At 36.2% G+C, this 72,089-nt stretch overlaps 3 protein-coding genes across 3 annotated transcripts in view; all 3 read right to left on the minus strand.

Moving 5' to 3' along the window:
• The window catches only part of LOC143554565 (receptor-like protein 6), a 6,358-nt gene extending 6,143 nt beyond the window's left edge, over positions 1–215 (minus strand). The window contains exons 1-2 of the mRNA XM_077044287.1: positions 62–215; positions 1–15 (exon numbers count right to left, since the gene is read on the minus strand). The exon at positions 1–15 is cut by the window's left edge and continues 126 nt beyond it. Coding sequence (XP_076900402.1) covers positions 1–15; positions 62–215 — 169 coding nt within the window. The remainder of the gene's footprint in view (positions 16–61) is intronic.
• A 27,782-nt stretch (positions 216–27,997) lies between these two features.
• Positions 27,998–30,601, minus strand: LOC143554574 (chaperone protein dnaJ 10-like). Its single transcript, XM_077044294.1, has 8 exons — positions 30,321–30,601; positions 30,170–30,229; positions 30,020–30,102; positions 29,754–29,919; positions 29,438–29,567; positions 29,206–29,364; positions 28,927–29,099; positions 27,998–28,236 (listed from the first exon to the last, which is right to left on the minus strand). The coding sequence occupies exons 1-8, from the start codon at positions 30,405–30,407 to the stop codon at positions 28,117–28,119; spliced, it is 978 nt and encodes a 325-aa protein (XP_076900409.1). The 5' UTR covers positions 30,408–30,601; the 3' UTR covers positions 27,998–28,116.
• Positions 30,602–32,097: 1,496 nt separating this feature from the next.
• On the minus strand, positions 32,098–35,074 carry LOC143554575 (TATA-box-binding protein 2-like). The gene is made up of 9 exons (XM_077044295.1): positions 34,945–35,074; positions 33,622–33,709; positions 33,450–33,521; positions 33,235–33,285; positions 33,114–33,158; positions 32,927–33,019; positions 32,568–32,669; positions 32,405–32,478; positions 32,098–32,312 (listed from the first exon to the last, which is right to left on the minus strand). Coding segments are annotated over exons 1-9 (606 nt in total). The 5' UTR covers positions 35,025–35,074; the 3' UTR covers positions 32,098–32,311.
• Positions 35,075–72,089: the final 37,015 nt, after the last annotated feature.

Here is a 72,089-nt window from a genome sequence, read left to right on the forward strand (position 1 = left end):
TAGAACCATGCAAAGCTCTACAATGATCATCTATAGAATATGATTTATAGTAAGTAAGAACCATGTGATCGAGTCATGGAGGAAATATTTTGTTTAAATACAAGTAAGGCGTCTCTCTGTTCATCCGAACATTTATGAATGAGACTGAAAGATGATTTAGAATAACTGATGAAGAAAAGGAAGGAAAAGGAGAGAACCAATTTTGAACTACCCATTCTCTCTTACTACTTGCTAGCTGGCTGCAATAAAGACTCACATTTCATATATAGACAAAGAATCACAGTAATATTTTTTTTTTCCCATTGCCAATATAAACATAGATATTACATCAATATAGCAGGTAGTCGGGCAACAAGCTGCGCCGCCACCCCTTTCTGAATTGCAAACCCTAACCTGCTAAAGACATACCCCTGCCCCTTTGGAGTCGACACATTGCTATGCACAACCTGTTGGACCTGGTTAAAATTTAAAATTAGAATTTGGTTGAACTTTCTTCCCAATACTATTGACATGTTGGGCCTCCTCATCACATAATGTACTTGATCAACATCAATTAATCGGTTGTGGTCCAATTCCAGTTTTGACTTTTGAACGTATAAATTGGGTTGTGCAAGTGTTTTGAATTGTTGACGCTGAGTGTGTTGTCTGTTTATGTAAAATTTCCAAATTATACTCCGTAATTGACAACTCAATAAACAAGAATATTATGATGGAAACTTTCTTAACTAACCCAATAAATATTTAAACTGTTAAATGTTTGGTCTTCTATAATACGTTACTTTCTTTCTCACTCTGGTAAATTGTAAAACTGCGTATGATTCTATAAGTATATTCAAAAATATTTAAATATTTTGTTTTCACTTTTAACGTTTACTTGTGCCTTTGATTTGTCGTTGGTTGAATTTAGCAGCTCGGCTGAATGGTCATTTTTACCCTTTATATTTACTTTTTTTTTTTTTAATTTCTAATTGTTTATATGTTTATTTACTTTTGTAATGGAAACTTGAAAAAATTAGATAACTTCATAATACATAATTATATATACCCAAACCGAACAAAAACCCGTCAATTCTTACTTGCTTGATCATCATTCTCACTAAACCCATCATCGAACTCTCATAAAATCATATCCGATTCAATTAGGGTTTCAGCAAAGACCTTAATTATATAAGTGATAAAAGAGCCACTCTGCTGTATGGAACAGTCTTGATAGACTTTGTTGTCATATATAGAAGTGATTATAGATTATAGTTTTAATTTCGGAAAATGTACTTATTCTGGTTCAACTGTTATACAGTGTAACAGTTTTTTCCAAAGATTTTTGGTTTAAATTCTGTTATATTTACTTTTTACTGTACAAGTACAAATGCATAAAAAAAAATAATAACTGTACATTACTTACTTTTAAAAGTACTTAAATAACATAACAAATTAACAACACTACACAAATGAGTAAAAAATGCATATATGGTACATCCTATCCAATACTTGTTCTTATATGAAGTTCTTCCAGTTATGTGGACCTGAAAATTCCCCACAACTCACTCATTTTCTTCCTGTTATTCATACAAGTCGCTCAAGTTTCTTCATTCCTATCGCGCGTAGCTTTACCTCCTCTTTTGAAACACTAGGATCTTTGAGCACCTGAAAAATAATCAGGTTTGTAATGGGTCAACACATATTGGGTCAGGCTGGAAACGGGTCAAAGCAGGTTGGACACTTGGGTCGGATTGGGTTGAACCGTAACACTTTTTAGGGTGAGTAGGAATCCGATTAACCGACCCAAAACCAAATTAACCAATATAACCCAACCCAAATGACTAAAACATACAAAAAACCGAATTTTAATTTGCGTTCAGATTATGTTTTGTATTTTTTGGAAACCGAACCTAATAACCATAAAAAAAACACTTATTTTTAATGTTTGGTATTAAATATATGGATTATAATTTTTATATTGACTTTTAAGCAATTTATAAGAAATTAACAAATTGTGTAGCTTATAAAATTTAGGCCAAAATATATAATAATCAATTAATCAATCAATCAATCATACCTAATGAAGTTTCACCAACAACCAATTAATCACTAACTAGCAAAAAGAATTCATGCTCAAAAATCATTATTTTGGGCCATTTTTTCGGCCCGAATGACAAAACCTAAACCGTATCAAACCCATCATGAAAACCGAAACCAAACGGTTTACAAAAACCTAAAAAACAACCCATACACAACCCGGCCTACACCTTTTATCTTTCTTGGTGAATAATTAATAGGGTAAAATGTGAACACAAATTATTCTGTTTAATAATAGAATTGTTAACATTAAACATCTTTGATGGAACTTTTAGTTAAATTTGTGCTTGCATCCATATTTATATGATTTTGTAAATATTTGTGTGTGTATATATATAAATTTTCTAATAATATATTTTTGCAAAAACAATACGACTGCATTGCGACAAAAAACAGTTGCAAAAAAGATCAGTTGCAAATCTGTATCAAGCCAACAATTGCAAAGACAATAACATAGTATAGTTGGTCGCAAAATTTGCTACTGCAGCAATGGTCGCAAGATTTTAGGTTGCGAAAATTGCCTCAACATGAAATTACGATCTTTAGCGAGCAAAAAGACTGCCGCAATGCCTATTTTTCTTGGTAGTGACTGTGACATATCTTGAAACCATTTGGATGCATTTTATTAGTTAAGTCTGAATGTACAAAAAAGAAATACTATCATATCATGTTTATACAAGTTCCTGGCGGTTTACATCTCTAATTTTAGAAGGGTATTTGAAGAGGTAGGTCCCAGCAGAGGTGGTTAGGACCCGCAAGACTTCCTTAAAAGGAGACGTCTGCGCAGTTGAACACGCAAGACTCCTTAAACGGACGTCTGCGCAGTTGAACCCGCAGACTTCACCATAGGGACGTCTGCGCCGCGACCTACCAAACCCGCAGGACCCACCACGCTCAGAGTTGTGACGACCTCACATGCGGTACGCAAGCTGGTCCCGCAGGAAATGCCTCCCTATGGTTTCCAAGTATCCGCCTGTTCCCGCAGGTGTGGATACCCGCCATTAGGGACTGGCCACCCGCGCAGCATGGCTACACGCATAAGGCTCAGACTCGTAATAATTCAGTAGTCACCTGAAGAAGGAATGAGCAAAGCCGGGAACATTCCCGCATAAAGGCGGGAGGGGGAAAACTCCCGCCTAAATGAGCCAGTCCGTATAATAATGGAGGATCTTTTGTGTGATACCTGACGAGGTATGGACAAAAGATCTGACCAACGATACGACAGCTCACTGACAGCAGCATGGCAGACAACACGCCACAGCACTGTGACCAATAGCCGCCGCCTGCTCACCAACTCCTGCCATATCACGTGCCTAGCCTGTAGTTGGTGGAAAAGGAAAAGTGAACAGCACGCCTGGTCACTGTCAGCCGCTGCCTATCCACCAATTACCAGCAGAGCACGTGCGTAGGCCACAGTTGGCAGAGTAGTAGGCCGGCTAAACCTCCTTGGAAACCCACCTTCGGCTATAAAAGACATCAAATGGTAATATCATTTCATCATCTAATATCTTGTATAATTTACCTGATAACTGCTCTAGTATTAATAATATACTTTTATATTCAAAGAGTAATATAGACTGATTCTCACGCCGGAGGGTGGTCACAAGGAGGAACCCCCCCCCTTTCTTAGTGACGAGCTCACGGTGTCTGTTTTGCAGGTTATCGGAAGAACCATCTTGCCGGAATTAACCCCTCGTGGGAAACGTCTATCTAACCCTCAGGTTACTCGTAATCTGTCGGGGTTCGACTGGTGTTTCTTCAGTATTCATATATGTAAATAGCCTAAACCAACTAAATAAATTAAGGTGGTGGATCATGGACGGGAACATGGAAGCTGGTACCGATCGGTATGAGTGGGAACACCACTCCATGGTGGTCAGTACCGAACAAAAACATACTGCCGGGAAGGAATTGTGGCTTTAATGCCCCGCCATGTTGGAAGAATCAAGAAGAAAAGGATGCCGGGCGAGGTGAACACCATCCCGGCATGTTTGCTACCGAAAATGAAGTTCGGCATGTCTGGGATGACTTCACCCAATTAAAATTAAACAAGACAATACACGGACTTAATCATGATTTAATCATATATGGCCATACGATATTCACAACATTGTTTTCAAAAACAAAAAGGGAAACAAAATTGTAACAAGTACCATTCAAAAACAAAAACTACTTTTGCCTCCTGATGTGTACATGTTTTCTCTTCTTTCGTCTTGTATGCCCTCCCGCATTAGCAACTGCATTCAACCATTTCGGTCTTCCGATTGACAACATGCGATATCCCCACACTATTCCAAGTAGACTTCCACATCCCAATCCCAACATCACCACTTCCATGCAAATCCAGTGCTCTCCTCCACCCGCTTCAGCTTCTGTGGAACTTAAATCTTCACAATCGGGTAGCGGATCCCCACAGAGTCCTGGATTCCCTAAAAACGAGTCTTCTGCAAACGTCCGTATTTGAGGTCCTACTGGAATACGCCCCATGAGATGGTTTTGTGAGAGATTTAGGTACGGTAGAGCGGCCAATTTTTCAATGCTTTGTGGGATTTCTCCTACGAGTTGGTTCCTAGATAGGTCTAGCGATTCCATACGGAGAAAATTTCCTAGATCATGTGGGATTTGACCAGTGAGATTGTTATTGGATAAATTGAGAAACCTCAAGGATTTAAGGTTGACAATGACGTTGGGAATCTCCCCTTCAAATTTGTTACTCGATAGATCAATGGCTGTCTTCGTAACGAAAATCCACGTAGATAATTAGAAATGTGGACCTTTCAAAGAAAGAATAGAGTAACAACTCCAGGGACTGGCCTTCACAAATTCTATATCCGAGTCCCTCTCCACGTCCTTGATGGCATTGAAACTTTCAAAATATTTTCTAGGAAGAGTGCCTACAAAGTCATTATTGGCTATGTCGAAAATACGCAAACTAGGAAATAGAAATGTTGTTGCAGCAGGGGCTTCGATGCTGCCATGCAAATTGTTTGATGTGAGGTTAAGAACCTGCAACTTTGGAAGATCGCCTAACCAATGCGGGAATGCGCCATTTAATTGATTGTTTCCCAGTTCAAGTATTTTCAAGGATCGACACTTGGGAAGGAAGCTTGGAACCTCGATCTCCTTGTAAAGTATTTCCGTTTAAGGTAAGTGCTTCTAAAAATTCACACGACCCATTAACTTTTGGAGTGGTGCCATTGAATTTGTTTTCCCCCAAATTTATTATTGCAAGTGAGGATAGCATATATCCAAAGCACTGCGGAATCTCTCCATGAAAGCTATTATTCGACATATCCAAATACAACAAACGGCCCAAGTCGCAAATCCATGAAGGAAATGGTCCTTGAATCATGTTGGAGTTGACACTCAGAGACACTAGAGTGGAGCTGCTATTTTGTAAGCATTGTGAAACCATTCCACTAATGTTATTATTTGACATATCCAAAAACTCAAGGTGGTTCTTGTGGCAAATCCATGAAGGAAATGGTCCTTGAATTAGGTTGGACTCCACATTAAAAAATTGTAATCCATCTGACCCGAATTTTGGCAAGCCTGTTATGGAGTTATCTAAAAGGTTCACGTAAGTCAAATTATTTCCTCCAATCTCCCCTACCCAAGCAGGAATTTGACCCGATAAATAGTTGCTAGCTAGATCTAAAATCTGAAGACGTTTCATGGTGCGTAGGAAATCTGGAAACGCGGTTAGATTGCAATAAGCCAAGCGTAACTCACTAAAACCAGGGTTGACATACTCAACATTATTTTTTGTCACAATAGATAAGCCGCTATAAGAGAGATCAATGCTTCAAGCTTTGGAAGGCTAGATAACAATATATCCAATTCCGACACACCTATCATATTGTTAAATTAAATGTCAATAAATGGTTATTCCTGATGGCAAACTTATAAAATAGTGAAAACTCTTGGAAATAATGGACCGGTTCAAGTAAGTTAACGTGACCGGCCAAGCTATTACCCCCAAAAATTGCACATTGGGTAACGAGCATAAAATCCATTTAAATTAGTTAACTGGTATTGACGAATAATATCTTATTTTTTTCATTCATTAGATATATAAAGCGGGCTTTAAACTAGAGTTGGACTGAGTTAGACTTTTTGGCTCGGTTATAATTTATTATTAATAAATTATTTAAAAAAACATGATGATATGCATGATCTTGTTTTATTAATAATACCATCTTATTATTATTATTACTTGGATAGCAATCCAAGTTTATAATATAACTAGTTTCTATCCCCCGTGTTACGGGGTTGTTTTACATTATTCGTTTATAATATTTATATACTTTTTAGGATTTTAATTTTATTTATTGTAAAGAAGTTAATAATATAGTTAGGATTTGATGATGAAAGGATTGCACAAAAAAATGAGATGTTATAACCTGATTTAAAAGTTATCTGGGGTTAGTGAGACACGTGACCACTTTTTTTCACTATAGAATTGTTTATTAATTATAAATATATTTTTTTAAATCATATATTAATTTTAGTATATCCCTATTTTATAAGATTTTCATATCAAATATTTGGTGTATTAGTTTTTAATATAATGAGATACCATAACCCGTTTAAAAGCTATTTGGGTTTTGTACGACTCATACCCGTAATTTCGGGTCAAATGCATGAGAAACCTCCATTTACAAATAAAACAATCTTGTAGCAAAGGAAGGTTTCGTTTATATATAGTTGATAAGGTGAAGATACGGTAACTTAATTCAAATTTGGAGATAGCCCCGCCAGAAAAAAAAACTTGGATATACATCCAAGACTAGTGGCCATGTTTTAGAGTATCTCATGCAATCGCAGCTACCACGATTTAAAGCAGCCGTTCACCCCCCCACCCCCTTCAAGTCACCGGCCACCATTGCACGACGCCGCTGTAACCCGCGCTGTCCTTCGCTCCTGCCGTTGCCGCTTACGCGCCACCATCACTTGTTTCGTCACCTAGCGTCACTCGTTAACTCTCGGTATCTCGGCCAATTATTCTCTAACCGAAATATATATTTATCTCATCGGTAGTTGTTAATAAATTGTTTATTGTATTAATATATTAATACTGTGCTCGTATAGTTTTGTAACATGATCCTGTCAGATTCATTAAAGTGTTGATCACTCGTTTATATTTCGTTGCGCATATATTAATTACTTGGAATAATTTTTATTTGACATATATCACATATGTTGAACCGGGTTTAAATAAATAATTTTTGACTAATCATCATTAGAACTCAACAAAAACCCCATAAAATATATTGTGTATTATTGATTAACTATATATGGGGATATTTAGATTTCTCATCTTTTTTGCCGTATGGTATTCACAATTTAGGGAGAATATATATATAACAGAAACTTTATATGAAAAGGTAGAATTAGGAAGGATGGTTCTGTTGGGTTTCAACGGTGGTTCGGAACGAAAACGGTCAAGTATTTTTTAACCCGTTTTATATAAGTGATTCGTTTCATATATATTTAATCAATATTAACATATATTCACATAAACGAACTAGAAACGCAGCGGACGATAAAACGAACCAAAACCGAAACCCAAGACCCGGATCCGATTACAACTTTATACGAGTACGAATAAACAAATGAAACAACCATAGTTAAGTTTGTCGATATACCTCGGTTATCGAAACCGGGAAGACACACCGAAGGCTTAACGAATTGAGCTAGAGAAAACGACACAATCGAGACCCCAACTGAACTCCAGCGATGGCAGCACCTATGGACGGCGGCAGCACGGCTGCAATAGGCGACGGCCCGACGTCAGACAGATGGCAGCGGCGGAGGACAGACGGACAAAGGCAGAGAGTTGCAATAGCACCCAACTGTAGCAACGAGTCACCGGAATCTGGATTGCCGGAAAAACGAACTCGCCGGAATCACCGATGGTCACCGGAAAAACGATTGGTGAAGCTTTGACAGCGTCGGAGGCTAGTATAGGGCGGCGGAGGAAGTTCCGGTGACCAATGGACAGTGGGTGGTGGCTAGTGGCTGGGGTCGGTTTAGATGGAGGCAAGGGTTTGCTTGTTGTAAGGGTTATCTCTTTAATAATAACATGTTATAGTATATATAGTATTATTATTAGGGTTTAATCAAATTAAACCAATTGGGCTTGAGCCCAATAAACCAAACAAAGCCTTTAACCATTATCCAGTCCATCTAATTGATTGTGTATGGCCCAATTAACATTTAAGTGGGTTTATATTTCGTCACCCTCGGTGTAACCCATACCGGGTCACATTCGGTCGGTCCGCGTTGACTTGACCCGAACTGACCATTAAATCCAACAGTCTCCCACTTGGACGGATTTGGGTCAAGTATCACAACGCTAACAGCTAGAGGCGTTCTAGCTACACATAGCTGTCCCCAACCGAATATGACATTTTAAATCCATAACCAAAGTATCTAGGAATACCTTATTGCAAGATAATTAATTTATAGTAATTGTTGTCATCTATCCTTTCTGTATAAGACATTAATTGAACAATGAGACATTGATCAAATCAATCTCATAAAGCGTTCAATTATTGTAGTTCTCGATATAGAGTCAAAGTGGTCCATTCAAACACACAGTAAGTCTGGGTGAGGCCTCACACTTTACCAGTTTGAATCAACGAGGGCGCCAATATGTCTAACTGTTACATTTTAATGTAAGAGTACAGAATCCCATCTTGACTACATACAACTCCCACTGAACTCCATAACATTCCCAATCAATGCCTTTATGGCTGACAATTACGCGACAGCGGTTGACATGATCAAAGAATATTCCTCGGTAAACGAGAGTTCTAATATGTATCTCAGGTCTTAGTGTCACACCCCCGTCTAGGGCCTAGGAGCGTGACCCAATAGTTGGTATCGTAATTGTAAATAAAACAGAGTTGCATTTAGTTGCTGAAGACTTATAAAACTTTAAGGATCGAAAGTGTAACTTTATATATATAATCAAAAGACGGGATTATAAAATATCCGTTTAAGTTATTACAAAATATTTATGTGTTTATGATTACAAACCACCATATTAAGTTATTACAAAATAATCCGAGCCATCGGATATTAATAGCACTTCGACACTCCAAGTGCTAAACTTGTTCACCTGCAAAATGTAAGAAAATACGTCAGCAACGAATGCTGGTGAGTTTTAGTCCCTAGACTTTGGAAAGTTGATACTTTGAACTCGAAATTTTCACGGTGTTACATCCTCCCCACCTTGAAACAAATCTCGTCCTCGAGATTGCTTTACTCAAACAAGTGTGGGTATTTGTTTTTCATTTCCGATTTGAGTTCCAAGTATATTCGGGCCCTCTACGCGAGTCCCATTTAACTTTCACAATTTTCAAAGTTCTTCTTTTCAATTTCTTTGTTTTCGAATTTTCAATTTTAATTTGACGTTCTACGAATTTTAAATTTTCGTTTATTTCTACATCTTTCAATGGCATAGCTAAAGATTCATCGGTCAAACATTTACGCAGATTCGAAACATGGAACACATCATGTATTCCTTGCATTTCCTCGGGCAGTCGCAACCGGTATGCAACAGTGCCGATTCGTTCGAGTACTTCAAAATGTCCAAAGAATCGAGGACTTAACTTTACTTTCTTACCGAAGCGAACTATGCCTTTCCAAGGCGAGACTTTCAATAACACTTTGTCACCGACATTGAATTTTAATGGCTTACGACGAACATTGGCCTAGCTCTTTTGACGATCACGTGTCGTCTTAAGTTGTTCTCGAATTTGAATAACCTTGTCGGTGGTTTCTTGGACTATTTCAGGTCCAGATAGTTGGTTGTCTCCGGTTTCAGACCAACACACGGGCATTCTACACTTTCGACCATATAACGCCTCGAATGGTGCGGCTTAAATACTCGTGTGATAGCTATTGGTATACGAAAATTCCATTAGGGGTAAGTGGTCATCCCAACTTCCACCTAAGTCGATCACACAAGCGCGAAGCATATCTTCCAACGTTTGAATAGTCCTTTCGCTTTGCCCATCAGTTTGCGGATGATAGGCAGTGCTAAGGTTCAACTTCGTACCAAGAGCTTGTTGGAAGCTTTTCCAGAAATGAGATGTAAAACGAATGTCTCGATTAGATATTATAGACAGCGGTACTCCATGCAAAGCAACAATGTTGTTTACATATATACGCGCTAATCTATCCATAGAGTATGACTCATTGATGGGTATGAAATGTGCGGACTTTGTTAAACGATCCACAATTACCCAAATAACATTATGTTGTCTAGTCGTCTTCGGGAATTTGGTAATGAAATCCATAGTGATTAACTCCCACTTCCAAACGGGAAGTTCGGGTTGCTGAAGCAATCCCGAAGGCTTTTGGTGTTCAGCCTTGACTTTCAGACACGTCAAACATTTCGCAACATGCGAAGCGATATCCCTTTTCATCCCGTTCCACCAATAATTCTCATTGAGATTATGGTACATTTTATCATTTCCAGGATGCATCATGTATTTCGACATATGAGCTTCGCTCAAGATTTTCTCACGTAAACCTCCAACGATTGGTACCCAAATCCTATTACCGAGTCTAAAGATATTATCGTCACCTTTGACTAATGAGTCAATGGTGCCATTGCGTTTTTCATCGGCGATTTGGTTTTCATTGATCGCTTGAGTTTGCGCGGATTTGATTTGTTCAATGAGATCAATTTGAAGTTCTAAACGCAACGCTCGGACTCTTTTGGGTTTCTCATGTTCCTTGCGACTTAAGGCATCAGCCACAAAGTTGGCCTTACCTTCATGATAAACAATCTCTCAATCATAGTCGTTGAGCGTTTCCATCCATCATCATTGGCGCATGTTGAGCTATTTTTGATCAAAGATATGTTTCAAGCTCTTATGATCAGTGTACACGGTGAATCTTACTCCATAGAGATAGTGCCTCCACATCTTAAGTGCAAGATTATGGCGCCTAACTCTAGATCGTGAGTAGTGTAGTTCTTCTCGTGTACTTTGAGTTGACGAGAGGCGTAGGCGATTATTTTCTTGCGTTGCATTAGTACACATCCCAAACCCGAGTGAGATGCGTCACTAAAGACTAAAAAATCCTCAGTACCTTTGGGCAAAGCCAAGATAGGTGCTTGAGTGAGTTTTTGTTTGAGTATATCGAACGCCTCATGTTGCTTCGTTCCCCATTCATACTTGATATTCTTACGAGTTAATGAGGTTAAAGGAACGGCGATTCGAGAAAAGTTCTCGATGAACCTTAGTAATAACCGGCCAAACCTAAGAAACTTCGGATTTCGGTTGGCCATTTCGGGACCTCCCACTTAGAGATAGCTTCAATGTTAGCGGGGTCTACTTGAATACCATTAACGTTGATGATGTGATCAAGAAATTGTACCTCGTGCAACCAGAACTCGCATTTTGAGAACTTAGCGTACAACTTCTCGGTCCTAAGGATCTCAAGCAAAGTTCAAAGATGATTTTCATGATCAGCCCCGGACTTAAAATAAATAAGTATATCGTCGATGAATACGATAACAAATTTATCCAAATATGGCTTGCAAATACGATTCATCATGTCCATGAATGCGGCTGGGGCATTAGTAAGTCCAAACGGCATAACCGTAAACTCATAATGTCCATACCTTGTTCGAAAAGCAGTCTTTGGAATATCTTTGGATTGAACTTTGAGTTGGTGATAGCCGGAACGAAGATCGATTTTAGAAAAGAAGCTAGCACCTTGAAGTTGGTCAAAAAGATCATCAATTCGAGGGAGTGGATATCGGTTTTTTATTGTAACTTTTTTCAACGCACGATAATCGATACACATTCGCATAGAACCATCCTTCTTTTTGACGAATAGAATTGGCGCTCCCCAAGGCGACGAACTCGGTCGAATAAAACCTTTCTCCAAAAGCTCATCGAGTTGTTTCTTCAACTCCTTCATTTCAGTCGGCGCTAATCGATATGGAGCTTTGGCGATCGGAGCAGTACCAGGAATAAGATCAATCCTAAACTCTACTTCACGATTGGGAGGGATTCCGGGAAGTTTATCAGGAAAGACGTCAGAAAAGTCAGAAACGATAGGAACGTCTTTGATTTCTTTTGCCTTTGATTCTTTGGGGACGTAGGCCATGAATGCGAAACATCCTTGATTCAAACATTTGTTAGCCTTAATCATAGAAATTATGCTAACTTGGCCAGCGTCTTTGTCACCCTTCAATTCGAATCGTTCGTTTATCGGGGGCTTGAAGTTCAATAGTTTTGCTATTGCAAATAATATGGGCTTGGTTATCGGATAACCAATCCATACCAAGTACAATATCAAAACCAGCCAAACTCATAGGCAACAAGCAAATAGGTAAGATATAACCAGCTAGATGGATTTTTCCGTTTTCAAGGGCTTCGGAGATCTTAACGATTTCGCCACTAGCAGTCTCGACGCTTAGAGTTTTATCTAATTTTGTTAATGGTTCGTTTAATAGACTACAGAAACTATAATATATAAAACTTAAATTCACACCTGAATCAAATAAAACTCTAGCACAGGTGTTGTTGACTAGAAACGTACCGACTACGGTTTCCGGCACATCAGCGGCCCTTTTTGTGTCGAGTACAAAGACTTGAGCGTTTCCCATTTTGTTCTGGCCACTTCCACCCGCACCACCAGCAGCAGGCTTGTTCTTTGGGCACTCAAAACTCAGATGGCCAATCTCCTTGCAATTAAAGCAAGTCATCTTCTTCTTCCAACAATTAGCAGCATCATGTCCCGTACGATTATAGGACTCACAGACTTTAGGAGACGGGGCGAAATTGCATCGACCCTTGTGATATCTCCTACAAGTCTTGCATGGCGTAGAGTTGTTTCGGTTTACGCCCTTGCTTCTAAAGTTGGAATTTCCACCAGTCTTTCCTTGAGCAGCTGTTGGTGTCACCTTCTTGTCCTCTTCTTTGTTGCGGACCATGCCGCCCATTAAGTAACCAGCTAACTCAATTGCGGAGTCGGCGGTTTGAGGTAGGTGAGACCTAACCATGTCGCGAATTTCCCGCGGCAGTACCTAAATATATCGTGTTACTTTGTTGGACTCAGGGTTAACCAGCTGGGGAACAAGGCGACGATAATCAAGAAACTTCGTGTTGTACTCTCGAAGATCTGTCCCCACGACCTTATGATTAAGAAACTTTGTTTGAACTTGGTTGGTTTCATGCATGGGACAAAACTTCGCCATAACCATGGCTTTAAACTCATCCCACGTCAAAGAATACATCTTATCTCTTCCCTTGCTCATCAACAGAGCATTCCACCATTCGTGCGCTTCACCTTTAAACATGAGAGCGGAGTATTGAATTTTCTCCTCCTCGGAACACTTGCTTGTGATCACAAGAGTCTCCATATCCTCGAGCCATCTCACGGTTGTGATAGCTCCCTTATCACCATGGAACTCTTTCGGTCCATAGTATTTAAAATCTTTGAACGTACATCCACTAACTTTCAACTTCTTAAACTTTCGTCTAATGCCACCATCGGCATTTGACTCATGAACACTCTCTTCAACACGTGAAGGATTTGGATGAGATTTTTCAGATTTTCGAGAGGGATGAGCAGATGGATTAACAGTTCGGGAATGCCTAGATTGTCTAGATTGAGATCTAAACGCTGATTCTTCCCTAACAGCATCTTTAATCATCTTTTGGATTTTGTTCATATATTTTTCGGGAATTTCCTCATCCCTTTCATTCATATTCTCGGGACCTTTCCCCTTATCTCTCATTTCTTTCTCTCTCTCTTTACGAGCATTTTCATTCTCGTTATTGTTACTTTGTTCAGACAGTTTCTTTCTTTTCAATTCAAGTCTGAAATTTGTACAATATTTCTTTTATTAAACAAACGTTTATTTATTACACATATATATATATATATATATCCAAAGATATATATATTTCATATTACACATTTATATATATCGTTCCAACGATATATATAATTTGTCCTATCATTACATTAGAATGTTTCAAACGTTCTTTATTTATACACATAGCATACAGAACACTATTTTACACATAGTCTTCACATGGCCACCATCCTTAGTTCTTTAAGAACTTCTTCACAACCTTCGATATCTTGTTGCATTTTTGAAGGATTGTTTCTCCAACTTTCTTCTTTTTCTTTTCTTTTTCATCTACCTTCTTCCTCCAGTCATCGGTCTCATGTAATGCACGATCCAGGTGTTCTTCGTATGACTGTGGGTATCCATACTGCGGAGGTGGGTCACGGTAACCCAGCATCACCATTTCGTAATGGTTCCTTGGCTCTGGATACGGAACATAATCCATGGTGGATGAAAGGTAGAGATAGGTCTTGGCAGCTTGGTTCTGTTCTCGGATCTCGTCGGCTTGCTCTTGAATTGAGAGAATTTCTCCCTGAAATGGTGGAAAGCTTGAAGAAGTCCCAATTCTAAGCTTCTCAAGGTGCTGGACATAGGGATCAACAGAACCATAGCTTGGTTGATGGGAAGTGAGTGATCCATCTATTGGGCTTGTTATCTCATTAGAATTCTCTGGATGCTCTTCTTCCGTTTCTTCCTCCATTTCTTCCTCAGGGTCCTCTTCCTCAGGATCCTCCTCTTCAGATTCCTCTTCTTCCTCTGGTTCCTCTTCTTCTGGTTCATCTTCCTCCATGGGTTGTGTGGTTTCATTGGTTACTGGGATCATCTGGAAAGTTTCAGTGGGCATCATTACTCTCATCTTGGGTCTACGGGACGGCCCTTCATAATCAGTTGGTTGGGAATTGACTCCATTGAAAGTGGAGCTTCCAGCATGCCACTCTTGTTGTTCGGAGAGATACTTCATCCATTCAGATGATGGTTGAGAATTTGGTAGGTATCCGGCTGGATAGCATTGTGGTGTCTCCGAGGGTTTATAGGTGAAAATCTCTGTTGGATGTGGATTTGGTGGTACATAATCAGTTGGGAAATATTGTGGTACTTCCGTGGGTTGATAATTAGGGATCTCCGATGGGTGATACGTCGGTATTTCTGACGGTTGATACATTGGCATAGTCGGTGGATGATAGCTTGAGTGCCTTGGTGCCTCAACACTTGGCTTCGATGGACTATCGGGGACGTCGATCGGATAGCGCCTACTTCCGGGATAGTACAAGGGTTTGGACAAGTCTCGTTCCACATTTTGATCAAAGAATGCTTCGTAGTATCCATCGCTCATGTTATCTTCGGGATAGGGTTCGGCAATTCCGGCCTCTTACGCCTTGCGCATATAGTTTTTAATGTGAGCTTTAAATGACATCTACATTTTATGGGTGGTTTAGAGTGTGGAGTGGGAAAGAAAGGTTACCGGCCTACCTTATCCCTAAAACACATAAACAATTACTTCCTAAATTTGGGATCGAAGCTTGGGTATTGTTTTACGATACCCAATTCGCTAAGATCGATGGCTCTGATACCAACCTGTCACACCCCCGTCTAGGGCCTAGGAGCGTGACCCAATAGTTGGTATCGTAATTGTAAATAAATCAAAGTTGTATTTAGTTGCGGAAGACTTATAAAAATTTAAGGATCGAAAGTGTAACTTTATATATATAATCAAAAGACGGGATTATAAAATATTCGTTTAAGTTATTATAAAATATTTATGTGTTTATGATTACAAACCACCATATTAAGTTATTACAAAATAATCCGAGCCATCGGATATTAGTAGCACTTCGACACTCCAAATGCTAAACTTGTTCACCTGCAAAATGTAAGAAAATATATCAGCAACGAATGCTGGTGAACACGCTGACGCAAAAATAACTCTTTTACTTTATTACCCCTCGAGACTACGCCTGTCTCGGCCCAACGTGGCTTAGGAATAACAAAGTCAAATAACACATTATAAACTAGAGCCTCTACACTAGGTCACCTCACAAACACCGCAACGTTCGACTACATTAATTACCCGTAAATATACACATACGGTCGTACTCCTTGCAAGAGAGCGTCCTATGACCAAGGGTGGTACGATCATGTCCATACATCGCATAGTACCACCTATGTAAGAATCCTGACATATGTATACCACAGCCTGAGGGCTAGGTTTATACCCATAGTTATAACGGTTTTAGGAACACATAGTTCCTTGTAAACAATTTCATATAACAAGTTGACTCATTTGAAAACAAGTTTAAAAGTTTGGGGGCGTATTCACCTTATCTCTTTAGGATCGGCTTCACTCACCGTCCAAGGGTCTTTCCCTTTCTTTATCTCGAACCTATAGTTACGAGTATAAATATTTGTTAGTCGGATACACGATCCGGCTTAAGACCTTTAGTCTTATATCTCAATCCTCGATTGAACCTCTAGTTCAATTCTTATTTACTTGAAAACCTCTTGTTTAAAAGTAAATTTATAAACCTTTAGTTTATATTAAAAAACCCGACGTTTCTTCTTCTCCAAGAAACGTAATCTTTTCTTTTATTATTCACGAATACTCATTATTCAATAAATAATAAATTCATAACAAAGAATATTTACATATATACTTACACACATATATATATGTATTCAACAATATTCAATATCTTATCATTCAATCATTTCTTTGTTATGTTTTCTTTTCTTTTCTTTTATCGAGGTATCGATTATATCCTCGACTTTAGGCCTAAGCGTTGAATATAATATTGAATTATATTAAATTCATTATTACGCCTAACCTTAGTGGCGTATGGAAACTCTTAGAGAAATGAGCAGCACTCCGACGCCGCTTTACTTTTCTCGATCAACTTTGATATGCCAACTTCAACACTCGTCGGCACGTCTTTCGGGACTTATTGCCATAACAACGCCTTCTTGATGAATGAGGGTGGAGGGTAACACAACTCAAAGGAAACTTCGTACACGAACGAAGGTTCGGGGCACGCTTATCGAGACAAATCGTTTATATGATTGTCGGGTTTTTAATGAGAAGTTAGAGAGAGAGGAGAGCTGTTTGGGATGTGCAGAAATGAAGTGCCCTTGGTTGCTATTTATAGACGAAACTCGGAACTCTATCGCACTACGCGATAGGCTCCTGGGAACCTATCGCGTATCGCGATATAAGTGTAATGAGTCACAATGTAGCTCTGCCACGTGGCGGCAGTGTTGCCACGTGGTGACACGTGGCACACGTGTCACAAAGTGTCAGGTACCCCATTGAGATACACGATGGGGTTCTCTTCTGACTCATCGCGTAGCGCGATGGGTCAGGAAATCAGAATTTTCAATTTAAACCCTCAAGTTTGGATTTTGGCAATTTTAGTCCCTAGACTTTGGAAAGTTGATACTTTGAACTCGAAATTTTCACGGTGTTACACTTAGGATACTAAATGATCATACCATTATCAAAACATCTTATGATCAAGATCCATGAAGATAATTTGATGTGAGTTACATCCAACTTCATTCATAATGAAGTCTGTGAGTTTGGAAGTCAACTGCTTGAGTCCAAAGTCAGAATAGTCTTAATTCAGAATCGTTCCCACGAGTCTGACCGACTACGGACAATTTAGAATACAATATTCACGAATTAAACGTATTAAAATTTAACACAGTTGTATTATTCAATGTTTGCATTTAACCATTAAATTAAAAGTGAACAGAGAAGTACAACTGATTAAACGTTCATACATCCAAATACTAAATCAAAATAAGTCACTAGAAAGTCTAAACCCGATAGCATCTCTATGCTGATCATGCTTGTCTTGAGTCATCGGCTTAGTGAACGGGTCAGCTAGATTTTGATATGTGTCTACTTTGCTTATTATGATGTCACCTCGTTCCAGTATTACTCGTACATAGTGGAACTAAAAATGTGCTTGGCCATGTGATGATAATTGGGCTCTTTGGCTTGAGCAGTAGCACCTGTGTTATCACATATTACGTCGATCATTTTCCTAAACTTGGAACCAGATCGAGGTTGGCTATGAATTTCTTCATCCAAGCAGATTATGAGCGAGATACATCTCGGTCATTCTGGAAGTTAGCGTCAGTGTAACACCTTACAGTGAGCTCCTTTTCCACTCCTCCAAACACGCTTACGAGACGTTAGGTCTAGTGCATAATATAGCGTACATGACAGAGCCAATCGCTGAAGCATATGGAATTGCTTGCATGTGCTTTGTTTCAATGTCCGTTGCCGGAGATTGCGATTTGCTAAAATGGTTCTTTTAGCAATGGAACAGCTCCTATCTTGGAGTTGTCCATTGAGAAGCGTGTCATGACTTTACTTATGTATGTACTATGACTTAGCCCTAGAAGTCACTTAGATCTATCTCGGTAGATCTTCTATTCCCAGAATATATGCGGCTTCTCCAAGATCTTTCATTGCAAAACAAGATTCCAACCAGTGCTTAACTCCCTTAAGCATAGGAATGTTGTTTCCAATGATCAGTATATCATCCACATACAAGATGAGGAATGATATAGTTCTCCCACTAGCCTTTATGTAAACACAAGGCTCATCTTCATTTTCGATAAAATCAAATTCTTTGATCAAAATGTAGATTCCAGCTACGAGATGCTTGTTTGAAAATCCACTTGTTCCCTATTTCCCGACCTTCGGGGGTAGCTCAATCAAGTTCTAGACTTGATTGTCATGAATAGATTGCATCTCGGCGTTCATGGAATCTCGTGGTTTCTCAGATTCCGGATCCAAGATTGCAGATGTGTATTTAGTAGCTTCGTCGCCAGACTCGGCTACTAATAAGACTTCCGGACCATCTAGATGCCATAGGTATCTAGGATTAGGTGCGAGAGTCCTAGTACTTCTGCGAACGCTTGTGTTCATGTCTGATGTATCAGCAACAACAACTTGTTGATCAGACACTCTAGCTTCTCAGCGGTTGTTTGTGGTTCTTGATAGAAATCATATTTGTATCAGGATGAAAAAAGTAATAACCGCTTTGGTGGTAGTATTTGACGAATGCGGGAAACGGTCATAAGGGCGAAACTCCAAAAAGGAGTGAGGCAAGTTGGTTCTACACATCATCGATCGAACCATGTTTAGCAAAGTTCGATTCCTCCTCTCGCTCACGCCATTTTGTTGGGGTGTGCCAGGCAGAGTGAGCTGTGAAACAATTCCACGCTCTTTTAGATGAGTGATGAACTCTGAGCTGAGATACTCTCCACCTCGATCTGATCGAAGTATCTTAATGGTTTTACCAAGTTGGTTTTCCACTTCGTTTTGAAACTCTTTGAACATTTCAGAAGTCTCATGCTTGTGTTTCACAAGATACACATAAGCATATCGACTATAATCGTCGATAAAAGAAACGAAGTATCTTTCATGGTTTCTAGACACGGTTCTGAAAGGTCCACATACATCAGTATGTATGAGTCCTAATAGATCTCTTGCTCGTTCACTTTTATGAGTGAAGGAGTTTTTGGCGAGTTTGCCAGCTAATCAAGATTCACAATCGTCAAAAGAGTCCGGTTCTGTGGATTCAAGAATCTCTTTGGATTGGAGTTTTCAACTCTTGCCTTGCTTTTGTGGCCAAGTCGGCAATGCCATAAATGTATCGTTGATGCCAGATCTGATACGTTTTTGAAAGATTATATATACGTTATTATTAGTTTGAACATGTATCTCATAAATACCATTTCGAGGTTTAGCCTCAAAATAAATGATATCATTTAAGTAAGTAGAAATATCCATGCCATTGAAAACGTACTTAAAACCTTGTTCAAACAACAACGAAACTGAAACGATGTTTCTGGTCAAACCAGTAGCATACAAACAATTATTCAAATGAAAAACTAGGTCAGATGGACAAGTAAAATGAAATACTCCAGCTGCCAGAACTGGTACTTTCTTCTCATCTCCAACGAGGAGTTCCATGCTGCCTTTATTCAATTTCCTCCACTTCTCAGGCTCCTGCAAGACATTAATGATGTGGAAACCACATCCGGTATCAAATACCCATGTGTTGCTAGAGACAGTGAAAAGTTTAATAACGTATATGGAAATACCTCGAGAAGAGCCTTCACCATTTGCTCTCTTCATCTTGATCTCAGCAAGGTATTCGGGACAGTTTCGCATCCAGTGTCCCATTTGGTTGCATCGGTAGCACTGGCGCTCCTCAGGGGGCGGCGGTGGTATCTTTGGAAACCCTTTGTTAGCATTGGTGGCACTAAGGGCAGCAATGGTAACATTCTTCTTGCCTTTACCCTTATAACCCCGGTTCTTGGGATTAGGCTTCTTGACACCAGCAGATCGAATCATCAGAACTTGATTGGTCCTAGAATGAATGTTCATCTCAGCCGTCTTGAGCATGTTATGAAGCTCCGGCACTGTCTTCACCCAGCCATTCATGTTGAAATTCATTACGAACTGGTCGTATGAGCTGGGGAGAGAGTTGAGGATGAAATCAGCTGCCATCTCATCGGGCAGGGGATAATCAAGTTCTTAAGCTAATCGATGTGCCCCTTCATCTTAAGAACATGCGCACTGACGGGAGACCCTTCTGCCATCTTGCAACTGATGAGTTGTTTCATGGTGTCGAAACGTTCTTGACGGGCTTGTTTCTGGAACATACCCTTGAGTTGCTCAAGCATCTCATATGCACCAAAGTCTTCCAAGCCTTTAGCAAGCTCAGAAGTCATGGTGGCTAGCATAATGCAGGAGACATCAGCCGAGTCATCCTTATGCTTGTCAGGTGCTTTTCGAGCATCGGCCGTGTTGTTTTCAGGCTCGGTTGGAACAGGTCCATCGAGAACATACAGGCGCTTTGCCATGGTGAGAACATGTCATAAGTTGCGGTGCCATTCGATGAAGTTGGTACCGTTCAGTTTATCCTTCTCAAGGATAGTCTTAAGGGCGTAGGGTGAATTTTCGTTTGACGACATCTGATTAATTAAGCAAAAAGTAAATATAATTAGTATTTTCGACGTTGTAGTCCCATTATTAATGACCCAATAACATTAATGAAATAGGAGCATGAGAATCCGGCTTCCAGTTATTTAAGGCGTCTGTAGCACACAACATTAATAAGTGGTTATGCAGACTGACAACAATTGCCAATTGTGAATAGAGCACAACTCTCGGTTATGAGGCCTATAGAGACAACGATTGTCTGTATAGATACGTTTAGCCTCATCTTTGCCCACTTTAAGTCTCCAGACAGCTTTAGCACGTAACAGGAGAGTAAAGTAATAGTTGTCCTAGTACCGTGACGTGTGAAAGGGCCGGATGTGTCAACGAAACGCTTTCACCTTGATGGGATAGGCTAGAAAAAAAGTGCGATGATGTAGCTTCAAACACTCGAAATTTCGCAGTATGCCTCAAGTGTGACTTGTAGTAGGATTGTCATAAACTATTGGTTTTAAATTAGGATTAATTTTAAAATTACCAAATAGAGTAAAAGTCAAATTTTACTGTATTTATTATCGGGACGAATTGATGAACCCTTTCATCTCTCAGGACACTTAGTTTTAGATAACCTATTAAAAACTAAGTTTGTCGCGATATGACTAACCAATTTTAAGTTAATAGAAAATCTATTAAGTTATTAGTTTTGGAAATCAAAACGCTTTTAATTTGCAAAACTTAATTGGTTAATAAAATGTTTATTTTCAAGTTTATTTGATATTAGGTCGGTGATATTATAATCCTATTATAAACAATCCAAGCAACCACAAATAGCAAATAATAATATGTAAATCCTTATGGCCAAAAGGTGATCGGTCTCGCTAGAGCCAATTAGGGAGACCGATCGGGTCAAGGGGTTCACAACACAAAACAACCACAAGGATGGACCTCTTTGTGCTTCTGTCATCTTGCCCAAACTCCCACTAACTCCAAGAAATCCTTGAGCTCGTCCTCGGTTATCTTCGCATCTTCTTTATTACAAATTTATAAACTAACAATAATTTGCCCTATTACAAATTTGAACCATCTTTATGGCCAAAAAGAAAACCAAAAAATAAATAATAACCGTTTACAACTTTTGAACCATCCATATGGCCAAAAACAAGCTCAACAACCAAACAAACATAGGTCGGGGCCGGATTTACATATTCAAAATAAATGAATTTCGGGTCGTTTTGACTTGGTCAAATAAAATAAACAAAACTTTGACCAACTCTAAAATCACCCGAAAATAAATCTAGATCTATAAACTTTAAACGATTTAAAGTTTAAGATGTAGATCCGGTTTTAAACGAACCAGAATCGACTCGTATGTTGTAACCGCGGCTCTGATACCACTGTTGGGTTTCAACGGTGGTTCGGAACGAAAACAGTCAAGTATTTTTTAACCCGTTTTATATAAGTGATTCGTTTCATATATATTTAATCAATATTAACATATATTCACATAAACGAACTAGAAACGCAGCGGACGATAAAACGAACCAAAACCGAAACCCAAGACCCGGATCCGATTACAACTTTATACGAGTACGAATAAACAAATAAAACAACCATAGTTAAGTTTGTCGATATACCTCGGTTATCGAAACCGGGAAGACACACCGAAGGCTTAACGAATTGAGCTAGAGAAAACGACACAATCGAGACCCCAACTAAACTCCGGCGATGGCAGCACCTATGGACAGCGGCGGCACGGCTGCAATAGGCGGCGGCCCGGCGTCAGACAGATGGCAGCGGCGGAGGACAGACGGACAAAGGTAGAGAGTTGCAATAGCACCCAACTGTAGCAACGAGTCACCGAAATCTGGATTGCCGGAAAAACGAACTCGCCGGAATCACCGATTGTAACACCCCAACCCGGAACAGGCTGGTGTGTCACCATTACAGATATCATAAACCAAACACGATCCACTTAAAAGAAAGAAATGGAATCCAAGGACAGCCAACAAGTTAAAAACAACCAAAATAAATTCCTAAGTCAAATTTTATTAAATCTTGAAACAAACGAAATAGTCTTTATTCCCGAACTTCATTTTACTCTCATCACTGATTCCCCTGATTTCCCGAATTACCTGTGAAAAAATAAGAAAAACACAGACAAAGAAAACACGGCTGAGCCAAAAATTGTTCAGTAACGGATAAAACAATAGTACATGTAAAAACGAACTTACGAAAAGGAAAAAGGAATAGAATTGGCACTATACCATAACTGAACTAACTGACACTAATACAGATACTAAATATAATACTAATACGAATGCCGATATAACCCAATATACTAAATAACAGAATCAGATATAAAACAATAATAATAATAATAATAAACATATACAGAAACAAAAACAGATGCAGAAACATGTATCAAACTACACGACAATAATATATCCATAAAATAAGTCATCTACACATAATCACCCAGAGCCAGAAACAGAAACAGAGGGGTACACAGTTAGCTACTCTATGCACCAATGAGATGGCACGTGTGGCGTACACGCGTTGTTCCATCCCCCAGAAATCAGAAATCAGAAGTCAGAACAGAACTAGGATCGATCCATACGCCCCTAAGTGGCTCTAATACTTCACAAGTACTTGTTAGAGACGCCGTGAACTTTAATTACGCACTGTCACGACAAGTGCCATGCCGTTGACGTCCCAACGGCAAGTCAGAAAATGCTCGGGTAACAGAGTACAAAAGCTAAAAACATATAACTAAAATATATATTTTATAAAATAACTGAACTCAAAATATAACTGACGCGTAACAAAATCCGTACTACAAAGTAACGGAATAGAGTTTATATTATATGTAAACGAAAATAGAAACCGTATTACAAAGTAACAAGAAACAGAATCCGTACCTTATAAGCAAAATAGTGGTAACCGTAAGCTTGAATTAGACGTCGCGAAGACCTTCAAGGTGTGGATTCACGGTGGCGGTACTTAGCGGGTTCTCGGTGGCAGCGCTTAATGCGGAAACACAGAGAGCGGAGGCGAGCGGTGGCGTGTGACTACCAGCGGCGTCTGCGAGAACTCGTGTAGCAGTGGGTGCAGTGCCCGCAGCTTCTCCGGCTAGTTGCAGGGCGGCTGCCGTGGTGTTGGCGGCAGAGAAAAGTAGAGATTTAGGGGTTTTACTTTTATAAGAGATCGTTTGTTGATATTTATATGAGATGGAAGGAAGCAGGCGTATATGAAGTTCCGTTTCCGCCGGGTTAAGAAAACATAGATGAGTATGTTTCAAATTTACTTTTAAGGAATGACAATATTAGCTCTGTAACTTATCTTTTTAACTATTTGATAATTTGCACATTAAACCTTCTAGTTTAACAATAAGTTTTACCCAGCTCTAAGCATTTAAAATAACATAACGGTCTTTTGGTTTTACGGGGTATTCACTCTTATATTAATCGAAATTTTTAACTTTATTAAAGTATCGCGTTCGGTTAGTCGACTTTATTATTCCTTCCGTTTTACTCATTACCAACTCGTTAATATTCGACATATTAATCTCAACATTTTAATATTTTAGAGTTTTAGATCTTCGTATATTACACCGATGGTAGCCGGAAAAACGATTGGTGAAGCTTTGACAGCGCCGGAGGCTAGTATAGGGCTGCGGAGGAAGTTCCGGTGACCAATGGACAGTGGGTGGTGGCTAGTGGCTGGGGTCGGTTTTCCGGTGGCCGGAAAACGGCGCCGAAATTTAGATGGAGGCTAGGGTTTGCTTGTTGTAAGGGTTATCTCTTTAATAATAACATGTTATAGTATATATAGTATTATTATTAGGGTTTAATCAAATTAAATTGGGCTTGAGCCCAATAAACCAAACAAAGTCTTTAACCATTATCCAGTCCATCTAATTGATTGTGTCAGGCCCAATTAACATTTAAGTGGGTTTATAATTCGTCACCCTCGGTGTAACCCATACCGGGTCACATTCAGGTCAGTCCGCGTTGACTTGACCCGAACCGACCATTAAATCCAACAGGTTCATATATACCTTGTAGCTGGCCACATCTAAGGTTAAGAGTCACTTAAGACTGATAACATCTCCGGTGAAGTTATTGCAACCATTCCAATCACAACAATCTATACTTGTGTTCCAGTTCATCGTAACTAGATCATACCTAGAACCCACATGCGAAGCTCTACAATATTCGCCTATATCAAATGATTTATGGTGCAGATCACGTGGTGGTAGATTAATGGAGGAAATGTTTTGTGAAAATAAAAGTAAGGCATCCCTCTGTTCATCAGGACATTTATGAACGCGACTGAAAGAAGATGAAGAAGAAAAACCGAAAAAGAAAAGGAAGAAAAAGGAGTAAACCAACTTTGAATTACCCATTCTTTCTTACTACTTGCTAGCTAGCTGCTATATATAAACACTCCACATTTCATTTATAGATAGACATTATAATTAGAATTTGGATGAACTTGCTTCCAAGCACTATTGACAATTTGACATGTTGCGATTCCTCCACCTCATAATGTGCTCGATCAACATTAATTAATCGGTTGTGGTCCAATTCTAGTTAAGAATTTTGAACGTATGAAATGGGTTGTTCAAGTCTTTTGGATTGTTGATGTTGAGTGTGTTGTCTGATTATGTAAAATTTCCGAATTAGAATTGACAAATCAATAAACAAGAATCTTTTCATGGAACCTTCCGTAACTAACTTGAAACTATATATTAAATGCTTATGCCCAGTGGTGGATCCAGAAAATTTAGCCTTTAGCCAGTGGGTGCAAAAAAAAGTTTAACCTAGAACTCGTCAATTCAAAGTAAAACAAGTCAAACCAAAATGGGTCGGGTCACCGAAACGGGTTGAGTAAAAAATTTACATTAAACAAACTACGTATAGAAATGTAAACAATAAATTTCATTAAAAATAAACAAAATACATATTACAATTGACCTATACGTGATTTCATCTTTTGAAAATGGTCAATTATAGTTTCATTCGTAACACTTTAAAATGCTTCTTTTTCAACACTACAAATTACACAAGCATTCAAAAAATCTTCACCAATTTGATTACGTAAATTTGTCTTTTTGATCTTCATTGCCGAAAAACATATCTCAACCGTTGTCGTTGCAATATGCAAAACTAATGTTAGCTTTAATATTCGATAAACCAAATGAAAAAAGATACGCTTCCTTGTTTCCACCATAACTCTAGCAAGATCCGCAATACATTTCAGATCAGCAAATCTTTCATCTTTTCGCACGCTATTAATGTACAAATCAAGTTGAGATGCAAGAACAATTTTTTCCCCATTATCAAAATCATACTGATAAAACTCACACAATCTCATTAACTTTGATGCATCAAACTTAGAAAATGAATCATGCGAATTGAAAGCCAACGTGTTTTGAAGTAAATCTGTGTTAATCTCATTAAAACAATCACCAAATTCTTGAATTTCTATATCGACAACTTGTTGAAACAATCAAAATTATAATTATGTTGTTTGGTGATTGTGTACATTTTTCTTTTGGGTCTATAATCAGTGTCATCGACAACATGTGAAGCCTCCATCACCCTATTCTGTTCGTCTCCCACTAATTCCAAATTTTCAATTAAAGTGGTTGAGAAATTAACTAATATGGGCTTAATTGTTATTGTTCATAACAAAATTAAATTTGGGCTTAAAATTTTTTGCTTAAAAATTAAAAATTTAAGTTTGAGGCACTAAAAAAATTATGAATTGATCACTAAATTTTTTTTGGATGGGTCACTTGGGTCTTTAGACCTAATATATTACTAATTTATAAAGGAAACTATGGACTTGAGTGGGTGCAAACACTCCCCTGGCCGAACACCGAATCCGCCCCAGCTTATGCCCTTCTAGTAACACTTCACGTTCTTTCTAAATTATATAGGCATCTTGCTGCATATCTGCTATTTATTTCTACTTGTATTGAGTGATCTAGATAGACTCTGTTGTCATAAAAGTGATTGAAGATTCAAGTTCAACCGTTAGACAATATAACAGTTTTTTCCAACGATTTTTGGTTTATACTCTGCTATATTTATTTTCACATCACATTACAAAATATGGATAAGAAAAAGAAAAACGATAATAACCAAAATGTCCATTTGACCAACCTCCTTAATTGTCCATGCTAAAACCAGTCAACCCGCTAAATTTTCAATCACTAACTTGACGGGATTTTTAGCCAATCCAACTTTGCAAGTTGTCCAAAAAATCTCGTTGGAAGCCAAATATAATCTTGTCACGGACGCCAAAATAATCACATCAAACCCACAGTTTCAGAACAAGTGGCAGAATCTAGTTAGCTAAAATTGTTGAAAGTAATTTCCAACTTATTAGGCCCGTCACGCGTAGGTGACCGGGTTGAACCTATTGGGCCTATGTGATTCATTATTGTGTAATGGGTTTATGGGGTTACAATTAGGGTTTATTATATTTGGTAATGTCTTGGTTAGCAAGTTAGGTTAGTCTATATAAACCGATGTATTGTTAGACATTATAGATTGTGGTGGTGTGAGATGCAACCGAGTTAGGGTTCATCTAGATACACACGAGATGTAACCGAGTTAGGGTTCATCTAGGGTGGAGTTGGTGTAACCGAGTTAGGGTTCATCAAGAGTCAAACCGAGTTAGGGTTTGAGAGTTGTAATCAGTTTTTTGAGTTATATTTTCTGATTAATATAAACGAGAGTTATTCGTTTAATTCGTGGGTTGATTTTCGATACGTGACTTGAAAAATAGCATCAAGTTAAGGATTAAAAGTCAACTGGTAGAGATGATCTAGCATGGGCATTTTGGGCAGAGATTGGTTAAATGTACATGCTCTTGTAGTTGACTAGCCAAATGGACATTTTGTTTATTATCCCTAAAGAAAAAGGTTGCACCATAACACAGAGGAAGTTGAGTGGGAAATCGCAAACACATACAACTGTACAATACCATTATCTTAGAAAATGTTCATTGCTAAACTCAAAACGGTTACAATAAAGTGGCAGGTAACGGGCAACAAATTAACAATACTAAACAAGTTAGTTGAAAATGCATAGAGGGTATATCCTATCGATACTTGTTCTTATATGTAGTTCTTCCAGTTATGTGGACCTGAAAATACCACACAACTCAATCATTTTCTTCCTGTTATTCATGCAACAAGTCGCTCAAGTAAAATGTTATAGCTTACCTGAAATATTGTTCCAAGTTTCTTCATTCCTATCGCGCGTAGCTTTACCTCCTCTTTTGAAACACTAGGATCTCTGAGCACCTGAAAAATAATCAGGTTTGTAATGGGTCAAAAATTACTAAACCATGAAAATAACCAGAAAAAGAAAAAAAACAGAACCGTTCGGTTTTGGTTTTTTATTTTCTGGAAATCGAAAAAACTACTTAAATTTTTAATAAATTTTTATTTTTAAATGTTAAGTAATTATAAATATTTAACGAATGGCTTGGCCTAAATAATTTAGGCTGTGTAATTATAAATTAATCATTAACTAACATAAAATTTTTGCGCCCAAAGTTTCATGCCCAAAAATGATTACTTTGGGCCAATTTTTCCGGCCCAACTGGTAAAGCCGTACCAAACCTATCGTAAAAACCGAATAACCGAATTTCAGTTTTTGGTTCTGTTTGAGCCCAAAACTCACCCACGCAGACCCCTAGTGTCTGTTTTTTTTATCTTTTTTTAAATAGTTAGTGTGCAAAAGATGACTACAACGTTATACTATTTCAATAACAGTTCTCTCTTTTAGAACAAAATTATACTTTAGACGGCTTTTGACATGTTTAACCTAATTGAGTGGTTTCTTTATAGTTAAGGTCTTTCTTTTACCCGTTCAACCTTAACCGGTTAGAGATAAAAGAAAATAGAACAAAACATTTGACCTGTTCATAAGTAAACAAGTTTAAATTGCCACAACTGATATTTTCTTCACTAGAGGACACATGAACTTACAGCTTGGCAGACATGCGATAAGGTTGTCTCAATATCTACAACATTAATCTGCCAAAGAGAATTAATAATTTGATCTTTCTTTTCTTCTATAGCTTTATTTATCTGCTCTTCCTTGGCTTCTGAATTATTCAACTTCTTCAACTCCTCCTGTATTTGTATCAAAGACACCGCAACTACATTCATAAAATAACACATATACAATACACTTCCTAAGGTTTACTTTCATTTATCAAAAATTGAAACATTTTTATTTATTCTAGTTTTATGAACATATAGAACCTTGAGAAGCTGCAACTTGTGACTTCATTTGATGACCTTTATCCCTCACCCATTCGGCTAAAAACGGGACCTTCATATAACGTTTATCTTTTCCAAGTTCTTTTGCAGCTTGTCTTCTGTATATATAGCCAATAGTATGTAACATAGCCTCACCAAAAGCTGAAATGTTTAGCAATCAGTATGTCATATAGCCACTGCAGCTAAGTCAAACGTTGACTTTAAAAACACATACCGGCTTGTGAGAGCCCCTGAGCTTCTGATGTTGCCCATTTTAGAAATTCGGACGCTTGGCCTTCAACGAATGGTCGAAGGCGATTCTTTAGATTTGTTATGAGCTTTATTTCCCTTCCCTTTTGAAATTCCTATACAATATTCGGTTGAGCGAGAACATGAATAAATAAACTTGACTTTTTTAAATTACAAAGATAGTTTTAACTTTTTTATTCTTTGTTTCCAATAACTTCCATCAATCACTGGAGGACACGTGCTACATATCACTAATGGATTAGACCCTCGATTAAAATGGTAAATAGGTGAATAATGTATACCCTCATTCTCTCTTGGACTTTCATCCTGCGGATTTCAGGAACTTGTCCCTCTTCTTCAAGTTCAACTGATTGTACGGACGCCATATAAAGTTGTCCAATATAATCCTCAAACAAATCACTACCAAACAGCATACCAAAAACAGCTGCAGGATCTACCATTGTATCACTACAAACAAATTACCAGAAATAATAATAATAATAATAATAATAATAATAATAACAATGATAACAATTCTTGATGTAAAAAGATGACGTGTCACACTTACTCCGCTACACCTGACTTCCCATTTTTATCATACGCTTCACGCTTCTCAGGGTCACTTAGAACCTGATAAGCCTCTCCAAGAACCTTCAAGCATACAAATCATATAAATACACGACATGTATTAGTAAATGATGTGTTAAGTTAACAGCACCTGAAAATTACGGGCAGCTTTCGGGTCCCCTGGATTTTTATCAGGATGAACTATCCTTGCCTTTAAAAACATTATAAAACGTTACTAATGATATTTTTGAACATATTTTTATGTAACAGCATATCTTTAAAAAAAGAACAAGGAAACTTACTTTGACATAATAAGCCTTTTTAATATCCGATGCTGATGCATCGGAACTGACTCCCAAGATGTCATAATATTCTGTATCTTTCGGCATAGTTTAGCAACCACCGCTCTTGCAAGACTGGTAAAAGAACAAAAATAACCTCATAGTTACAGATTTGAGCTGCAAAATGACCTATATTTTTGCAAAATGCAAGCAAAGAGTTCAGTTTTATAAAATTTGTGATACAGTATCAGGGGCTTTATTGTAATTAGGTAATATCATAGGGGTTTAAGTGTAAATATGTTAACGTGTACTTAAACACTATGAACCCTAATGAGAGATCAGCTATGATTTAGTTTGGAGTAATCCATCTTTCTCTCTATCAAATTCTATTTTCCTAATCTGCACGTAACAATTTGGAAAGTTTTAATAAAACTGAAACTATATTGTGAATAAATTAATTTTCACTCCTTGAGTCACATTGACAAATTTGTATTGAAAATTTACCTTTCTTATCAATTTCTTCTTTGTATAATCATCCTAACGTGCCTAGGAGATAAAAATCGATCGATAAACAAACTTTGTAGCCAGAATTGTTCTGGATTAATAATTACCATAATAATGATGGAATCCTTAAGAAATTTTGATGTAATTAAATTCCTCTAATCATGGGTTTTTTTCGATAGATAACGAAAAGAATTGCATCTAAAATCACAATGATAAACTGAAAACATGGAGTGAGAGAATGAAACTTACGATTTTGCGAATCATGACGAGGACGGATAACGAATCTGGAAATATTGAAAATCATCCATGATATGATAATATGATATTTATGATATTGTTCATTATACGCATTGTTCAAATGATTCGTTTTTTCTGTTACTATATGTGTTGTAAACAACGTCAATGACCCTTCAACTTATTCTATACTTTAGTTTTTGTCCCTTGACTTATAACATTGTAATGTTGTATTAACTGCTCTATATTAGATACTTAATAAAGTTTTCTCCTTGCATATCATGCAGGGTGGAAAAAAACGATTAATTTGAAACGAAATTTATCGACAAATTGGCGCTCAAATAACTTGCAAAAATTTATACCAGATGCTTTGTTTTTTATTCTTTCTTAAAACCAAAAGTTAAAGTTCCATTTCCGTTTCATCCCCTAACCAAACTATGGATTATATAACCTTTTCGAATTTTAAGTAACATATGTGAAGATAAAAAATCTAGGTCCGAATATGTAACATATAAACATAAATTAACAAGTTATTAACAAAAATATTTTAAACCTAAATGCAAAACCAAAACCGACCCATAACTAAATCCGGCTTATACATCAAACATTCAAACCGAAAACAATCAGCCCAAACAAACACATACACATACGCATGCACATACAGAACCCTAATATCACTAGTTTATTAGGTCCGGTTGATGTTTCTACTTTAATTTTTCAATGCCGCCAAAAACTAAGCTATGCTTAAGGTGACTTTAATATGAAATAATTCAAAGTATATGGGATTATTCAATACAAAACCAATTTTAAGTAAATAATTAAAAAAACCCCACAAATCTTCACACATATTATAACTACAATACATAAATCAGTTATGTACCGCACAATGCACTCGCTCTCTCCTGCTATGTTTTATCAGCACCATGTGCATATACTTATGGGGCAATCATGATTATTTACATAAAAATAATTCTATATTGTACAGAACTATATTTATGCATGCAAATATAACCATCTAAAATCTTTCATATCACTTGGTTGTACAAATCAAAAATCAAAATGTCTAAAAACGTTTAATATATATTAAAAAAAAGCTCTGTTTTGGATCATAAAAACTTGACAATATCTCATTATGATAATTTCCATTTCCATTTCCATTTCCATTTACACTACAAGATCTCATCATGAATTAAAGTCAAGATCACACTGCATGTCAAACCCTCAGAAGTCAACTTCACCTATAACATTATATCATCAAAACCATGTGCCCCAAATCTGCATCAACACATTTAACTAATTATTAAAGAACCGTACAATAAATTAAAAACAGCAAGAAATACATAGAAGTCTCATATTAGGTGACATACCACTGCTGAATCTTCCTGAATTCAGTTAACACCGGATATATATTCTCAAACGCGGTGTAGGTCTCATCTCTAACCTGAAATTGCATATCAAACAATAATTTAAAAACATTTTTTTTCTACAGTTCCCATATAACTTAAAACGTTGAAAAAAGGCCGGCCATACCTTCGCGCCTGTTAACACAATTTTCCCTGAAACAAATATCAGCAGAACGATCTTCGGTTGTTTCATCCTATAAATCAATCCTGGGAACAGTTCTGGTTCATACTATGTATACCAACCACCAAGAAAAACATTAGTTCGGTCAAACGAGTCATCTTTAGTATGGTTCACTTTGTACAACTTTTTATTTATCATACTGATATTTAATGCATTAATAACGAAGAGGAAATCAACATTGGTACACTAATATTCCAAATATACATACAAAACAATTTGGGAGGTGGTATGCATTACAATCAGACGTTGGTTGACTTTCACCTATTTGACTTGTTTCCCTTTTAGCAACTTTTTAATGAACTTACGCTTGAAAAAGCACCATGAGAGTATGCAAGGCCTTCAAGTCTAATTGGAAATTTGACATCACACGAGCCGACAATATTTTGTATTTTAAAGTCCTACAAACCAAGAAAAAATATTATATTTAAAATAAAAAAGGCGTATAATTGATACTTAGATAACAAAAGGATAATAAGAAAATTACAAGATTACCTTGAATTTAGCCGGGAAGCCAAGTTTTTGAATAATCCGAGCATACTGAAAAAATAACATAATGCGTAAGAACATAACAAACTACATGGAATAAATGATTAATGTTTTAGTCTTCAAGTACCTTTCGTGCTGCCAGTTTTGATTGCTGTTCACTCTTTGCTCCTGTGCAAACCTGGAGCAATTACCATTTTTGTATGTTAGCACTCAAGTTTAAATCTTTGACTCTTTATTAGTCTGAGTCAACGTATGATAATAAGCAATATCAAATTTACAGAATGTTTTTAACCAAAGTAGATGCAAAATTTCTGTTTTGGTAAGTTTTAAAAAAAAACTTACCATCTTCCCAGAAGCAAAGATTAAAGCAGTTGTTTTAGGTTCTCTTATCCTCATGATAACAGCAGCAAAACGCTGAACAACATTAACAAAAAAGGGTACTATAAATAAACAATTTTATTTTTAAATATTTAACTAAAAAGCTGCATTTATTCAGGGATAAAGAAAAGAATACCTTGGGATTATATTCTGCATTACGTGCTTGTAGAGCAATGGCTTTAAGGTCTAGTTTGCAATCAAGATTGACCGTGGATACAATGTTCCTATAAGTACAGACAAGCTGATTATTAGCAGTGTGCTCAAGAAGGATGTTTTTTTTTTCATTTTGGTTATTGTATATTTGTATGCACAAAAGAAATGCGTTTGTTGGTTCAAAATGTTGCGAAGAAAAACAAAGCATACAAAAACGACAAAAGTAGACATTAAATGCAACAACACGTTATAAGAATTGAATTATAAAAAGACAAAAAAAGGCCACAAATGAAAATGTATAATAGTTCGTTATAGGAATTAAATTCAATATGCCAATTTATAACTGATAGTTGACCACTCCATCTAGTAGCCAAAGTTAGCCAAATACTCAAAAGACCAACCCTTTTCAATAGGAATGTAAATGAGCCAACCCACTCGTGAGCAACTCAAGTATGGCTCGATAAAGCTCGAATTAAGCCACGCTTTAACGAGCTCGAGCTTTCAAATAAGCTTGTTTAATAAGCAAGCCCGATCCCGAGCTTTACTTATTGAGCTCGAGATGGCTCAATAGCCGAAACCAGCCTGTTATTTATATTCAAAATAATGATAAATATCATTAACATATATACCAATTTTATTTATAAATATATAGAAAAAAATTAAAAGTATACAAATAAAAGAAAAATAATAAACGAGGTGTGCCCAAACCGAGCATGAAATTGAAAGATACAATCACGACACAAGCTCTAACTTTACAAACAAAGCTCGAAACGAGCAGAGGTTGAGCTTGAGCTCTCGTAAGTTGTAAGTTAAACGAGCCGAGCTCAAGCTTAGTCAGTTCGGCCCGTTTACACCGAACACCCTACTTTTTCTAACTCAACAAATGCACGCCAACTTAGCTTCCATAATTAGCCACTGTTAGCCAACTAACAAATTGCACATGAGACCACTCAAAAACTACAATCGCACATACACTAAAGTTTTCAAATTAATGACAAATTACATACACTACAAGAGCTGAACATCAACATAAATTAGCTGTTAATGATCACTACTCGTCACAGTCACGAGTTTTCCAACATATTTGCAGGTTCATAAACCCATGAACACACACAAAGTATATACGTGATGCCAACATTAATTAGCAGCTGTAAATGAACATTAATTAGCTTTAAAATCAACATTAATTAGCTGTAAATGATCACAACCAATCACAATAATATTTCCAACATACTTCACAGACATTAACACACACACGGCACCCACTCGATTACCCGATCATAAACGAACCGAAAAAACAACTTACTGAAGAATAGGAACAATTCCAGAAGGGTGTTTCGATAGATCGACCGGTTGACTACCACCTTCCAACACTTGATCAGCCATAAATCCCAAATCCTAAAAACCCGTAAACAAAACCGTAAGAATACTAAATACGAAAAACCCAGCTCACTAAAGTTCAATTTCATCATTTCACCACATTTCCCCAATATAGATCTATAAATTAAACTTAGGGTTTCATAAATCTTTTAAATTGGTTTCACATATTCAAAATTAACACACCAATCATGCTCGAATCACTTAGATTTATATAAAAACCGATAGATCGGGTCCCAATTTCACCTTTTTGAAACAAAATCAAAATTAGGGTTTCATAAATTTTAAAATTAGTTACACTGATTCAAAATTAACACACCAATCAAGCTCAAATCACAAAGATTAATATAAAAACTGATAGATAGGGTTCCAAGTTCACCTTTTGTGAAGCGAAGTTGAAATTAGGGTTTCTCGGATCGTTAAAACGAATTGGGGATGTAAAAACGGGTACAGAGAAGGAATTGATGCAATTAGACAAAAGGGTGTGTAAAAAAAGGCGGTAAAGATTTGAAAAAAAAAGATCTTTTATATGATGATTTTATAGCTTTGTGTTGAGAGGAATTTGGGAACAAAGGGTGAGAAATGAGGAGAAGGTGAAGGAGTCGTCGTCAAGGATATTGGGGTGTTTATACGATTCCGGAAATGCCCTTGATGTGTGAGTGTGGTGTGGGGGTAGGATTGTAATTTGGGTGGGGGGTTGGATGTGAGTGTTGGTGAAGGACTAATTGTAGGGTTACACGTCGGTAGAGAGCTACTGTGACTCTGTGAGTTGTGATGGTTGATTGGGCTAAATGGCCTGTTTATGGTTTGATGCTGGGCTTTCTTTGTTGAGAAATTGGTGATTGGGCCAGCACATCCAATTATCCAAATTGTTTGGTGAAATCATGGTTCACAATTATTGCTTCATGCAAATTTAGTTTTTGTGAATCATGTGACTATTCAAATCTAAGAATTCTCCACTATTTTCAAAATCAAATTATGAAAATAAATAGATTCGAAGAGACCAAAGAAATATTGCATCAGACTATTTTTGTTCTTTCAAAAATCTTACTCAAATACAACATTGAGTTAGAATCTCACTCTAGCCATGAGAACCAGGAATGGAGAGCTCCTCTCTCCTCTTTTCTAACGGTTTTTAAGCTGAATCAAAACTTATTTTGAAATCAGTTTAGATGATTTCATTTTTGTTGTCTTATTTGCTTTTTTGTAATATATATATATATATATATATATATATATATATATATATATATATATATATATATATATTATTTTTAAAAATAATAGAGTTTAATGTAAAAATATTACATAAGTGCCTCCACATTCCTCATCCCTTATGTGTTTTTTTTGTAATATAAATTGAAGTGAAATGTAGAGATAGTAAGAGGGAACAATGATGCTTATATTTATATAAGCATATTCATTTTCAAATAATAAAATAAAAAATTCTTAAAAGATCGATAATGGTAATCCTTGATTAATAGCCTCAAACTTTATAAGATTTTTAATTTTAAAAGAGTTGTTTACACTATTATTATTATTATTTTAATTTGTTTTGCCCCCGTTGGTTTTTTCACCCATTTTTAACCCAATTCACTAATTATGGCTAGAAAAAATGTATATATATATATATATATACATATTCTAATAAAGTAAAATAATTGTGACACATGTCAATTTGTGGTTAATCCTCACAATGTTTTTCCTTCCAAAACTAATATATGGTATATATCAATAATTATTCACTTTTCTTTTATACTCTATTTATATTATATCTAATTAAATTATTCACTTTTTTTAAACTATATTTGTATTATATCTATATAACTTTTATACAAATAAATATTTACATATTATAATAATGTACATTGTTAGAATATATTCCATCAACAGAAGAGAAATGATTTTGACGGGAATTTGATAGTGAAAATTAACCTCAGAATGTCATGTGTTCAGAATTATTTTTTTATTAATATAGGTAGATAAGACTGTTGTAATAGTTGAACAACAATGTGTTTATAAAATCAACATAAAAACTGCTCAAAAAGAAAAATCTGATGTCTTTTTTGTCTATGGCCTGGTATGAAATGTATAGTATTTTTGTGAAAGATTTTAGCTTCATTATTATATACCGATGGTAGAACAACTCATTCTTAATTTAAAATTCAAATATATTTGATGACATAAAACATTTATTTGTAATACATTTTTTCTACATAATATAAAAAGATTTAATTATATTTTTTTTATTTGTTTTAAGTTATTCATTGTAATTTATACATTAATTTATCCCGTGTAACACACGGGTTTCTAAAGCTAGTATATATATATATATATATATATATATATATAAAGAGAGAGAGAGAGAGCAAAGTTATAAAAAGAAGTATATTTTTCCTAAGAAGTGTAGAAATTATGTGTTTTCATCATTAGATATAATAAAACACACCGCACAATAAACACACCGCAACTAAAATAGAACACACCGCACAATAAACACACTTTCCATATCCATTGTCAGATCAACATATTTAACGCACCAGATTACTTCTTACACTTCTTTGACACACTTAATTTCTTATTTTAACTCCACCATATATATATATATATATAACTTATTTTTAAACTTATTTCAGGCTCTTATCAAAATCGTGCCTTAGACGCTGACTGAGCCCTGTATAGAATCTCAGATGGCCTTGCATCACAGTATCCACAAAGGAATAAAACTTGTGTTACGGGTAGTACTAAGCATAATTCGGTTCAAACTAATAGGTGTATATAACTTTATTACTACGGATTTAAAATATTTAAGTCTTATTAGTAAGCTCTCAAATTTCTCAAATTTTTCCCGATCACGATTCAATGTAAGTGTTTGATCTAACCTATTTTCAACTCCTAGCGAAGAAAATTTTTAGAATCCACGCAAGTTTGTCAATCAGTCAAAGTCCTCATAAATTGTTTATAAAACGTGATGCTTCTAAACCTTTCAACATCCATCCATTATATAAAAGAATATTTGCTTTTGAAGTCATTGCATCACACATTTTTATATTTAATATCTCCTACTACTAAAAAATAAAAATAGAAAATAACTTCTTAGATTACATTTACCAAGTTTCTTTGTTGCTTGCATTTTTACGTCCTAATATTTGTGTTTATGTTATAATTTTCTTCAGATTAATGATAATTTAATTCTTAAATATCATAATAGACAATAGAACTGGACATAACAAGTTAGACACGAAAGGTTAGATATGACACAATTACCAAAGCTGTTGGACACGAACATGGAACGATAACAAATCGTGCGATTTTTTGTAAACACAAACCGGTTTAAAAACAGGTTAAATGATATGATATGACGTGTTTTAGGACATGATACACAAACTATATGTCTAAATGTAAGTTAACAAAATACAAACACATGCAGTATGTATACATTTATACGCACCGATGTGTGTTCCTTATCAAAATCATCAATAAAAAGTGATGCACATCGAACCTACAAAACGCAATAACATATACACACATGATGCTCTTTTAACCTTCAAGTCCTTCTTCCCTAAGATGTTTTGTAAATCGCTCAAGAACCTCAAGGCTCAAGGTAAATTTAGCTCACAATTGGAGAATCATCCATCGACTTTGATCACAGTTGGAGAACCGTGGACTATTTTATGAATCGTGATTAAGGGACTGAGGTTTTGATAGAGATTGAAGACGAAGATGACTAGGGTTAAGGTTTAAAAAAGCTTGAAATAGGTTTGTGGACTAAAGATTTGTGAAACATGGTTCATAGAAAATATATATAAGCTTAAATGGTTAACATGTATTTAATCTGTTTATGTTTATACACGAGGTTAATTATGTCTTAAACATGTTAACTTGCTGGACTTAACCCCAAATTTGTTTAGCTCTATATCATCTTACAATACTAATAAACAAAAATAATGATGCCTATGTGTCTTAACCACATTCATTCCTAGATTAAAATTCTATACTAATCTTCTAATCTTTCTTCTCCTTAATCCATGCTATCCATGGGTCATTGGTGAAAATGGTTTGACCCATGAGTTATATCTCAAGATATAATGCATACATTAATAATTATTTACAATAATATAAAACCTAAAATATAATTTTGCTCAATGTATACATTACTTTTTATTAAAGATGTCAACACATGTTTTAACAATAAAGACTCATGAATTTAGTTCGAATTATGCGAGACTTCTCACTTCATATATATATAAATTTTTAGTTATGCTATTTAATTTAAATTTTCAATTAATGCGATTATCAATTTTGTATCTTTAATTTAAAATTATAAACACAGTCATTCTAAAATAAACTTTTAAGCATTGAAACAACGATCAGTAATACCTAAAGAAATTTGGAGTCCTGTAATTTAGATTTTTTGTAAAAAGTTATAAAACCGAATTCTTTGTTTTTTGGAAACTGTAAAAATTCGTTTTTTTTATTTCATAAACATTTATTACATAATCAATTTCAATAAAACAAATCTTATGTTACTCTACTAATAAAACAAAATGTTCATGCTTAGGTGTCAAACCTACATTAACTCATGGCCTAATTTTTCATCATAATTCATAATATCTCATATCATTCATCCTAACTATCCATTAGCAAAACCATTTCAATTGGGTTATAGAATCGTTAGATGGATTTTATTAACTATTTAAAGGTGTATAAATGTCACGTTTATAGTCACCATTCAAGAATAATTGATGCTAAATATAATCAATTATTAGGTTGGTTGTGGCTTTTCAACGTTGCATAAAGTATATATTTAGATGTGCATATATATAATCTGATGACATTATACTATAGATTATTGTTTATATGCACATTGATCATCATCTTTAAACATTGTTACACGAAAAATTACATTAAGTTCATGTTATCCACCATGTGTAGTACGAAACATGAAGAAGATACATTTTATAAGTCGTGAAACGTGAAAAATTTATAATTCATAAATTGTTTACTTTGTCTAATACATTAATTTACATGGTAAATGAGACCTTAAAATGATGTTTACAAATTTGAAAATACTTCTTTGTATATGTTGCGCTTAATGTGAAGACACCTTTTGGACATGCAATCCTATTACCAAATTGTGTTTGTCACATTTCAGACTACAATTGTATCACATGTTTCGTTCTGATCTGACATAAGACAATCATCGAATACGTATGGATCATTTTTTTTTAATGGTGACTTTGGTTCATTTCAAAACAACTTTAATAAAAACTAATATAGCCTCAAAGGCCTGTATAGGCACTTGCATTTATAGCAACTTGGTTTATCATCATCACTAAATATTTTAGATTTATTATATGGTATGTTAAGCTACACGCAATTTCAATAATGAAAAGTATTTTAAGAATCATAATTAAAATATCATACATGATTTTTTAATTTATTTTTACCTTTCATTTTGTTTACATTTTAAAATAACAGAACTTATTTATTTTTATTATTTGATAAATCCCGTGTAATACACGGGTTCAAAAGCTAGTTATTATATTAAATTGTCAATGTCATAAACTATCATCGTGGAACACACTGTAGCTACTTAACAAGACAAGACCACGTTAGTTGCCACAATATTACATTCGCCCCATTTATAAAACTATTAAAAAGCCACTTTTGTTTTTATGGTTTTTCGTGTTACTCGAAACCACACGTGGGCCATTAGATGTTTAGTGCGCACACATGCACGAGAAATAAAGACATTTAACTATTTAAGTAATATGAAAACAATTTCCTATTCAATTTAGCATGTAACTCTTTTATTTAAAAATTAGCTTTAAAGACCGTGTAACATACTAAAAATTAGCTTTAAAGCCCGTGTAACATACGAGATGATCTAAATAATAAAATTACAAATAAAACAAAATAGAAAAATGTATTACATCTATGCTTGTATCATTATACATAAATGATTTTATTTATATCACAAAATGATTTTTTCTAACAAAAAAGAACTTAATAAAAAAATAATATACGTGAAAAAACATATCTAAGAACACTTCACGTATTGTAAACTAGCTTTAGAACCCGAGTAATACACGGGATTTGTCAAACATTAAAATAAATAAGATAAGTTATTTGAAAGAAAGAAACAAAAATTAAAGGTTGAGATATATATTACGAACAATAAGAAGTTTAATGTATAAAATTAACAAATTTGAAGAAATCTTTTTAAGTTACGGTGGGTGATTTAATGAACTTTTGAAAACCGTCAACTGATGGTCGGTTTTGACTAATGATATTTTTAAACCCATCATAACCGAACCACTCCATTTATTTAATTGTGAGTCAAGAATTAGGGGTTCAAAAACTTGAACTATTGCATGAGTGGGAGATTTTGTGACTCTTTGGCTTCATACAATGATCCATAACATATCTCTACATCTGTTGTGCTGATTATATTAGTGGTTCCATGTTTATCTTCATAGTCAATATATCTAATCAAGTTAATATTAATTTGCCATATTCCATAATTTTCAAACATCAATTGATTCCAATAAGATATTATCAAAAATATCAATTAGATGTAATTCATAATCAAAGACGTTGAGGGAGTGGATGTTACAGCTTGCCTTATTCACTATTTTATGTATGTTAAGTTTTTTTTATTATAATCTAACTATCAAAACTGATGTACACCTGAATTGCAACTTGGATTATTCACTGTGTTAAGGTTTCTATCAAATCTTGTTTTGTTTCTAATTACAATGTTTTGGTCACAGTTAACCGACTGCTACAACCTACAAAACCGATTAACTGAAACCGCCATAACGGATTGGTTGTGGTTATCTATTAACCTATATATCGGTTATGGTTATGGGTTTAGCCAAAACCACCTCAAATAGACTCATGCACACCCCTAGATAAGTATAGAAGAATATCGATGTGTTACATAGATGCATATATGTAATGGATCCAGATCCAAAATTTGCATTGAACCTAGGATAAAATCAATCTATTGAAGTTAACTAAAATTGAATGGTGGATAAGTTTGGAATGCATTCAAATTTCGAGAATGATTTATGAATTACTTTTGATTGATTTAGAGCATTCTCGTTCCTTCCCGTATATTCAAATCCAAAATTACATTCAAAATCATTGTATTTTCTCTTATCTATTCAATTAAATAATATTTTTTACACATTTATCATTACCTTTTCGTTTTCCTCTACCCAACTATTTTCAAAAAGGTGGCAACTCTAGAGAATAGTATTAGTAACCAAGTTTTGAAACTGTTCCAATCAGGTTACTCATAAAATCTTTTGTTCCAATCAGGTCACTAAAGTTTTCTTTTTGTTCTAATCCTATATATTTTACCTAGATAACAGATCATGTAGGTTTTTTACTATTATTAAATAGTTTTACATTGCAAAATATATTTTAAAAGTTAAGAAAAATAATTTTTAAATTGCGCAAAATTGAAAAAAAAAGAAAAATTGCAAAAACTATTTTTTTTTTGTTTTTTTACAATTAACTTTTTTTACTTAATTTTTACTAATTTTTTCAATTTTTAAAAAAATAGTTTGCAATGTTCAACTATTTAAAAATAACAAAAAGACATGCTATCTAAGTAAAATATATTGGATTGGAACAAAAAAGAAACTTTGGTGACTTGATTGAAACAAAAGATTTTATAAGTGACTTGATTGGAACAATTTCAAAATTTGGTTATTATTCTATAGATAATACCTTCATAAAATATTAAAAAATTTATTGAGTACTACATAACTTTTCAAAATATTAAGATTTTATAAGTGACTTGATTGGAACAATTTCAAAATTTGGTTATTATTCTATAGATAATACCTTCATAAAATATTAAAAAATTTATTGAGTACTACATAACTTTTCAAAATATATTTAAAAATCACAATATTTTTTCACTCTTTCACTTACAACACCTTAAAATATTCTCTATATTATAAAAACTTTACTAACATAATATAGTGAATGGACTGAGGATGCTATTACAAATTAAATACCAGAAGCAAGCCTACAAAATTGTCCGCCACCTTATTAACAACAAAATAAATCAAATTCAAGATCAAGATGATTTTTTATTAAATTAGATCCATAATTTACTCACATATCCTTTTTCCTCGTTCAAAATATATTAAAACTGCCCAATAATTATAGGAAATTTTGCCATCACTATTTTGATGGGGTGGTAAGGTGATTAAAATGCTAAATAGGAGGTCAGTGGTTTAAACTCCACAGTGTACAAATATTTAGTCGTTAAAAAAATAGAAAATTTTGTTGTGTTTTTTATTTAGATGAGTTATTTTATGTTATTTTTTACTTAGATGAAAATATTAATATATTGATAAGAAAGAAATTAGTGGGTTTCAGAAATCTTACTTTCGATATAATTTTAGGGTCATTTTAAATAAAGTATTTTCTATATTTATTAATGGAATGTAAATTTAGAAAATGAAAGATAGAAACTTTTTTTTTTTGTGTGTTTATGGGTAATTCTACTCAATTAATTATTTGATCACTTTCATATATACGTAACCTATTTTTGATAACCTTTCTAAAAATAAGTACACTATTTTTGAAACCTTGGTATTAAAAAATCAATTAACCATTTAAAATATTTTTTTACATGGGTTTTTTTATTTTTACTTGATATCCTAAATAAAAATTTATTTTAAACCAAATATTATTATTTTAGGAGGGAAAAAATGGTTAGGAATCAATATGGGACTGACATGTAGCAACCAGTATTTTCTTTTATTAGTAAAGTAAGATTTCATTCTCAGTGTTATATATATATATGTATAATTGAGAAAATTTTGGTTATGAACCAATTTCGGAAAATATTTTTCATATAATAATTGTTTTTAGCTACACCATGAAAAGAATTTTGATAAGTTTGAGGGGCTTCTCGACCTTTTGCCATAATGACAATAAAAAAAATAACATGTTAACTTGTTCAATATTGTAAATTTTTTTCTTCATTTAAGCATAATTTTGTATGACATGTTTCACATACAACATTCTAATCATTATGACACGAATGTTTCAAACTTGATAAAAGTTAGAAGCATTGATAGGCCTTGAGGTGGCATGTCGAAAGTGTTTGTCATTTTTTCTTAAATTTTAATAATTATGGGAAAAATACTCAATATGCAAAATCTTGAATCTTTTAAATGTGATTGAGTTTCGAATTCATTTTTAGTGACATTTTTTAAAATAGTCAAAATATACAGGATTTTGCACATTAAGTATTCGACCTCTATGGGTCTATGGAAGAGAATATCATTTAACACCACAAAATATCATTAGACTAAATACCTTTTGATATTTTTTGAGGGACCAAAATATATATAATTTTTATACTTGCTTAGTTGCTTGAAACTTTGGCCCACCAGATCGAAGATGAATTTAGCTTTCAAGGTTCATTTCTTTTTCTACTAATATGTCATGCTAAATGTCACAAGTGAAAAACTAAAAAATGCAGCATTTACAGTTAGAGGAGTTTTCAAAGTTCTTCCTCATTATTGCTTCGTGTGGGTTTTTATGTTTCCCTTATGACAATTTTCAAGTTAAATGTTATGAACGGTTTTGATCACTATAAATCAAATCCAAGCCATTGAAACTGTAAGATCACAGAATGCTCATCATCTTTCTCATTACTATCCTCCATATATATTTACAAGTATCACAATATATTAAGAGAGAATATCTCAACATATCAATTATGAGATGCTATGGAATCATTTAAATACATAAGTGATATTATTCCTATTATACCCCCGCAGTTGAAGCGGGAGGGGAGCGGATGCTGAGACTGAACCGGAAGTCTTCAAAGAGAGCCCGTGGTAAGCCTTTGGTGAAGATGTATGCGATCTGGTGCCTTGTGGCCATGTGAAGAATCCGAACTCGACCACGTTGAACCTGTTCCCACACAAAATGAATATCAAGTTCAATATGTTTAGTGCGTTGGTGTTGGACAGGGTTACCCGACAAGTAACTGGCGCTAATATTGTCACAATACACAAGAGTAGCACGTGACAAAGGGTGTCATAGTTCCAAAAGAAGGTTTCGTAACCAACAAATATCAGCCACGACATTAGCAACACCCCGATATTCTGCTTCAGCGCTTGAGCGGGATATGGTGGGTTGACGTTTGGAGGACCATGATATGAGGTTGTCCCCGAAATACACGCAATAGCCCGAGGTGGAGCGACGAGTGTCCGGACACCCCGCCCAATCGGCGTCCGTATAGGCAAGCAATGAGAGACCCGTGGTCTTGTTTAGGGTTAATCCGAATGTAGCCGTGCCTTGGATATACCTATAACCCTTTTTAGTGCATCCCAATGATCGGACCGTGGTGCGTGCATGTGCATACATATTTGTTGCACGGCATAAGTAATGTCGGGTCAGGTGAAAGTGAGGTATTGCAACGCACCAGCTAAACTTTTATAAAGGGTTGGGTTATCGAACACTGATGCGTGTGCGCGTATGGTATAAAATATAAAGGATGGAATGGGATATTTAAAGGGATGATTTGCTTTTGCAAAATATCGTGTTTTAAATTTATAAAAGTGATTTCTACAAAGACTAAACACACACAAAATAGGCAAGTGTACCTATCGTATATGTAGAATAGTATTGGTAAGAACCAAGTATCGATCCGTGGACACAAATGTTTCTAATAATAAATCGTTGTTTTACTTTAATCGAAGGTTTTAATCATTTTGGGGTTAATTTTTGAACTTTTTATAAAATGTAAATACTTATATATAATATATAGGTGACCAAGATAAGAAATTCTAAACGAGTTATTCAATTATGCGAAGGTTACCATCTAATATTTAGAATCCACTCCATTGTTCCTTGATGATTAATAGTTAAACACGTGATAGACTTGTCCTAATAATATATGATAGAATTATGATCCTCATTTTGGAGTGAACACATTCTATGACATAATGAATAATAGCATGCATATTTTCAAGTCCATCCTATGCTTAATAGCATGCTACACCGAGAATGTCAATTTAAGTAGACAAGCATTTGGTAAATTGGAATGATTAGAATTGACTTTGATTTCTTAAATACCAATTCTAACAACTTCGGGTGGTTGTAGTTAAGTCACACAACCTCCCCTTGGTTGATTTATGTAGGTTATAATTACACATTCCATTAACATATGACTTCTTTAACTAATTTGATATCCTAAGCAAAGCCATTTTCGGATTACCAAGGTTTAGAGAAATACATCATAACTTATATCTCATCATTTCTAAGTACAATATAAGGATCCATGTTTCGATAATGTATCAAAGTGTTTCTATCTTTCAAGAACATAAATCGATCATGAGTGATTGCCAATATAATTGACAATCACCAACTTTGAATTAGTATTTTAAGATGGTGAAACATTTCTCATCAAAAGATAATTGTAAGATAACCATGTACTTTACCAAACTAAACCACATGTTTTATATAATTATCAAGTAAAACAAAGCTTCTTCATAGATTTTAGATGGTAAATGGAGTTTAGCTCATAATGAGCATGATGATAAACATTAAGATGGATGATAATAACAAATACAAGATTAAACTTGGAACAATCTAACCAAATGTAGATGAAGCTTTCTTCTTAATGATGATGATGATGGATGATGATAATGGTTGATGGTGATGACCTCCAAGCCTTCAAACTCTTCACTAAATCTTCTATGTGAGTATTAATGTGTGTTTTTATAAGAGAAAACTGGATAGAACTCTTTTCAAGGCACACCAAATGAGTGCAACATGAGCCACTATTTATAGGCATTCTGGAGTGAGAAGCACGACCCCATGCTTTCGTAGGCACGCCCCCGTGCTTTTTAGTGACATGTGCTTATTATTTTTGTCGTTTCTGGAAGGTAGGCACAGCCCAGTGCTTCCTGAGGCACGCCCCCGTGCTTTTTAGTGACATGTGCTAATTCTTTTTGTCGTTTCTGGACGGTAGGCACGGCCCCGTGCTTCCTGAGGCACGCCCCCATACTTTTTAGTGACATGTGTTAATTCTTTTTGTCGTTTCTGAGAGGTAAGCACGGCCCCGTGTCCCGCTGTTCACTATTTTGTCTTTTCTTGTAGATTTTTTGTCTTTTCTGAAAAGTGACCAGAAGAACGGCCCCGTGTTTTCAAAAGCACAGCCCCGTGTTTCCTGAAAGCACAGCCCCATGTTTCCTGAAGCACATCCCCATGTTTCCTGAAGCACAACCCCATGTTTTGCTGTTTTCTTTGGTTTTTCTTTTGGCTTTTCATTCGTTTCTTCGTTTGAGGCTTGGATTCACCTGAAAATACATTTTAACATGATAAGTAGTTATTTTAACTATATTATACGATAGAAGTTGCAGTTTTTAGAGATTATTTGATGCTAAAAAGATGTATATTTTTATATACATCAAACATCCCCACACTTGAACCTTGCTTGTCCTCAAGCAAGCTACTTATAAAAATTCTCTAAAAATAGCAAGTCAAGACCATAGCTTAAACATCCCCTAAAAGAGTTCCAAGAAAATGGGAATAAAATAACCAACCTTAAATCATAAGAATATATGAAGTGATATATAAAAAGGCGATTTGTTTTTATGAGCTTCTGTTTATGCGAAACGTCAAATTCTCACAATGTTCACTCACTCTCGGTTTTATATCTGATCATACCTGTGATGTATGTATGTGAACACTCTTAGCCAAGATGTAACATGTTGAAAATAAGCTTGCAACAAGTTCAAATCTCCACCTTTGTGAAGGGTTGCATAGATCAGAAGGTAATATGGGTTGGTTTTGTGTGAGTGTAGGGATTTGGTATTTTGTGGTGATTCAAAGGTTTAGGTTAATGAGGATGAGGACGGTAAATACAACTTCTGCTTATTGTCAGGAGTCTTAAGATGTCTTCAACTGTTAGCTCATTTCTTCCGATTATTTTTTTATTTTTTTATTTCTTTTTGCTAGTGACCCTTTTAAGGTCAGATCGTCAAGACCAGTTTTGTCGAGTATATGGATCAGTTCTTCCTTAATCCTGCTATGAACATAACTCCCAACTCTAATGGATCGTTCGGATTTAAGCCTAATAGCCCCCACCCTCATTAGTTCGGTATATTCATGTGAGACTGAGTTTGACTTTTTCTACATCTTCCTTCGTGGGATCAGTTTCCGTATTCTAAGCATCGTTCATATATTTTTGCTCTTCTTTTCATTGCGCTTTTGGAAACTCCACAAAATGGTGGCTTTTGTTCGTCTTGGCGCAACTTTTTCTTCACCTCATTGCTAAAGAGAAAGATTCTCTCCCTAAGTTCTGGAGGCTACCTAGGTTTTGCGAAATGTATGCAGCAAAGGAAATTGAAATCGAAAGAATGCATTTCCAGTTCTTTAGGGTCTGCCAGTAAAAGACCAGTGTTGTATTTTACCGGTGAGAGGGATAAAGTTGTATGGTAAGGTTTTGTAAGGTTTTTTGTTTTGTGATTTGAAGAATGGTTTGATGGGAATGTGACAATATTACCTTCTTCCTTATACAACGCTTCGTGCGGTCTTGAAATGAATAATTGCGACAAGTTCTAAATCACACGAAACATATGACTCACTCAAAGCTTCCGAAAAAATATTTATATGGCAGGAGGTTTATCTCACAGTAACGGAGGAATTGGGTATAAACGCCATATTTTGCATAAATTTCTTCTCAGTATTACAAAACTTCTTTTTACTTTTTTCACTTTTAGTTTATAGTAGAATTTGTTTTTAGTTGGTTATTTGCAAAAAAAAATTTTTGGATTTTTCTTTAGGTTTTGTTATAAAGCCAGTCTTTGTTTGCTACAAAAATTTTGTTATTAGAGAATCTTATAATTAGTTGAGCAAGTAATTGGTCAAGTAATTCCCCTCCCCACACTAAATGGCGTGAGCGAGAGGAGAAATTGAACTTTGCTAAACATGGTTCGATCGATGATGTGTAGAACCAACTTGCCTCACTCCTTTTGGGGTTACGCCCTTATGACCGCCGCCCGCATTGTCAATCTAGCTCCAACTAAGAAGATAGACAAAACACCATAAGAGATATGGCATAAGGGAAAGAAACCCAAATTGTCTTATCTTAGAGTATGAGGATGTGATGCTTATATCACAAGTGAGTCTGATGACAAACTTGATCCCCGCGGCGAAAAGGTTGTTTTCGTTGGTACTATTACAAAAGCGGTTATTACTTCTTTCATCCTGATACAAATACGATTTCTGTCAGGAGGAAAGGCTACTTCCTTGAAGAAGAATTTCTTAGTCAAGGAACTAGAAGTGACATTGTCGATCTTGAAGAAATTCAAGATCCACAATCAACCGCTGAGAAAGTTGGAGAGTCTGATCAACAAGTTGTTGCTGCTGATACATCAGACGTGAACACAAGCGTTCGCAGAAGTAGTAGGAATCCCGTACCAAATTCTAGATACGTATGTCATCTAGATGGTCCCGAAGTCTTATTAGTAGCCGAATCTGGGGACGAGCCTACTAACTACAAGTCTGCTATCTTGGATCCGGAATCCAAGAAATGGCAAGATGCCATGAACTCTGAGATGCAATCTATGCATGATAACCAAGTTTGGAACTTGGTTGAGCTACCCCCCGATAGTCGGGCAGTAGGGAGCAAATGGATTTTCAAGAGAAAAACCGACATGCATGGAAATGTGCAAACCTATAAGGCACGGCTAGTCGCGAAAGGTTTTACTCAAACTCAAGGTGTTGACTACGATGAAACCTTTTCGCCCGTTGCTATGACTAAGTCAATTAGGATATTGCTTGCCATTGCTACATACTATGATTATGAGATATGGCAAATGGATGTCAAAACCGTTTTCCTTAATGGACATCTTTCTGAAGATGTCTATATGGTTCAGCCTGAAGGTTTTGTCGATCCAAAATATCCTAATAAGGTTTGCAAATTGAATAAGTCCATTTATGGATTTAAGCAGGCATCTCGAAGCTGGAATCTTCACTTTTACGAGAAAATCAAAGAGTTTGGTTTTGTCAAAAACGAAGATGAACCTTGTGTTTACAGAATGGCTAGTGGGAGCACTATATCATTCCTCATCCTGTATGTGGATGACATACTGATCATTGGAAATAACATTCCCATGCTTAAGGAAGTTAAGCAATGGTTGGAATCTTGTTTTGCAATGAAAGATCTTGGAGAAGCCGCTTATATTCTGGGAATAAAGATCTATAGAGATAGATCTAAGCGGATTCTAGGGCTTAGTCAAAGTACCTACATAGACAAGGTGATGGCACGCTTCTCAATAGAAAACTCAAAGAAAGGAGTTGTTCCAATGACTAAGGGAACCTTGTTGAGCAAATCGCAATCTCCGGCAACGGACATTGAATCTAAACGTATGCAAGAAATTCCATATGCTTCTGCGGTTGGCTCTATCATGTATGCTATGTTGTGTACTAGACCTGACGTGTCGTATGCCTTGAGCATGACCAGCCGTTTTCAACAGAGTCCTGGCATTGCCCATTGGACTGCTGTGAAGAACATTCTAAGGTACTTGAATAGGACCAAAGACATGTTCTTGGTGTTTGGGGGAGTGGAAGAGGAGCTCACTGTAAAGTGTTACACTGATGCTAGCTTCCAGACTGACCGAGATGATTCTCGCTCACAGTCGGGTTTCGTCTTCACTCTCAATGGAGGAGCTATTTATTGGAAGAGCTCCAAGCAGAGTGTTGTGGTGGATTCTACCACCGAATTCGAATATATAGCCGCATCTGATGCTGCTAAGGAGGCTGCTTGGATGAAGAAGTTCATCACCGATCTCGATGTGGTTCCGAGTATTCACAAACCAATCGAGATATTTTGTGATAACACAGGTGCTATTGCTCAAGCCAAAGAGCCAAGGTCTCATCACAGAACCAAGCACATTCTAAGGAAGTTCCATCTTATTCGGGAAATATTGGAACGAGGTGACATCGTGATAAGCAAAGTAGACACTGATCAAAATCTAGCCGACCCGTTCACTAAGTCGATGACTCAGGACAAATATGACCAGCATAGAGATGCTATCGGGCTTAGACTTGCTAGTGATTTATTTTGATTTAGTATTTGGATGTATGAACATTCAAACAGTTGTACTTTTCAGTTCACCTTTGATTTAATGGTTAAATGCAAACGTTGAATGATACAACTGTGTTCCTTTTAATACGTTTAATCCATGAATATTATATTCTAAACTATCAGTAGTCGGTCAGACTCGTGGGAGCGATTCTGAATTAAGACTTGTAACATCCTAAAATTTATAATGTTGAATAAAGAAAGTTACGTTTAGTGATTTCCGCGTTATTAATTAATTAATATCGAGTAAAGAACGGATCATGGATTTAGATTAATTGAGATGGGTTAAATGAGAATGGGCTTTAGGTCCATGGGCTTTAAGGGATATAAATATCCCCTAAACCAACCTAAAACCCTAAACCCTCATTTCATTTCCATCATAATCTCTACACACTCCAAAACACACACACACCACACACCGCCATATACGGCCGGCGGCCGAGGGAGAGAAACGAGCAAGATCCGAGAGATAGTAAACGATTAGTTGTGATTAAACAAGTTAAACGAGATCCAAACGAGCACAAACGGTATGTTCTTGACCTTTAAAGTTTATGTTTTATTGAATGTCCTTAAGCTTAAAGATCCAAGCTTTATAGTATATACGGGATATATATACGAACGAAATGGTTAGGGAACGTTAGTGGGTGATGTCGAACCATAACAAGGGTATTAAAATCGCCAAAATGCTTGATAAAAACCAAACCCGTAGCTGAACTGGGCAACTTCGCCTGCGAACTGATAACTTCGCCTGCAAACTGGTAACTTCGCCTTCAAAGCTTAACTTCGCCTTCAAAGCTTAACTTCGCCTACGGCCAAGTTCCCCTAGCTGGTAACTTCGCCTAAAGCTAAGTTCGCCTAAGGTTTAACTTCGCCTAAAGCTAAGTTCGCCTAAGGTTTAACTTCGCCTAAAGCTAAGTTCGCATAAGGTTTAACTTCGCCTAAAGCTAAGTTCGCCTAAGGTTTAACTTCGCCTAAAGTCAAGTTCGATTAGAAAATAAATTAAAAACCTAATGGAAAATGTGTTAAGACAGTTAATGTAAACAAAATTTTTCCAAGCTGACCTGGCAGCTCGACCCCAGCCAGGGGCTCTGCCCCTTGGACCCCGCTGCCAGGGGCGCTGCCCCCGGACCCCCGTTCGTTGTGGGTTGTATAAAGATAGAAATACAACATGAGTAGTAGTAGTTAATTGATACATGTAAATATTATACAGTTAGCCGTGCACAGCTCAAGAAGGGAATAACGATTAACGGAGAGCGTAACAGGATTCAGGTGAGTTTCTAGCCCCATTTATGTGTTATGTTTTCGGGGCTGTGTGCATACTCGATGTGTTGTTAATACATTTATCCTAAGTGATAAGTGTATACCATATGTGATATATGTGATGGATATGAATGATTGCTTGTCTGTACGCGAACGATCTTCGGATATTGCACGTACTGTCAGGTCAAAAATAAAGGTACGAATATTATATATCGAAGATGTATGAACATTACAAATGAATACTTGTCGGAGCGTGAACGATCTTCGGATATTGCACGTATCGACAAGAGGTATGGTTGTTAAATGAATGATGTAAAGAACGCCTAGAGTGTTCTTATGCTATAATGTAATTATTGTATATGTGAAGTATGTGTATACAGGTACACGAATGGTATGTGAGTTCTACATTCGACATAGTAAGTTAGGATGGCAAATCCCTCTAGCTTTTGTCGGACATAGACTCGGCTGGTGATGGCGTAGTTAAGGACTGCGGGCCTTATACGTAATGTAGATGATAGATGTAAACGTAGATAGGGACGGTGGGCCTTATACGTGTTACAGATAATAGACGACAACGTAGTTAAGGACTGCGGGCCTTATACGTAAAGTAGATGATATATGTAAACGTAGATAGGGACGGTGGGCCTTATACGTGTTACAGATAATAGACGACAACGTAGTTAAGGACTGCGGACCTTATACGTATTATAGATAGGCATCAGCATAGGAAAGGACTGTGGACCTTATACGTGCTGTATTTGTATTGTGGTAGCATAGGGGAGGACTGCGGACCTCGTACGTGCTATGGTTTAGGTTGCAACATAGGGAAGGACTGTGGACCTTGTATGTGTTGTGGATGTAGGATGGTATAGGGAAGGACTGCGGACCTTGCACGTACCATAAATGGTGAACATAGGTAAGGACTGCGGACCTTTTACGTGTTCACGACCTTGAGTACAGGTATAGACGGCGGACTATGAACGTACTCTCGGTAGACTGAGGTTAGTAATTGTAGATATGTATGTATGTATGGTAGTATGTATGTAGAACAGAAGGGTAACTAGTTAGGTATGGATATGTATCTTCGGATATGTATGTATGTGTATGTATTGTATGGCGTCCGATTAACTAGAACTCACTCAGCGTAGCTGACTTTTAGTATGCACGCAGGTGAGTAGAATGAGACAACTAGCTTGAGCGGGCACATGGTGGGCGAATAGGAGACTGGCATTTGAAGACTCAAGATGTTTTAATGTAATTGACGTTTATTTTGAAAGACAAGAATGTTTAATTAAGGCAAGTTTTGGATTGTTGTAACGTTTCATGAAAGTTTTTATATTCCGCGAAAGTTTTAATGAACTCTGATTTGTAAGAACTGTGTTTATGAGTAAATCCGACGCTAAAGTAAGGCTACCGGGTTCGAGGCCTTACAAGACTATTCTGACTTTGGACTCAAGCAGTTGACTTCCAAACTCACAGACCTCATTATGAATGACGTTGGATGTAACTCACATCAAATCATCTTCATGGATCGATCATAAGATGTTTTGATAATAGTATGCTCATTTAGTATCCTTAGACCTGAGATACATATTAGAATTTTCGTTTACCGAGGGATATTCTTTGATCATGTCAACCGCTGTTGCGTAACTGCCAGCCATAAAGGCATTGATTGGGAATGTTCTGGAGTTCAGTGGGAGTTGTATGTAGTCAAGATGGGATTCTGTACTCTTACATTAAAATGTAACAGTTAGACATATTGGCGCCCTCGTTGATTCAAACTGGTAAAGTGTGAGGCCTCACCCAAACTAACTGTGTGTTTGATTGGACCACTTTGACTCTATATCGAGAACTACAATAATTGAACACTATATGAGATTGATATGATCCATGTCTCATTGTTCAATTGATGTCTTATACAGAAAGGATAGATGACAACGATTACTATAAATTCATTATCTTGCAATAAGGTATTCCAAGATACTTTGGTTATGGATTTAAAATGTCATATTCGGTTGGGGACAGCTATGTGTATCTAGAACGCCTCTGGCTGTCAGCGTTGTGATACTTGACCCAAATACGTCCAAGTGGGAGACTGTTGGATTTTATGGACGTTTCGGGTCAAGTCAACGCGACCGACCCGAATGTGACCCGGACTGAGTTACACCGGGGGTGACGAGATAAAGGTCTATTCAAATGTTAATTAGGCCCGACACTATTAATTAGATGGACTTGATAATGGACTAGGCTTTGTTTTGTTAATTGGGCTTAAGCCCAATTGGTTAACTTGGATAAACCCTAATAATAATAGTATATATATATTAAGATATTATTATTTTAAGGATAACCAAAAAAAAAAAAAAGAAAAACAAAGCAACCCTAGCTGCCAATAAAACCGGCGTCGTTTTCCGGCCACCGGTTTTCCGGCGAGAATTATCCGGCCACCGTAAGCACCAAACAACCACTATTCATCGTCCTTTAATCACCACAAACACCACCGTAGCTCCTTATAGCTCCGGCGCTGTCAAGAAACCGCTCACACGTTTTTTCCGGCGACCTGGTTCGTCTTCTCCGGCGAGTCATGTTTTTCCGACGAACTCTGTTTCGGTGATTTAAGGTTGCTGCTGCTTGCTGTCAAGGTTCACCGCTGTCCGCCGTGTCTTGTAGCTGTTGGATCTGAGTTCAATACCTTCTGCCGCCGTCCATTTCATCTACCAGAATCCGCTGCCGCCGCCGCCGGATCTACATCGGGTGTCAACTGTGTCATCTAGTTCTTCTTGTTAACCCCTTGGTGTCTTCCCGGTTCTTGTAACCGAGGTATATCGACAAACACCCTATGGTTGTTTAATTTATGTTAATCGTACTCGTATCGTTAGTAATCGGATCCGGGTTCGGGTTTCGGTTTTTGGTTCGTTTTAACTCGTTAATATCTGCTGCGTTTTGTTGTTCGTTTACATACATATATTAATATTGATTAATATTTTATCGAAACGAAACTTATAACTAAAACGGGTTCAAAAATAGTTTAACCGTTTTTGTCTCGGACCACCGTTGAAACCCAACAAATTTCTCAACATATCAATTATGAGATCCTATGGAATCATTTAAATACATAAGTGATATTATTCCTATTAGCATTTTGGATTCACAGTTTGATCTTATTGCGTTTTCATATAAAAATGCATAAAATATGAACAAGATAAAGAAGTCGCAATATTTCAACACTTAATAGTTAGAATACAAACTTCATGTATTGTATTGTATTGTATTGTTAAGCAAGTTTCAATCATATGTGTAGTTCTATATAAAGTCAAAAGTAAAACTAAAGGCTCACTGAAAATATAGAAAGTTAAAAGCCAAAAAATTTAACGTCGGTTTGGTTTTTTCAACCGGTTTGAGTATAAAACGTAAACTAAACCTTTGGCATGGTTTAAAATTTTCTAAGCCGGCTGCCCGAGAAAATCTTTAAATACTATTAAAGCAAAACAATTTTTTCACGTGACCTTCTTTTAGGCTGTCCACATATGCAATACAGTCAGCACTTTCCATTCTCAGATTCTCTATTATGCTGCCACGTGTCCTCTTCACCCAATCACCCTATATTTAAATCTTAACAATTCATAATTTTTCACCCTAAACATATTTTTCTCTCTTTCTCTATTAGTCAGATTTCCTTTCACCCTCTCATATATTCCGGATACTCTAGATCTAGATTTGTATTAATCGTTTTTCGGTAAAATTATATTTTTTAATAAACTTCCGATTGTCGATATATGTATTTCCGGCAACATTATATTTTTTTCCAGTTATTATTTCCTCTAACCTTTTTTTCTTTATTTTCATTGTTAGCTGATTTTATTAAAATCAGTTTAGGTTGTAAATCAAAAACGGCGATGAAGCTAATATGTGGACGTATTTACATTTTTCCAGTAAGTTGTTCCGTTAAGTTTTTCCGGTTATTTGTTATACCTATAACAATGGTTGTTTTATATTTATTTGAAGTTTATATTTTTATTTCCTGTTTTTTTGTTTTACATGTTGTTCTTCTAGGTTCTAAATAAAAATCACTTTAGCCATGGACAATATCATTATTTCGTTTTTCCGGTAAGACACATTAAAATTATTTGGTTAAAAATTATAGTAATAATCTTTCATAATATCAATGTTATAACAAAACATTATTATTTCATATTATTTACCCGATTGATTTATGGAATATTTTAGTTTACCTTCTATATCTAAATCTGAGATACTATGGTTATTATCATTATATTGTTTTTTCCTGTAAGACATTCAATGTTTCCGGTTATAAATTAAATATCAAATTTTCCATAATATCAACATTAATATTCTACTTTATAATTTTAGGTTAATGTCCCGACTGATACAAACTAATTTTCATGAACTAAGCATTAATTTATAAGATGTATTTTTTTTATATTGATGTATATTTCTTTTTTGAATATTCAATTATATTCATTATTTGTAGATAAAATAATATATTGATTTATATCGGAGATACCTTAATGTATATTTTTTTTCCGGCGTGCCTTAGTATACATAAATTACATATTTAAGTATCCAATTAATATAATTTATTGAGTTTGACTATCCTTATTTGTTTAAATAACTAATAAGGATAGTCAAACTCAATAAATTGTATTAAGGGTTTTAATACAATTTAATTAACATATTTAAACTCCTTTTAAATTCGGTATTTGGCCAATCTTTCAACAAAGTTTTAAAGGTTTTAATACTCTCCATAATTTTAAACTCATTCAAAATCTTTTCATACTTTTTTGAATTTTTCGAATTAACCGATTTGATTTTCATTTTTGTAATTATATCTATATTAATTAGTCACATTACTAAAATTAGAACATATTGTGATTTTAATTTTTGTGATTTTAATATTCAAAAAATTGATTGTCAAACTAAAAATACTTGCCATAGTTGTAATGTAATCTTACTTTAACTTATGTGAATATTAATTATTAATTAATACTAAAATAATAACCGCATTATTTTATAACACAATATTCAAATTGACATAATTTCTAATAATCAATACCTAATATATCATAAATTAAATAACCGTTTTATCATCATTTATAAATATTATTCGACACATATGATTTAGTGAATATTATTAAACATGACAACTTTTCATAATTTATTAATATTATTATTCTCATGAAACAAGATATTTCAAATTATTTATATCTTTACATGGAAGACCAAATTTAAACTTAAATTTCGGTCACTTCTAAGTTTACCATTCGATATCGTATTCTTCATAGATATTCCATCATAACTACATCCAAATTTCAATATTTTCACTACAACCATGTAATTTCTTCAACGAATTATTAATATACATTTCACAAAGGTTAATGTCACTAAATTTCTCAATAATGTATAATAAACACGTATTATATATTTACCCATTTTAACTAATAAGTTTTTTAAACATAATATAAATCTTCTAATTATAACATCCAAATAATTTGATAGTGTAAGTCTTCATAATGTTTTCAAAGAATATTAATAATATTTGATAATTTATTTCTTATACGTTTATATTTTGTTTTCATTGATTGTGTATCATATTTTTTCAGCTTTAGTTATTTTCAAAGTCAACATAAAATTTTTTAATCTATCCAAAGTTATTTGAAAATTCATTTATTTTAAAACGTTTTTAAGTTTTGCAAATTTAACAAAATATTAATGTTAGTGATTTAAATATTTGTTGCAAGATTGGTCAAAAATCAAAAAAAAAATATCATTTTTTGAAGTTAACTAATTCCAATTTTTTTATATTTTGTAACTATTTTGAAAATATTACAAAACGAGTTGTTTTGAAAGAGTATCAAATTTGTTAGTTCTAAAATGACGGCCAAAAAAGGTTTTTATCGATATATCATTTTGGTTTAATGGTTTAAGTTAGAAAGATGTTTTATGTTGTCATTTTACTTTGTTTGTTGTTATATCATATATGTTATTTTGTTTTAATAAAAACAACTTTATTAATGTTCAAATGTTACTCATTATTAAATATGTTACTATGGTAAATTTAATTTGGATGCTATTGTTTTATTATATTTTCAGGTGGTGAAGCAAAATGAGTTTCTTTTCATAGAATGTTTAAAAAAGTTGATGTGGTTTAATATGAGAGAACATTTTTATGTCTTTTGTTGATTTTTTTTGGTTGTTCGATGTACATTAACTTGCTGTAACTTTTAACTTTTAATATCTGGACAATGTAAATGGTTAACGTTTTGGTCCGAAAGTTTGAAGAAGTTTTATGTTTCTTGAATTTATTGTTTAAATTTATTATGTTTGTTGACATGTTTTTCCACCCGTGTATAACACGGGCAATACCCTAGTAATAACATTAATAGCAACCCACTTAAACCATTTTTGTACATGTAAACCGATGCCATTCAATTTCTAGTTTCTGGTTTTCTACCTTCTTGATCATTTATGACCAAGTGAACGGTTTACACGCTTTAAAGAACATATTAAAAAAAGAGTTCAAATAGAAAAGGTAAGCTCTTAGTTAAACAAAATGGAATTGCCTGAATAATTATATATGTAAAATCTAATCTTTTAACATTCAATTAGAAAGTAGTACACTATGTTCTAATATGTTTGGTCATTTAGTTATAACTATATTATTAAAACCAATATGATTTACCAAAAGACCAATTTGTCCGGCGATAGTCCCATGCATAGTCACATAAATCGCTCAGTATGCCGTGAATTTCGTATTGGTACGAAATGTACCGGGTTGGAATTCGTTAACGTCCCGATCGTGGTTCAATTTGCGAACCAAATCACTGGAACGTCGCTCGGATTAAACCCTAAATCGTTAACAAGAAATCGCTGGAACGTCACTCGGGTTAAACCCAAAATCGTTAACAAGAAATCGTCGGAATGTCGCTCTGATTGAACCAAAAATCGCTAATCGGAACCGATGGAATGTCAATTGAACGTCGCTCAGATTGGCCGCCTTCTAGATTTGGCCGGATTTAAGGAATCGTGGCTACAAAACCCTAAAACTGAATCTGAAACGTCGACACTTTTTCTTTACACTTTTTTCTTCCAAAAAAAACCTTCATTTTTTACCCTCAACTTTCTATCTTTTATAAAACTTAACCCTAAACTTTATTACCCAAATATATATTTACAAGGTAATCTTCATAAATTAACATATAAATATATGTATATATATACAATAGCCCGAAGATTATCTTTTAAGATATATAATTTTATTTTTTTAAGATATATAACTTTTATATTTAACCGCCTCGAACCGAACTACATGGTACATCGTACCGGTTCGTACCGTAATGAACTCCCCCCCTGGTACCTAATACATTACCTTTAGCGGATTGTGTACCCGAACCGCGTACCTGTACCGAAGCGTACCACAATTTATCTGACTATGGTCCCATGCCCCATGATAAGGTCGTGGGTTGGAGTATCGTGTATTGACCCATGAGGTTTTCTACTTTTGGATTGGCCGGGTAGTCACGTTATGTTCTTCTGACGGATGTGTGATTCATTTGTTAGGGTGATTATGAATGTGGATAACTATACAAGTTAAAAAGGAATAATACAATATGATAATTATTTTCATCCGAAATTAGTTTTAAAGTTTTGGTGTTTCAGAGTGTTAATTTTTGTTGGTTAATAAGCATGCCACTTGGTAGAGATGTTCAACGAAACCGGGTCCTGGAACCGAACCGGTGGACCCGAACCGGTTCCTGCCCGTTTTTTGTAGGAACCGGACCCTATCTGATTCAACCCGATGATCCGTGACCGGTTCTTGCATTTCTGAGTGGGGGCGGGTAGGAACCGGAACCGAACCGGAACTGGTTCTGGAACCGAACCATCCAGAACCGGTTCCTAACCGGTTCTAGCCGTTGGATCGAATATAGCCGTTGGAAATCGTTTTTTTTGGCCGTTTTTTGACCGTTGGGGTCAAAAATAGCCGTTTTTTGGCTCCCCCAAGCACCCCACTACTAGTATAAATAGGTATTTGGTGTCATGGGTTCATCACAACACTCAAAACGCAAACCCGAACGCAAAAAAATACAAAAAAACGCTATTACAACGTTTTGAGTTCTCTAATCTCTTGTTTTCTCTTCTTCTATATTCATATTTGTTGTTATGGCTGCCTCACAATCATCAGTTGGTCAAGGTTCTAACGCCGAACCAAGTTTCGTTCGTATTGTACCTCATAATCGTAATCAAGAGATTTGGTGCAATTGGGATTTGGTTGAATTGAATGACCATTCATTGAAAGCTCGGTGCAAGTTTTGTGGGATTTATTTAAACCCACTTTCGAATTCAAATTTGAAGAAACACATCGAAAAACCGTATTGCAAGGCGTTGAAAAAGAACGTCGATTCGCAACAAACGCAAATGGATAGTGAAGGCGGAATATTTACATACCAAATTGATCGAGTTCAAGATCGTATGGCGAAGTTTGTGATTCAAGAAGCTTTGCCGTTTAGCCACTTCGACAACCCTCGCTTAACCGCCATGATTCGAGATACGCTTCAACCACAATACACTCACGTAAGTCGTCATACTCTTAAACGTTATTGTTTAAAATTGTGGAAGAAGGCCAAAGAGGTACTAATTGCATATTTTGAAAATATAAATACGGGAATAAACTTAAATAGTGATGTTTGGTCGGCTCCACATGGTCTACCCGAATCTTATCTTTGTGTCACCGCTCATTGGGTAGACCCGTCATCGTGGGAAATGATGAAACGCACCATTGCTTTCGAACTCTTTGAGTATCCACATACGGGAGATAATTTGTTTGAAATTTTAGATTATGTTATAAAAACTTATAAACTAGAAAATAAAATATTTTCAATGGCATTTGATAACGCGTCGAATAATACATCGGCGGTTGATAAATTAAAATTAAAATATACGCAGATTTGCAATGGTGTATTTTTTCGCTCAATGTGTGTTGCACATATCATTAATTTAATCGTGCAAGACGGACTTGCTTCGGATGAGGTTACATCGGTTATAAACGATTTTAGACTAATGATACATGAAGTTTTTAAGAAAAGTAAAAAAAGACAAATGGAATATAGAAAATTTTGTAAAGATACGGGAAGAAAAGCTTTGGGAGCTAATTGGGATGTACCTCATCGATGGAATTCCACTTGCATAATGTTTCAAAGTGCTTTGAAACAAAGAGAAACTTTACAAATGTTTCATTCTATTCTTGCCGAGAATGATTTGGCAATCCCCTTTTCAATTGAGAAATGGGAAATTATCAATGACTTATCGACTTTTCTTGAAGTTTTTAAAACATCAACTACGAAACTATCGGGAACGTATTATCCGACAAGTCCCTTGGTTCTTTCGGAGTTATTTTTAATCGTTAACAATCTTAAAGAATTTGAAAATAAAAGTCCAATGTTTTCAAACATCATATTACCAATGAAGTTTAAATTAAAAAAATACTTTCTTGAATTGCCACCGGTTTTTACTTGCGCCGCCGCTTTAAACCCAATGTTAAATGTTACGGGGGTTGAATGTGTGATAGACGAAATTTTTTCAGCCTTAGATATGCATGAAGTTGACCCAAACTTTTCAACAGAGGCAAAAAATGATTTTAACTTGAATTTTAAATTTATGTATGACTTTTATTTAAATAAATATGGGTCAAACATACACATGCCTATGCCGGGGGGGTCTTCATCAAGTTCAAGTGCTACTAGAGTACGAGATCCCATGATTAGCCTTATGAACACCGTTCGCAACGTAACGGCTAAAAAACAAAGGGGTAACACCCCTTTAAGGAACTAGGAAGGTATAGTGCAAATGATTACTCTACCAGTTTATCCGAAGAGGAATATGGCACTTTTGATGTTTTGGCTTGGTGGAAGGTAAAGGAAACCGAGTTTCCGATTCTTGCTACCATGGCCCGTGATTTACTAACCGTCCAAGCTTCTACGGTAGCTTCGGAATCCGCTTTTTCTCTTAGTGGCAGGGTAATATCGGTGAGAAGAACAAGACTAAATTCGGAGTCGGTGGAGATGTGCATTTGCTTAAATGATCACTTGGACTCAATCGATCGTATTCAATACGTAACCACTCTCGAAGATGAAACACCACTTGATGTTCGAGTGCACGACGAACAAGAAGGCATTTCTACAAGTAATTCCGAGGAAGAAGTCGCAACTGATGAATGTTCCCACTGATAAGTATTCCTCATCAGTGGCAACCTTCAGTAGTTGTCATCAGTGGCAGCTTTCCCACTGATTCAACTGATGACTGTTCCCACTGATAAGTATTCCTCATCAGTGGCAGCTTTCTCACTGATGAGTATTCCTCATCAGTGGCAGTCTTCAGTAGTTGTGATCAGTGGCAACCTTCAGTAGTTGTCATCAGTGGCAACCTTCAGTAGTTATCATCAGTGGCAACCTTCAGTAGTTGTCAACTTGTCATCAGTGGCAACCTTCAGTAGTTGTCTTCAGTAGCAACCTTCAGTAGTTGTCTTCAGTGGCAAACATCTTCAGTAGTTGTCTTTTCTTCATCAGTTAATTGTTTATTTTTATGTTAATTGTTTTTTTTATTTTTCATGTTATACAAATACGAATCGTAGTTTAGAATCCAAATCGCAAACGAAAAACGAAAAAAAAAAAATTTTTTTACACTGTAACCGGTTGGAACCGGTTACGGTACAGGAACCGGGTTAGGAACCGGTAAGAACCGGTTAGATAGGTTAGGGGTCCGAGGGTGGGAGAACCGGTTCGGTTCCCTAACCGGTTCGAGCCTGGAACCGGTTTAAAAGGGGGTTTTGAATATAGGAACCGGTTAGGAACCGGTTCCGGTTCCTAGTCCCAAACCGTTTTGAACATGCCTACCACTTGGTAGAGCATCTTTTATTTGTAACATATATTCTATATTCTACGCTAATAGGCGGTGGTTTGTTTGTGGTTGCCGAAAGTATAGAGGATGGCCCACCTAGATCTCACTGTCGCTTGGTTCATTACATACTTGTTTGTATAAGGTTTGACTAACCCAACCGGTTACTAAGACCGTCTTCAACAGTTTTTTTTTCAAACCAACCACATCAGTGTCACATTAGTTTTCTTAAAAACCATGTTTTTTACTCCAACAATACACATTCTCAAACCATCTTTACATTTTCACATCATCAATTACTTTTACATTTATTTTAAATAAGAATCTCACAATACTATAAAATATTTAATTTTTATAATGTTTATTTAAATAAATAGCAATATAATTAAAATTTAGTAAAAAATAGATTAACTAAAATATAGCAAATAGATAATATATATATGTATATATATATACAATTTAAAATGACAATTACTCTAACAAAATGAAGAAGAGATATATTGAAACTTTTGACTAATAATAAAATACTATGAACTATTATTATTATTATTATTATTATTGTTATTGTTATTGTTATTGTTATTGTTATTATTCTTAACCGTCCACAAATGTTCCATTAAATCATTTCGAAATTCATGGTGAGCTTCATTGCTACGTAAATCCATGAACCGTTCCATGTACGTTTTTTTGCTAGGACTTCTTATAACGTTTTTTTTTTCTAGGACATTTTGTAATGTCTAGGACTTCTTGTAACTTTTTTATAGGACTTCTTGTAACGTTTTTTTATAGGACTTCTTGTAACATTTTTTTCTAGGACTTCTTGTAATATTTTTTTATTCGAATTAAGCGTTGTAAAATAGATAATAAAATTGTTAAAAAACTAGTCGTTAAAAAAATTACCGTTAAACTAGTCGTTACATAAAAAATAAACAAACAAAAAATATATAGTTTTTGAAATAAATATAAGAAAATATGTATATATGTATAATTAAAAATATATTTTATAAATATAAATATGGGTGTATATATATATATATATATATATGGGGTGAAAGATGTGATGTTTGGGCCCACAATAGTTGGTTTTTGGTGGTTTGAAATATCAAACTTAAGTCTTGGTTTTTGGTTTAAACCAAAGACTCCAATGGTTTTCTTGGTTTTTGGGTTGGTTTGAACCAAACAAAAACCATTGTTAGAGATGGTCTAAGTACGTGGTTTTACCGGTTGACGGGTATGACCCATTTAAGAACCATATAACCTTAAAATAAGTAATTTTAAACCTAATGCGAAACCAATTAATATTTTGATGTTCATGTACCAAACTACCAATTTACCATATTAACAAAATATGGTTCAAGAATACTTAAGTGGCTGACCGAATGGCGAATGGAGGTGGTTCAAGGATACTCAACCGAATTGACTATGTAAGACTAGGAGGTTTATGGTTCTTGCGGTCGGTCTAGTTCTTAGACACCGGTTTTAAGGGCAATATGTGCGATTACATTATATTGTGTGGAATTAAAATTTATCGAAATGTATGTATATATGTATTTGCTAAATGAATAAGCCATCAATTGAACCTCAATTTAGACATTGTGCAGGGGAAAGGTTCCATCCTTGTTTGCGCCAAGTCACCATCCACATTCACCAACTCTTATTCAGTTATACATATGTCAATATCATCATGAATTCATGGGTTTATTTGATGTTGATGTTTAAGAAGATATATTTTATAGAAGTTGTTTTTGGGCTAAACTTTGTTTTCGAATCAGTTGTTTTCGTTAATAATTTCGATATTTATATATTATTATTTACTATTTATTGTTGGAAAAATGTTAGCAAAAAGATGAGTTTGCTAATTTTGGACATTAATAATTATATTTATATTTGTGTATTATAAATAATTATTTACGGGTTTGTTATCCTTTATGTGAGAGCATCATAACGAGTCAAACCATGTCCAAAACTAAGCTAAGATGAATGAGATATCGAAGCTTAAAGATGAGTAGTTGGAAAATCAAAGTCATAATAAAAAGCATTAAAGACGTTTAATGCAATTTATTTTCGACGAGAGTTATGGATTGAATTCAAAATCATAATAAAAAGCATTAAAGACGTTTAATGCAATTTATTGTTTTGTTTTGAGTCTTTGATCCTAGCTCCACTATAAATACCAAGACAAGGCTTGGGGTTTGACACACCATTTGCAACTTGAAGAGCTTGCAAATTCTCCAACATTTCTTCATCTTTACCAACACAACTAAGAAAGTAAGAACCGATCCAATTCGGGTGCATAGTCAACTCCGGCAGTACATACTGCTCTGGCTGTTGTACCCTGGGAAACAAAACGAGGAGAGACTTGGAATTTGTTTTAAGGGCCCCGTGTTCAACACGATCCTCGGTCACCAACTTCTACTTCTACCCGATTCTTTGTACTTTGATTTATTTCATTGTAATTGTACTGTAATTTAATGCTTTCTAAATAGGTGTTTTTTGTTCATTCTTTGTATTGTAATCGTATTAAAAGTGTTTTATTTATTTTATACCGAACGGTTCCTACAATCTTAAAACAATTTTTTTAAAACACCGTTCGGTTTAAAAAAATACATTTTTTTCTCGGTTTTATTCAAAGGAGTACTTTGGTAAACCCGAAATCCGGTTACAATTAAAGTTTATTCTTTTCAAGGAAAACTCATCGTTGGTCCCTTCAAAGTTGGACTTAGAACACCTTTGTTTGAGTAATTCAAGAATTGTAATAAAAGTTTTGAGTAACTTTTAGTTAAAGTGGGAGCGTCCACTATATATTTTCTGAATTATTAACTAGGCAAAGTTTATTTTCTCAGGAAAAATGGCAACACCGTCAAGCGAAACCGTTACCGGTACCCCTGTGAACACCGTGGTGGGAGCGTCCACCATGGCTAATCACGCTAAAAAACTCGAGAAGTTCTCGGGTCTACACTTTAAATGGTGGCAACAAAAGATGTTTTTCTATTTGACCACCTTGAACCTAGCACGGTTCTTGAAAGAATCCACTCCCCCGGCTACGAACGCCGAAGGGGAGACCGACGTTCAAGCATTGGGCGCGGTAGATGCGTGGAAGCATTCGAAATTCTTATGTCGTAACTACGTGTTAAACGGCCTTATGGATTCGTTGTATAACGTGTACGCTTCAATAAAGACCGCCAAAGAATTATGGGAGTCTTTAGAGAAGAAGTACAAAACGGAGGATGCGGGAACAAAGAAATTTGTTGTCGCTCGTTTCTTGGATTACAAAATGGTTGACTCCAAGACTGTGATAAACCAAGTCCAAGAGTTGCAAGTTATACTTCACGATATCCATGCCGAGGGAATGACACTTAGTGAGATATTTCAAGTGGCAGCGGTGATTGAGAAATTACCCCCAAGTTGGATTGAGTTTAAGAATATCTTAAACACAAACGAAAGGAGATGTCCATGGAGGATCTTTTTGTTCGTCTTCGTATTGAGGAGGACAATAAGGTGGCTCAAAAAGTTACCATGGTGGATGCTTCCGCCAAGGCAAACTTAGTTGAGCATGGACAATCCTCCAAAGGGGGTAAACAGGGTAAAGGTAATGACGGTAAAGGGAAAGCAAAAATGGACCTTGGGGTAAAGAAAGGGGTTGTGAAAAAGAAGCCTCCACCTTTCCAAGGGACATGTTACAACTGCAATGGCGTGGGGCATCGTGCCAACCAATGCAAGGAACCAAAGCGCTCGCGCGCGCATATGGTAGACGAGGATGGCACTCCCCTCGTGGCGATGATAACCGAGGAAGCAGCTTTCATCGAGGAAGTCAACATTGTGGGGGGCGCTCCCAAAGGGTGGTATGTTGACACCGGCGCAACCCGCCATGTTTGCGGCGACAAACAATTCTTTAAGAATTTTAAAGAGGCGGTGGGTGACTGGTGGGTGACCAAAAGCTTTATATGGGAAATAATGCGACTGCGGATATCATGTGGGAAGGCGATGTGGTCTTGAAGTGGACTTCTGGGAAGGAGCTCACACTGTCCAACACCCTCTATGTTCCCGAGATTCGTAAGAATCTTGTCTCGGGATGGATGCTCAACAAGTTTGGATTTCGTTTGGTGATTGAATCGAACAAAGTTATTTTGTCTAAGAAAGGAATGTATGTTGGCAAGGGTTATGCTGACAATGCTATGTTTAAATTGAATGTAACTGTTGTTAAGAATTCAATGAATAAAACTACTACTTCTGTTTACATGCTTGAGTCTTCAAATTCTTGTGTTTGGCATGGTAGACTAGGACATGTAAATTTTAATTCAATTCGTCGCTTAGTCAATTTAAATAGCATTCCAAAGTTTAAAATCGATTCAAAATCCAAATGCGAAACATGTGTTGAATCCAAAATAACGAAAAAGCCTTTCAAATCGGTTGAACGAATAACTGAACCCCTTGATTTAATTCACACCGATGTGTGTGATTTAAAAGCCACTCCCACAAGAGGTGGGAACAAGTACTTCATCACGTTTATTGATGATTCTACTCGATATTGCCATGTATACTTACTTAAAAGTAATGATGAAGCAATAGACAAGTTCACCTTGTATAAAAATGAAGTTGAGAATCAACTTAAAAGGAGAATAAAAGTTGTGCGTAGTGATAGAGGCGGTGAATATGTTTCACCTTTCGCGGAATTATGTGCGCAAAGTGGCATAATACATGAGCGAACCCCACCATATTCTCCAAAATCAAATGGCGTTGCTGAACGTAAGAATCTCACTTTGAAAGAGATGATGAACGCCATGTTGATTAGCTCGGGAGTGAGATATGACATGGGGGGGGGGGCTATTCTCTCGGCCAACTATGTCTTAAATATGATACCCCGCAAGAAAATAAGCGAGACTCCGTATGAGTTATGGATGGGTAAGAAACCATCATATAAATTCTTGAAAGTGTGGGGGTGCCTAGCCAAGGTGACAGTTCCATCACCAAAGGCATTGACAATAGGACCCAAAACTGTGGATTGTAGGTTCCCGGACGGATCTTACACGGGATATCGCTATCTACGCAGGTGCGGAATCCCTGCGTAGGTAGTTACGAGCGTAGAATACGTAAAACAATCACACGCGATACAAACGAACACGTTATATAATATAACTTGAAACACGTCTATTACAGACTCTATCTCTCGTCTATCGACTTGCTGAATTACACGTGATTAACCAAAACACTAACACTTAAACCGTAAACCCGTAGGTTATATAAATACACGACAACTTCGCCTCAGGCGAAGTTGTCAGTAACTTCGCTCGTTGAACAAGTTCGCCTAGGCGAACTTGTCGACAACTTCGCTTGTTCAACAAGTTCGCCTAAGCGAACTTGTTGACAACTTCACTTACTTACATAAACATAAACTTAAACATAATTACATTACAGACTCGATTACAAACGCTAGACTATGAACTACTGACATTTATGTACCAACAGACTCCCCCTTGGCAGTAGCTTCATATCTTGATCTTCAAAGCTTGTGTCTTGTAATCTCTCGTCTTCTCTCTTCATCTCTTCAAGCATGCACTCCCTGTCTAACACATACAGAAACCAACTTCTGGTACTTCTTAGCTTCCTCTTTCCAAGCAGGAATGTAGAAAATCTTCTTAGCATGTAGTACCTGCAAGTCAGCTTGAGACAGATTGACTAAGTGCATAGGATCATACACTCTCATGATCTCTTGCTCATCTTCATCCTCCATGACCGCTTCAGCAGTTTCACAATCCACGTACCACCACTTCAAGTCTTTCAAGACGTTCTTGGGCATCACCTTCATCGGCACTTCTTTTAAATGACGGACTGGTTTATACTTCATAACCATCCATGGTTTGCCGTCTGCCCTCATCCCTCAATCTTTGTCTTCTACTAACTTCCCTTTCTGAGGCTTCAGAAGTTCAAACTTTTTATCTTTAATGGCCTCCTTCCAAACAATTTTCCCAATTACTCTCGCCATGTTATCATCGCTTCTGTTTATCAGCCCCAGTCTTGCTAAGTCTTTCACCTCACACTCCGGTAAGGTATTCATGGATCTTAACATCTTCTTGAAGTACTGAATGCCGTCGTAACGTTTGATCACAAATAGTTTCAACTCTTCATCGTACAACCAGCATATGATTCCCTTCTTTGATTCTGCATATCCCTTTATATTATACGACTTTTTGAACATCGTCGGTACTGCTGGCTTCTTCGTCTTTACAAACCACTGAGCGCAGCCATCCTTCCAGTTTGGCTGATCTTCCCACTCAGTGTTGTCAACCACAGCATCGTCACATATAGTCGACTGTTCAACCACAGGGATCTCATGCTCTACATTTTCTTCAACAATCTCTCCTTCTTCTATCACATTCTCAACCACAATTTCTGCACCAATCTTTTCGATCTCATCGATTGGCAGAACATCATCTTCATTTATCAACTCATCATCCTCTAACATATCGTCTATCTCTTTCAGCGCATCAATCATTTCATCAACAATCTCAACATCTTCAACCACATCCACATCATCACCAACAGCAACCACATCATCACCAGCTGCAGACTCCCCCTCAGCTGTGGAAGCCCCAAGAGCTATAGTAGTTCTTGGCAACTCACCACCTGCATCTTTCGATGCATTGGGATCATCGTCTCGGTCTTCTCTTCTTTTGGTCCTCAGCTCATCTCCTCTACAGCTCATCTCCCCCTGAGATGCCAAGAACACCTTCAAGGCATCTATAATTTTCCCGTGCTCAGCCAGGAGGGATGCCTGCAGTTGATTTGCTTCCACTAGGCTTTGAATAGTCTTGGACTGCTCAGCTACAATCCGCTCTAGTGAAGCTATTCGTTCCGAGTCTGAAGTGGGCGTGACCGCAGGTGGTACCGTACCCGATAACCCTGCAGTAGTGGTGACCGTAGACTCGACAAATCGTGCTACTACCACCGATGGAGTAAGCGTTTGAGGTGGTAGAGACACAATTGCTGGAGTCGACGTCTGGACGGCCGTGATCAATGGAATGTCAGCCGACGATGTAGCCACTACGGGAACAACCGTAGCGCTTGTACTCGATACCTGAACAGAGGTAGGAACAAAGGACATACCAGACAGGGCAGGTGGAGCAAAACGTACCAACCGTGAAGTCTCTCCAGCTCCTACACCCATACCTGTCCTTTCCCTTCGTGAACGCTTTCTCACCAGCTGCACAGCTTCTTCTTCATCATCTTCCTCGTCGTCGTCGTCGTCGTCAACAGTTCTCTTTTGTTTACCAACCGTTCTCTCATGCGTTACCATCATCCTTCTAGCCTCTTCCATCACATCATCAAAATCAGCTTGTGGACCCGAGACTTGAATATTCTCTTGTGGATCAACTCGGTCCATATCAAACATTCCATGGCCTCCCAACATGGCATCAAGGTCAATCTCTGCAGCTGACACAGCAGCAGATACAGCAGGCGCAGCTGATACAGCCTGGGGTGCTGCCGCCTGTTGTGGTCTTGGGTCTCTGAACTCGTCCCCTGCCGCAGGCACATACTCCGGGTTTATAAGGTACCCAAAGAGCGGAGTATGCCGGGGACGCAGCTCAGGCTTGCTTCGTGCGCTGGAAGTGCGACACTGTGCAAAGATACGTTTTGTCACACTTTCCACGTATCGAATAGGGCATCGTTGAGGCAGCGTCGGAGTCACATGATTGAAAATCATCTGTAGGAATCGTGGATACATTGTAAACCGCTCACGCGCCACAGCCCTTCGTTGCCTATCGATTTCGTAAAAGATCATCTGGCTGAAAGAATATCTTTTATTATAAGTCAACGCAGTCATAGCAGACTGCATTGTCGCACCCATACCATCAGTGCCTGCCTTCCGTCCTGATATACATACGATCATGACGTGCATAAGGAAGCGCCACTGATCTAAAAGGAATCCCTTCCTCCGTTGAGTATCCCCTAAGAGACCAGAATACCCCATCCTGAGGAACGCCCCATCACGGAATGGCGCAACAAACTCCGTTGGGTCATCCCTCGTCTCTTCACCAAACTGCAACGCCACCCGTATTTGTTCAGAAGAAAACTGAACAACTTGACCGTTTACGGTGGCTCGCATAACCGGGGGCTCAACCCGGCAATCGTACTCTACCGTCTACCAAAAGTCTTCAATATTCGGTAGGGAAATGGGCAGGGTAGTGGTTATTGCATGATATATCCTTGAGCGCAGAAGAAAAGTAATTATCTCCCTATAGTCCTCCACGCCCTTTGCATCTGGGTCAAGTGTTATGAACTGGTTATGAGCTGGGAAGAATTGTCTGTGATCATCACCGTCATCACCTGCACCTCCTGCAGCAGCCATATCTGCACTAAACGAACCAAGTTAGATAAACGTTTAAGTTGTACACAAGTTCGCTTGATTACCAGGAGCGAAGTTGTGATCAAACCTGTATAGGCGAAGTTAAAGGTGAGGCGAAGTTGGGAACAACTTCGCTTCATCTTTAAGTTCGTCTAATTAATTTTAAGTAAAATGGTCTGGGCGAAGTTAGTGATAACTTCGCCTCTTCACAACATCGCCTCAGGCGAAGATAAGGGTTAGGCGAAATTAAGTCTCAGGCGAAGTTGCGGATAACTTCGCCTCAGGCGAAATTAAGCCCCAGGCGAAGTTGCGGATAACTTCGCCTAAACCCTAACTTCGCCTGCATTAGAATAGGCGACTGTTAGGATTCTAACAGCCGGAATCCGATGATTCGGCAAAGTTTGACGATCCAAGAGACTCTAACACA

The sequence above is a fragment of the Bidens hawaiensis genome, unplaced genomic scaffold (genome assembly GCF_021521415.1).
Source record: "Bidens hawaiensis isolate Kalapana, Puna unplaced genomic scaffold, B.hawaiensis_p1.1 tig00017761_1, whole genome shotgun sequence".
Classification (NCBI taxonomy): Eukaryota; Viridiplantae; Streptophyta; class Magnoliopsida; order Asterales; family Asteraceae; genus Bidens; species Bidens hawaiensis.

What these genes read in the sequence shown, in the direction of transcription:
- LOC143554574 (XM_077044294.1), bottom strand. Translation starts at nt 30,407, where the DNA reads ATGCCGAAAGATACAGAATATTATGACATCTTGGGAGTCAGTTCCGAT. An exon ending in ACAAGTTGCAGCTTCTCAAG is followed by an intron (nt 29,100 to 29,205) that starts GTTCTATATGTT and finishes TTATGAATGTAG; the next exon opens with TTGCGGTGTCTTTGATACAA. An exon ending in TATCGCATGTCTGCCAAGCT is followed by an intron (nt 28,237 to 28,926) that starts GTAAGTTCATGT and finishes ATTATTTTTCAG; the next exon opens with GTGCTCAGAGATCCTAGTGT.
- LOC143554575 (XM_077044295.1), bottom strand. Translation starts at nt 35,024, where the DNA reads ATGGCTGATCAAGTGTTGGAAGGTGGTAGTCAACCGGTCGATCTATCG. An exon ending in CTCATGGTGCTTTTTCAAGC is followed by an intron (nt 32,670 to 32,926) that starts GTAAGTTCATTA and finishes TGGTATACATAG; the next exon opens with TATGAACCAGAACTGTTCCC. An exon ending in TTGTGTTAACAGGCGCGAAG is followed by an intron (nt 32,479 to 32,567) that starts GTATGGCCGGCC and finishes ATGCAATTTCAG; the next exon opens with GTTAGAGATGAGACCTACAC.